Source organism: Lactuca virosa, chromosome 6, assembly GCF_052849685.1.
Source record: "Lactuca virosa cultivar CGN04683 chromosome 6, Lactuca_virosa_CGN04683_v6, whole genome shotgun sequence".
Taxonomy (NCBI): Eukaryota; Viridiplantae; Streptophyta; class Magnoliopsida; order Asterales; family Asteraceae; genus Lactuca; species Lactuca virosa.
In genome coordinates, this window is record NC_136431.1 from 18,421,127 (window position 1) to 18,493,215 (window position 72,089).

At 37.1% G+C, this 72,089-nt stretch overlaps 1 protein-coding gene across 1 annotated transcript; it reads left to right on the plus strand.

Annotated features, from left to right (window-relative positions):
* Positions 1-39,070: 39,070 nt before the first annotated feature.
* Positions 39,071-40,840, plus strand: LOC145120765 (ethylene-responsive transcription factor CRF1-like). The gene has a single exon (XM_079056562.1). It carries the CDS (start codon positions 39,551-39,553, stop codon positions 40,580-40,582), a length of 1,032 nt encoding a protein of 343 aa, XP_078912688.1. The 5' UTR covers positions 39,071-39,550; the 3' UTR covers positions 40,583-40,840.
* The last annotated feature ends 31,249 nt before the right edge of the window (positions 40,841-72,089 follow it).

The window sequence follows — 72,089 nt, forward strand, 5'->3', positions numbered from 1 at the left end:
GCCGATTTTAGTGTGCATACATATTCTCTCAAGTTCTTCCAAGGTGTTTTGGTGATTTGTGATTCCATTTGAGGCTTCCACACTATTGGGGCTAAGCTCTTAAAGCTTGAAGACATCAAGCTACATCAAAAGGTATGTCATCTAACTAGAACTTTGTAGTATAGGTGCTTCATAATATGCTAGTTAGGATGAAACCTTGGAATAGTTAATATTTGCATGTATAATAGAGAAAACATAGATCCAAGGTTTATAGGGTTGCATGTACACCATAGGAGTGTTAGAATGCTCAAAAACCCAACAGTGGTATAAGAGCCATGGGTTGTTTTCTGTTATATTGATGCAAATGTTTTATTTTCAAGTTGGAAAAAAAAGGAAAAAAAACATGGCGTTTGTCAAATTTTAAGATAATTACTTGTTTTGTGAAAAACGAATTATTTGTAAAATTTGAATAATTTGTTATATGAGTTGAATTAGGTCAAATTTAGTAAAAGATAAAATGATATGATTATTTTATTAGTTTTAAAAGTTTGATCTAAATGTTTTAAGGAGTTACATATTTTGTCATAAAATTTTGGAGCTCAAAAGTTTTTTTTTAAAGTTGTGATCTTAAGGGTTTTTGAAACTTCCATAAGTTATGGATATGAAAGTTTTTTTTAAAAAAAAAATTTGATTCAAAGTTTTTATGAAGTTATAAAATTTGGTGTTAATGTTTTAAAGAATTCCATAACTTGTTCTTAAGTTATGGAACATGGAAAGTTTCATCATAAAACACCATTAATTCCATAAGTTATGGAATCCAAAAGTTTTCAAGAGTTACAAAACTTGCCCTCAAGTTTTGGAATTTGGAAAAAGTTTTTTTATGATAAAAAAAAAGAATTGAATTCTAAAACTCTTGGGTTCATAACTTAAACAATTAATTAAATGGTTTTAATTTTGAATTTAATAATTTGAATTATGATGTTTTTATTGAATAATTCAATTAACTCTTATGGACTTTATTAATAGATAATTAAAGTGTTTAATTAAAAGAGAATTAATAATTCCATAATGACATGGTTTAAATTTAATTAAATTAAGAGTATAGTTTAATTAATAGATTAAACCACCAAGTATTTTAAATGTCTAAAATACACCCTTATACTATTATAATATTAAAAGTTTAATATATTATATGTATAAGAGCAAGTCGTCTTACCATTAGTAGACCTCATTCGCGAAGCCGGTCTATAAGGGGGGTATAAGGCTATTGCCTATAAAATGGCAGTTTAATGGGTGTCCACTCTTACCCACCGTTTCCTTGACTGGTGGAGGGTCGTTAGCCGAATAGATAGGACAAGGACTATAATTCTCCCTTCATTATAAGTATAATGATAAATACTAAGTAATTAAACACTTATAAATTCCCAATCTTAGTTACTTAGGAAAATGTGAATAAGGTGCTAGTCCATGAAATTACACTTTGCACTTTGTTTAAGCTGTTAGTGGAGCGTGTGTGGTTAACCGGCACACTAACCTGGACTTAACAAGGTAGGCAAAGGGTAACTTAATGTTTATCATAGTATCGTTGGAGCGTGTGTGGTTAACCGACACATCGATTGAGGGGTAAATATTAAGGGTACCAAGTATATTTGCATGGTTACTTCACACCTTGTTTTGTGATCCTCGGCATCCCAGTCACAAAACCTGAAGGGCACACTCGAGATTGAAACATGCCATTGAAAAGTTCAATGAATCTCAAAAGAATCTAGGAGTTTCAAAACCAATTAAAACCTAATAATACATTTCGTTTATCTTGGTGGAAATTGGTGAATCGTCATTCACCTACCTTCAAATATTTTATAGCTTGGATTACGGCATCCCTCTTCCAAGTTATAAAATAGTTTGTTGGGTCCTAGCCTTAATATATCATATTGGGTGTTATATTAAGGACTTAAATCAACTTTACGTGAATTTCTCCCATTGTTGATGTCTGGTTTAGACAACAATGATCTTCCCAAACCAAGCTTTCCTAATGAATATGACTTCCCGAGTTTGGCTCATGGAAGTCATACTTCTCTTCCTCCACCTCCTCCAATTATTCTCCTTAACCCACAAGTTCAAGGTCACTCAGGCCCTAATGGCAAGCAAGGTCTATGTGTGATCACATCTTAGAGATGAAGTCACATATTGATAAGGCGGGAGAGTTGGGTGTCAAAGTCTTGAGAAATTTGGATGTTCAATCACTTTCTAAGTCACATAGTGAGTTCCTTTGGGACTACTATGAAACAGACTATGACATGAACCTTAATGATCATATCTATTTGCTTGGTGCTGCTGAATCAGCAATGATTTGGAACGATAGTAAAGCAAATTTGATTAGAAGATCAACTTCCCAAAAACTTTATGGACAGTGACAATGGTGACACTGGAAATCCAGAAAAAGCATTCTCTTCCCAATGGAAAGGGATTGGCCATAGTCAACCCGGTTGACCAAATGGTAAAGAGAAAGGCTAAGTCTGAGATAGTCCCATTACCAAAGGGTCCATATGTTTATTTTGCCAAAGGAAGGGGCGTTGATTGCAAAACTGCCAAATTTACCTAAGGATGTTAAAGTCAATAAGTTTGACTCTACATCAGGTAGAGCCCATTATCTAACTATGTTAAGTTCTATTCTGAGATCCTCATTACATGATGTGACTGGTCACATGTTGATGTTTTAAGAATCAAAGAATAGAGATAAATCTTAAAGGAAGTATATGCTGATTCTGATCGCGAAGGTGGATTTCGATCGCATCAGAATTTTGAGTAGTTGCTTAAGAAGTTATGATATATTGCTAAGGAATAGATAACAATAATTCTCCATGTGGATTGTAAGGATAAGTTTTTCCGCAAAGTTTTAAAATAAAAGAAAATTGTTTAATTTTATTTATTTGAAGTATCCTTACAATGGCATTTGTGGAAAATTGTTGCTTATATGATTCCACTGACAGCAATATTGGAAAATGGATTTGATTCTTTCATTTGTGGTAGTGTCTAAATTTACCAAATCAGGAAAGTTCCTCATCGCCCAAGTTTCAATTGGACCGAAACTTGGAATCATGCAAGTTGAATAGTATGATGAATGAGAACTTTCAAGCATTGGAAAATCAAGACTAATTACTTGTTCACATGGATGTGTGAGTCAAGTGAAGGACTAAAGGGATCGAGTACACATTCTTGTGCACTGGTCATGTCCACCACAAAGCTCGTTAAGACTATTTGATTTACTAAAGTTTAGTAAATATGGTTATACTTACAAGTTTAAGTATAATTCTGAAACATTTGAAAAGTCTCAATGTATGGCAGAACGAATGGGAAGAATCAAATTAGGCAGAAAGATAAAAGTTTCTCAAATCTGAAAAGATGGGAGAGTACTTTAGTATCATGTTTGTGATCATCTTAATGATTTAGAAATCATATCACAATTAGTCCTCTAAAGGTCATCTTAGTGCATTCTTATGACTAAGAAGAGGAGTCATGAATTGTTGAAATGGTTAGATCAGGAAGATGAGTCATACTTCGTTCCAAAACAATTCTTAGAGTCATACTCCAAGATTGTAACTTGAGTGACATATCTTAAAGAAAGGTTTAAAACACTTGTCAAATGTAAGAGTAAAAGTGTCCTACTCTTGTACATTTGAAATTGGTAAGTTGTGATGTTTTGGATAAAACAAAGACCAACTAAGGCCAATTGTGTGAAGTGTTTGTCTTGATAAAGAATCCGCACTATCTCTTGAATATTTGGCAAGATAGTCTTATATGTCAAGAGGATAGTGGGAGTCTTAAAGATCCTAAAAAGAATTTCAAGAACTAATCAAGAATAAAACCTGAGGTTCTTCACTAGCACACGACTTGAGGTTTATAACCTATCGTGTTGACATATTCTGTGCCCATTCCAGTTAAAGTTGGCTTTGCATAGGAGTTCTGAAAGTTCTCAATTGGTTGCATAACAACTTGGAAGCAATGGCAGGCCCTATACTGCCAGGTGGCAAGAAGTTAAGATTGCATAAGTTCAGTCCATATGAGTTTGGATTTGTCATTATCCTTGTCTTGTGACTATGGTTTTGACGATTCACATGGATAAGAACACATACACCATAAAATCTAAGGGTCATAAGGTTTCTCTCCGATTCATGAAAATGATGGTGAGGAAACACTTCCACCAAGTAGATTTGAAGCAGATGGCAAAAGGTCTAAATAATTGAGACTATGATTACGGCATCCCTTTTCATAGTTATGAAATTGTTTAGAAACACATGCATGCTATCTAAGGAAAGGTGTATGATTTTGATAAAGTTTTATCAAAGCATCTCGTATCAGAAATCTGAACTTTGGTAAGAAAGTCAATAAAGTATTGATTTCTAGAAGTCCAGCTGATTTCTGAGTACATGTCAAAGCTAGTGGGAGCATAAGTGTTATGCTAATAATCACCATGTTAGTGGGAGCATGATAATTATTGTTAGAGTTGCAAGTTAGCAATGTTAATTATAGAAAACAAAATTTTCAATTCGTGAGGCTGCAGGGATTGAAAAAGTTGTTTTGCTATAATTAAGGGAGAGGATATACTTCATTTTAGTTCTAAAGGCTTAGATTGAGACCTTAATCATCTTTAGTCAAGAATATATATATGAATTTCATGTTGGATTGGTTCAACTTAAGGAAATTCTATATATTGTGTTCTCAAAATTCGATTATGATTACGGCATCCCTCTTCATAGTCAAATTTTGAAAACATGGCAAATAAAAATATTGTAGCAAAAGACTGGTCTATAATCATGTCTTTATGTGAGACATCATGAATCGTGTACCATTTGCTTTGGGTACAGGATCGATTGCATGTGCTATAATATTTGTCATTTCTAAATTTTTCCAAATGCCCAGAGGCATTAAGAAGGGAAAAGGTCTAGAATTGGATATGACTAAAATGATTAAGCAATTGTCGAGGACAATCTGAGGTTTACCAAAGATTGGTTGCTCAGGGACAGTTGGAAGTATAGTGCTAATTTTGGAAGGACCATATTGACATATTCTGAAAAGAGGCATCTCTTATTCAGAAGTGATAGTCAAAATGAGAATATGGAGTTGTCTCCATAGGTGGAAGTTATCTGTGTAAGATTAGAAAACTTAATGCAAGAAGCATGTCCAAAGCAATGTACTTTGAATATGAGACTTAGTTTCCATGGAGTTGAGCTCCATTGGAATACCTTATAATGACTGTTGACAAATCTTTGTGACTTTGTACATATTCATTACAGGAGAGTCAGTGCATATAAGTTTAAAATCTAAACAGATTTCAATAAATGATAGGAATTTGAAATTCTCACATTTTTCGATAAAGATTTGGGAGTGTGAAATTAGAATCATTGAAATTATGTTCAATTGGTTTATTTCACAAAGTAAGGATCATAGACAAACATAGAGTGCATACTTGGTGTATGGAAAAGCTATTGTTTAAGAAAAACATAGTGTACATGCTTGGAGCATGGGACAACTAGTGTTTTTAATTCAAGTATAAAGTTGATAAAACCGAAACAATGAATAATGAGTAATGAGTATGGTCTTGACCCGACCCGGCATGGTCCATTTGGGTTGCACTTCACCGACACAATTTATATGGATAGTCTTTTGAGAATAATATATTTATGATTTATATTAATATATTATAAGTTCTAATATATTAATATGGAATCATATTATTTAATTAGTATTGATCAAGAATTAATTTAGAATTAATTAAGTGATCAAAAAGAACTAATTAAATATGGACTCTTATATATATGGAATGGGCCAAGTTCATTTAGGTTGGGCTAAGCTTTCATGGATGGTCCATGGAGTTTTTAACCCATGGATCCTATGTAAATGAAAGGTCATGGGTATTAGGGTTTACATGGATGTAACCCTAATCCTCCATAATATATAAAGGGGTCATTGGCTCACAAAATTGAAACAAGTGTGTGAAAATAAGAGTGGGCCGATTTTAGTGTGCAAACATATTCTCTCAACTTCTTCCAAGGTGTTTTGGTGATTTGTGATTCCATTTGAGGCTTCCACACTATTGGGGCTAAGCTCTTAAAGCTTGAAGACATCAAGCTACATCAAAAGGTATGTCATCTAACTAGAACTTTGTAGTATAGGTGCTTCATAATATGCTAGTTAGGATGAAACCTTGGAATAGTTAATATTTGCATGTATAATAGAGAAAACATAGATCCAAGGTTTATAGGGTTGTATGTACACCATAGGAGTGTTAGAATGCTCAAAACCCAACAGCACGAGCACTACCTATATATATATATATATATATATATATATATATATATATATATATATATATATATATATATATATATATATATAATTCTTTTGTTGATAAGGCTTTCAAGTTGAAACATTTATTTTCAGGGCCACGGCGTGGGGATGTAGTCTCCACAACTTGGCAAGGTCCATGAAAACGCGCATCTTCAGTGGGTGCCACGACGTGGCAGTGTAGTGGCCACGACATGGTAACCATTTAATGAAAAACCCTAATTTTTTGGGTTTGTGGCCCTATTTAGTGGTTGTGGTGGCTAGGGTTGCCCACTCTCAACCTCTAACACTCTCTCTCAGCCTCCAAAGCAAACCCTAGCCTCCATTGTTAACTTTTGAGCTTTTGTGGTGTTTGGTGGTGTCTTGAAGAAGAAGAAGGTGACCCTTGAGCTTTGTTAAGAAAACAACTCTCCCCATCCTTTTTGTGTACACTTTATGGACTCTTATAAGTCCTCAAGTTCCAAGCTTTATGACTCCATGTGCTTATATCTAGGTTTTCTTGTGCTTTTCTTCATGTTTAGGCTAGTTGGAATGTTGGGGTTCCACAAAGTTGCCAACTTTATGGATCCCAGAGTCCCTTGGTAGATAGAAGTGTTGGATCTAAGGTTTGATAGATTTTTGAAATCTTGCATGACATCTTGACCCCATTTTTACTCCACTTTGACCTAGCTTAAGTTCAAGATATGCATGTCTATAAAGCAATGATTTTTATGATCTTTTAGGAGTAAGAAAGCCTTTTAGAATGTATGGATGGGTGGGGTAAATTATTAAGAACTTAATGGATTAATCTGGTCTGGGCAGTTCCTACGACGTGGAGGATTGGTAGATATAGATAGATAATATGTGGTTGTTAAAAAGTGATAAATAAGGAGTTACAACCCCTCAGAAAATGCTTCTTATCTTGATAGACTTTTCCACTAGCACCATTTCATCAACACACACTAGGTACAAACTACATAAAGACTTTAAGAAGCCGAATGTAAACTAATAAGGGTCCGGATATTTTTCATTCCCATAGTTCTATATTGATTAACATACTTCTTCTTTCATAAAATCACTATCTACGAATAAAATATCATGTAAAAAATAACATTTAATATAAGTGCTCTATTGTCCTAGTCGATCATAATGTTGTCCATCAAATTTCATACCAAAATAAATTGAAAGTTCTTTTTCTTTACCATCCATATAACAATGTTATTGTATCCCATGTTAATGAGACACAATTCCATATGTTGGAGTCTTTTTCTTTCCATTTTGGCTCTTTTGGAAAGTAAACAAAAGACATCACATATATCTTACATGGTATCAGTGTTGGTGTCTAGCACCACTATGGCTCAACACATCCTTATCTATCATTATCGAGCTTTTGTCTTTCAAAAGATAGTGTTGGTATATCCCACATCGATGCGATATGATTGTATATGTCTTTATATATGTCAATATCTTCCCTCTCTCTATAAGGGATCTTTTGGAGAGTAAACCAATGACCCCACATATATCTTACAAACAATTCACATACCATTGATTGTAATGACCTTTATGACCACATGTCTTCGTTTTTTTAACAATTGAATTTAATAAACAAAAAAAGAAGCTAACAAGGAGTTAAGGACCAAAAATTACATCGTAATGTTAAGAATAGGTTTTTGAAGCCATAAATTCCAAGCTATGTGGAATTTATTTTTTCTATGGGCCACCCAATTAAAAGAAAAGGCAACAATATCCTCAAAAAGTGTATCCTTCCTAGGTTTCACCTGATCGAACACACATTTATTCTGAAATCTCCAAATCAACCACCACGAAGTGCTAATGATAGCCGCCATAAATAATTTTCACTTACTCGAGAGCTTCACTGAATCCATAAAATAATCGGAAACACCCATCGAAGTGAAGGATGAGAGATAAACATCGCACCAAGTAGCAACCCTGACCATCATTTGTTTAGCAACCTCACAATCAAAGAAAATATGTGTCACACTTTCCACTTCATTCGAACAAATCGGACATAAAATGCAAGGAACATCTATACCTATGAATACCATATTGTCCTTAGTAGGAAGACAATTTAAATTAGCTCTCCAACAAAATATGTTAACTTTGAGAGGAAGAAGCACATTCCACCTCGTGTCGGAGTTTCCATGATTAAGAGAGAGTCCATCGATCAACAACCGAGTGTCTTTAACTGATTAATCCATATATTTTCTCACATCCCAAACCCTATGTGACATCCCCATTTTCACGGCCAGAAAAGACCGATTTTGTTTATGCTTTATAAAAATCAGAGTACCTCTTTTAATAAAAATGTTGCGGAATTTGTTCCCAGAAAACATGATAAATACGTTATCAAAGCATTTCCGAAGAAATGTATTTTTATTCCTTTTAAAACCTTGGGATGTCATCGTCAATACAGAAACATAAGCATAAACAGAACTTACATTCATTTACACTAGTGATCTACATCTCTTTTAAATCTCTCGATGTAAAGTAGCTTCGTATCGACACCTGTGATACACATAAGCTTGAGTGGGTCAGGTTGGGAAACCTGGTGAGTACATAGGGTTTTCAACCCACAATAATATAATTATTATGTTTAAACATCAAACAATCAACCCAATTACCCATCCCCATTATCTTCCTCACTCTTAAGGGTCTACCCTAAGAGTCATCTACCCTGCATTCATTCATTCCGAAGTCCCTTACTTCCAGGGTTTATAAGACAGGCACTAAGTCCATAGCTGCCAATGCTCATTTGTAAAGCACTAAATCCATAGCTGCTAAAGTTCATTCATCGGGTACTAAATCCATAGCTACTAGTGTTTATATAATAGGTACTAAGTCCATAGCTACCAACGTTTATCCATCATGTACTAAGTCCATAGCTACCAACGTTTATTCAATAGGCACTAAGTCCATAGCTACCAATGTTCACTCATATCATCTTTTATCTCTCATCCTTCATCTACCCATGTTATACCCAACATATTTGTAGATATAAAATACGTATACAGTTTAAATCATTTAAAACATGTATAAAATCGTTCATCCAGCATAGATAGCAAGTATACAGGTTATATGCACACATAACACGTAATTTATATAAAATACTTCATATCTATGTGTAAAATGAAAGTAACTATGCACTCACTTGATAAGGTGGTGACTCGGTACTCGAACAACGTTTCGTTACTCTTAAAACAATTTTCCCTTGACAAAACCTAGTATCATTACCACTAGAGTTTAGTCTAAGGTTCGACGAGACTAATTAATAATCTAGCTATTATTACTATTATATAAGCGTTAAACAATACGCTTCACCCACTATGTACAGACAGGGGCCAGACATGGAACACCGGAGGGTAGGATCATTTTAGCATAAAGCACTTCTGAAATCCAACAACCCAAGCGGCCATCCAAACCAGATTCCCTGTACCGCGAGTGGTTAAAAAGATATTATAATAACACTTATATAACTCATAATAATAGCTCAAATATTTATTATAAGGTCCTAATAACATTACTATATTTAAATAAAAACTATATTTAAAATAGCGTAGGCATATCTTACCTACGAGGGGGTTTGGATAGAAGCCGGGCTCTGCAGGGGCAGAACTTCCGAGCCGAAAGCTCTTCTTCTCGGAGCCGTCGAGCGCTCCGGGGCTTTCTTCTAGCGCTAGGGGAGTTTTGAGAGGTTTAGAGAGAGTGTAGAGAGAAGAAAGAATAAGAAATGTGTGAAGAAAATGAGGGTGGGAGAAGTTCTGTTTATAGGGTGAAATATGGCTGAACTTGGTGCCACATGTCACCATCAGGTGGCAAGACTTGGGGAGAAAGCAATGGCCAATATTGTGTCACGTCACCCATTTTCGCACAACACACTTCCGACTTCTAAAATCTGTAACTTTCACATACGAGCTCCGTTTTTGACGTTCTTTATATCCACGTGTAGGTAAAAATAAGATCTACAACTTTCATTTTGACTCCATCGGCTAATTCTCGACCGATCTTAAATTTAACAGTAGGAAGAGATTATAATGTTAAATAACCGCAAAAAATTCGTAACTCCTTCATACGGACTCCATTTTCTTCTGTCTTTTTATCGTTGAGTTCCTATTAATGAGATCTTCAACTCTCATTTAGGTCACGTAGGCCAAAAACTGCTCGATCTAAAATTTGAGTTTCGTGTCGTGCACTGCTATGCCAAATCTTAGAAAATTCATAACTTCCTCATACGAAGTCAGATTTGGGCGTTCTTTTTATGGACGCTCTTGGTTAACATATTCTACGAATTTCATTTAGATTACTAAGGCCAAAAATTCCTCTATGGTAAATTCACTATTTACGTCTCCCGGTGCCGTGCCAGTTTTGCCGTAAAACTTTGACGGACCATAACTTCTTCGTTATAACTCGGATTTCTGCGTTCTTTATATGTAAGGAACCCTTGTAACATATACTACCATTATGTTAAGATTAATCCTTTTAAATAATCTTCCATAAAAACTCATTTTTGATGCTTATTGTCTCTAAATTGACTAGCTCGAATCTGCAGGCGTTACACCCTATCTGAAAATTCTCAAGCAAAGCAATCAAACCAGAGAACTCAAATGAAAGGGTTCTCCCTCTCGGTTTAATTCTCCAGTTCTAATGACATTCATTTGCTTCCTATCTATTTGCAATGAAACAAAACAGATTAATTTCAAGCGCCACCAATCTAGGAAAAGCAGTCTCCAAAGGAATGCCTCCATTCCACACATCTTTCTAAAACTGGGTATCTCTACCATCACCAACCGACTTCTTAAGAGTGGATAAGGGAATAATAATTTCAACATAGAACCAACAATTGACGCCCAAATTCCTCTAACCTGCAGCTGAGTTCCTTCTTCCAAACCTTTGGTATCTCCATGAATCGATATCATATTTGCCCAACTTAATTTCTTAATATCATATTTACCACCTATAGACCTACAAAATATCATATTTGCCTAAATCTTTTTTTAAATGTTTTTAATAATTTGTAATCATTTTTTATATCTTAGAATTATTATAATAATTAAAAATTTTAATGATATTATCCCTACATCAATAATAATGGAACATCTACTTCTAAATTGTTGGAATGCCGCTCTCTTGACAAACAAAACACTTCATCTTCAACCCTTTCCATAGAATGTATGTATTGATGTTTAAGAATGATATATATATATATATATATATATATATATATATATATATATATATATATATATATAGAGAGAGAGAGAGAGAGAGATGTAAGTTCAATTGAAAAAATAAAAAAAGTTGAGAATTGGAAATCATTCTCAGACAATCATTTTTTTTTTTTGCCATAAAACGCTATACCGTATTGGCGCGAAGGAAGATGCGTGATATTCATATATTAATATAAATGTAAGTGTATTCATATATGAATCCAACATCTCCCCTCTGCCACCAACCACTGCAACCAACCACCATTGCCACCTCCGCCACCGACCACCGTCACCTCCGCCACCATATTCATATATGAATAATCACTTCCTTTATACTTATTCATATATGAATATACGTATTCATATATGAATACACTTATTCATATATACTCATATATGAATATACATATCCATATACGTATTCATATATAAATATGATCTGCTCTTTTGGTCCGATACACTGGAGCGCTTAAACGGTAGATTCGAAATTGATGACCCATATTCATTCCCTGGTTCTCAACATTTGTTTTTTCTGAATTTAACTCTCTTTTCTCTCTCTCTCTATATAATATATATACCTTCGAAGTACCCAATTTTTTTGTCACATTGGATACTCCATTTAACATTTGCCTTTTGGGCCAGGTCCATTCGTTCTCCATTTTGTTTGAGAATATGTGACTTTCAATTTCTATAGGCATCAGCATACCCGCCTAAGTTCCACTGTTCCAGCGGATACCGAAGATCAATAATTACAACATTTTCCTCTAAATCCCATTTACTCTATTTTTCTTTTTCTTTTTCTTCCTATTACCATATCTTAACTAGAAATTAATTTCATGTTCTTGAGTTTAGTGGCCCAAAAAGTAGGCTAATTGGGTGTTGATGCAGATTTTGACTTCTACCTCACCATGTTTAACCAAACCCCCATGCAAATCGTAATTACAAATATATACAAATAAGTGTTTTTAAGTTATTAGAGAGAAAGACAAAACAAAGTTCAAAGTGGCTTATTTTAATATGCATCTCGCTTGCATTTTGTCTCATCTAGTATACTTGTTTAGTTGTCCTTTTGCTCTTTATTTATTTTTCATTATTGAAATTCTTAACTCAACATAATGATTAATCATTAATTACATGAAATAATCGTCACCGTTCATATGGCTTTCATCTGGTCTTTTGGATAACTAGTTATTGAGTATATACTAAATACCCACCATTGAGGTCAAGATATTAAATAAGTAGTTACACATGAACATAGAACTATATAAACTTCATTAAATATAATATTTCTTGTGAGTCAATTAACCTCTAAAACATTATTTAACAATGACAAAAGCTTAGAAATCTTGCAGAACAAAAGCCAATGCAAATTATATTGAAATGTATGAGGAATATGACAAATATCTTATGGGGAAAATAACATGGGGATAATTATAAGCACCAAATGATAATGTATAATCCAAAATTGAATAAGAGACAAAACGGCATGTGGATTAATTATATTAAAACTATCATTCTCAAAAGACAAATTTTGAAGTCTTCCAAGTCTCTACCCTTGATTAAGAGACCTTAATGATTAACTAGTTGTTAGATGCCACCCAAGCAATACGTTATTTTGATTTCAAGCTTTAAGTTAACATTAATTAATGTTTATTCTCCTAAACATTCCCTTCATAATTGTAATTAAGCTAAATGGATTTAAAATGAAACAAGTGTTGGATATTTTGATAACTAAAACAAGGAAGCATAAACTTTGGATCTTTAATCTCGAATCTGATTAAAAGAAAACTTGAACATTAAAGAACGATTACATACCTGATTTCATTATGATCTTCGGATCTAGAGAACTAGAGTTCAGTTTTCCAGTTGATCTCAAGAGCTCTCTCTAAAATCCCTCAGTGGACCCTAAACGAATTTACATTTGTATTTTCATGTGTCTTGATTGCTCCTCATCACATGTATATATAGATGGAGATATACCCTAATGTGAGAGATGGAAGGGATCTTGAGGATCTTGAGTCAAACCGGGAACTCAACCCACAAGGTAAGTTAATATTCTATAAATCGGTCCATCAACAATTTATATTCTTACCATAATAATTGGATTTAATAATATAGCGTACATATTTATGAAGTGGTCCCATAATTATCCAACAATCTCCCACTGGACCACAAATATATAAATGTACGTATAATTGTATAAGCGCTTTAATGAATGTTATTATAACATTGGTACCCTTAAACAATCTCGTCCACTAATCATAATAGTATAGGATCAAAGCGGCCTTCGTTACAATTTACGTAACTAAACCTATCAATGGTCACAAATACATATGTAACTAACGACATAGATTAAACATGATGTGTGGTTTTAAAATCTAAATAGATTTCTGACGAGTTCCTCTTTAGATTGTAGTGAGATCAAACTTCAAATAAGTGCAACTAATAATGGAGTTAACCGAATTCCTAATTCTGTACAGAAAAAAACATAATTGTTCTTAAACAAAACATACATCACCATAAAACTCCCACTAAATCCAAATATCACACCAACGCGTGTAGTATGCTCATGAAAGACCTAGGGAGGTAATCCCTTTATGAGCGGATCCGCTTTTATGGAGTTTGTTCATATGTGCTATATATATTTCCATTTTGTACTATTGTGTTAACAGAAGGAAACTTGATATCAATATGCTTTGACTTAATAGAACTTCTGTTGTTGGAATAGAATATTGCTGACTTATTATCACAACGTTAGTGGTCTTTCAATACCAATAATGTGTAGCCTCGTGACAAATTTCCGCAACCATATTCCATGCTACAAATTATGATGCCATTATGGAAGAAGCTACCGAAGTCTATTCCATGAAATGGTTCATCATGCAAAAATTTAAAAGTATCCCGATATGGATCGGTAACCATTTTGGCATCTAATAAAATCAGATTCTTAATAAAAATGATCTCCAAAACATCTGATTTCCTATAGTTGAGCATATATCCTTTTGTTATATATAAATATCTCAAAATCCATGTGGCTGCTTTCTTATAGTCCAAACTTGGGTTGTGTAGATATCTGCCCAAAACCAGAAAGATAAATTTACTCCCACATAATCTGTGATACACAAAATGATCTACTGTATTTACCTCAAATCCAAAAGAGATAATAAATTGATGAAAAATATGGTACCACGCATAGGATATCCAAAGTTGAGGTTGTTGAGTTTGTGTATTCAGAATAGGAGATTGAATAACATTGTTGATCACTAATTCATAATTTGTATACTATCGAAAGCAATGATTCATCCTTAAGGACAATGTTTTAACCTTGTTTCTCCCCCAAACTCAACATCCTCAAAGAATGTTGCTCTATCCAAAATGCAAGGTCAATATCCATGCGATTGAGAACTAACATAATACCCTCATTCCATTCCTTAAAGTTAATCTCATTGATTACATGAATCATAAATGTGATCAATGTTAGCAGATATAATACCATAATTAAAACATGAGCAAATCTATTTTTATGCTCATTAATCCATAAACCGAAATCAATAAATTCAATTTATGACATCTTTACAAGGTATCGACACAACATTAATATCAAGTCTTTGGACAGTAATACTAACTTGCAAGAGATAACCTTGTTTTAGAGATAAACATTGACAATAAATGATGTCAATTAACAAGTTCATCTTTGAATTGACTTATTAATCACATGGAACAAAAAAAAATCACCACATGTTTATCACCACATATATGTTTATTCAACCAAATATTAGTCTACCTTTGGGTCGGCTAATACCCCCATTAATAAACACATAAACTATAAAGTTTGATAATAAGAATTGACAATATAGCATGTCAATTAATAATCTCTTTTTTTAGATTGACTTATTAATGACATGTAACTTAAAAATTGTCGCATATTTATCATCAAACATGTATTTATCCGGCCAAATATTAACCTACCTTTGGGTCGATTAATATCTGCATTAATAAACACAAACCATAAAATTTAAGTTCTTTATAAATTTATTTTCACAAAAGAGATCACTTTGGTGATGTATTGTGTCAATTAATTTACTCTGAAAATAAATAAACATGTCATAATTGTAGTTTATTGACAACCTGAAATATTTGTCAAAGTGTGACATTGTGTATAAGGTATACCTTTAGGTGGAACACAATTCACATAAGCAAATATCATATAACAAAATTGATTAAAAATAAGAGGTTTCTTGAGTAACAATATTATATCGATCACCAAAAAAATATCTATAAGCCAAAAGGTTCAAGTATTCCATAAAAAATATGAAGAAATTTATAAGAAGAAAAAATGGCAATGATATTTCAACCGATAACTAAATAATAGCAACAATCAACATTATCAATTATACGAAGATTTGCTATAACAAAAATATCGACAGTAAATATTGGGTTTTATCATGCTCAAGATTTACATCAATCCAAAAAAAAAAATTGGGTTTTATAGTCCACAAATTTAAAAAATATATATTGTGAGTATCTAAAAATTTTTAGATACGTTATAAAACCCATTTATATGGTGACTATTGCCTGTGGTTTTTTTATTAGACTTTAATAATCATAAAACCTTTTAATCAAATAAAACCACAAACCTTTGACATTATTACTGAAACTCCAGAAGTGAAGTAGTCAAGTGAATCTTAATTTGTATTTAAATCTCATTAAACCCCTTTACAACAATGCTACACAACAATAATAATAAATAAGCAAAAATATGGGTCTCGTACCTTTAAATGGGTATAGCCGAATAGGGTGGCTACTAGTATTGTTACCCAATTTACTTTACACACAAATTATACTGTTTTAATAATTTTCATATTTTCGATTCATTTGTACAGCGCAAGGATAAGACTTAAATCCAACTATGAATAAAATATATATATATATATATATATATATATATATATATATATATATATATATATATATATTAAACTAATAATAGCATGAATGAATTTTGTGTAATAGCTAATACCCAATAGCTAATCTTTTGTAGTCAAAGTCACATAAAAAAAAAAAACAAAACAAAAGTTGCTTTGGGAAGAAAACCCCTTCCTGACATGCATGTATTCATTCATACATACGGGTACTTGAATCCGAAAGAAAACAAGAGTCAAAATCTCACTCATTCTTTCCCTCGTTACTTGTCAAGAAAACTTATTTGTAAGAGTGGTGGGTTTGGGCAACGCCCCACATGCGTTACTAGGAGAAAAAGAAGGAAATTGCGTTATTAGGTGTTATGATGGTAACGGGAAGCAACGGGGATGCTTTTAACATGGAATAACATGGGAGGGGGCGGTGTTCATTGGTGTTATTAGGCATAATAACGGGAGTGGGCGTTGCCCACTCCGAGTAGCCTAATGAAACCAAATAAAAATAACAATAATAATAATAAGCAATCTTGACGATACGAAGAAACAGTAAGAGAAACAAGTATGTTTAATTATGAAAAATAATTTAAGGATCTTAAAAAAAATTATCACCGATCTTAAACCAATCAAATAACAATATTTTCTAGTAACAGATTCGAGTAGTCTCTGATACCAATTGTTTGATATTTTGATAACTAAAACATGGAAGCATAAACTTTGGATCTTTAATCTCGAATCTGATTAAAAGAAAACTTGAACATTAAAGAACGATTACATACCTGATTTCATTATGATCTTCGGATCTAGAGAACTAGGGTTGAGTTTTCCAGTTGATCTCAAGAGTTCTTTCTAAAATCCCTCAGCATACCCTAAACGAATTTACATGTGTATTTGCGTGTGTCTTCATTGCTCCTCATCACATGTATATATAGATGGAGATATACCCTAATGTGAGAGATGGAAGGGATCTTGAGGATCTTGAGTCAAACCGGGAACTCAACCCACAAGGTAAGTTAATATTCTATAAATCGGTCCATCAACAATTTATATTCTTACCATAATAATTGGATTTAATAATATAGCGTACATATTTATGAAGTTGTCCCATAATTATCCAACAACAAGTACACCTTAATATGATCGGCTCATGAACAATTATTTGTTTATACTTTATTCTTTTTAAGATAATTGACGTATGAAATATACTTTCAAGAACTAATAATAATAATAATTAGAACCCTTCAATATAATGCTTTTGAAAGTTTGATTCATTTAAACATATTCCAATATAAAACGTATAGCTCTAATCAATCAATAATTTAACTATATAATTTTGAATTATTGCTCTAAGTTAACACCATGCACTTGCCTAAGTAATATATGGCATACGCAAAAATTGTTTGTCACATATAAAGTATGTATGAAGTTGAAAAAATTAGAAGATATGTTTGCATACTTGCATGTTTTCTTTGTTATTTTTGAAATAAATAATATCATATTAGAATTTAGCAAGAACTTTTTTTTTTACATAATAAGACACATCGAAACTCTTAAGTAATAAAACGTTATAAAGCCCTTTCTAATGATTTAGGAATAAGTCGTGGAAAAACATAATTAGCGAGTTGGTTTGGAATCATCTTTTGAGACAAAATTAAAATAATGTTGTTTCCAAATTTGGATTAATAATTATTATTCTTTTTTGTTTTTAGCTTTAACCACATAAAAAGGCCTTTTGTTGTGTACAGTGTACGTAGAGAAAAACCCACAACTCTAGGAGCACGGTGCTCTGATGCTTTATAATATAAATAATTATAGTTATGTTGTTGTGTAGAGAAAAACCAAAAATTTCTTTTGTTAATTTTATTAAAATTTATATACAACTTTGATTGATTATATATGTTTACAAATTAACACGTTGTAGAATATTTATTCACTAGTGAATACCAAATATGACATCTTAGTGAGTTTTGAAGGTAAATATATACTCCATCACCTTGGACATGTAACTTTCATACTTAGGAGAGATCGAAATGATTGTTTTAAACATAATGTTGACTGAATAATAATAAAATTGTTGTTATTTTTTAAATATTAAAGACCTAAATATCATTAGTAATGACGAAAACGTGTAATTTCGTAGGTTGTCGTGACCGCAATTTAAGTTTGAAATGAACAAAGTTATTTGACCGTTGTGTTTGTAATATTTGTCTAAAATTGGTCTTTTTATACACTATAAAGTCTTAAAAATCTTCATTGGCACATTACATGTATATACATAAATTAAAAAGTAATTTCATTTGATTAGTATTTTAGGAAAGAAAATGAGTGTTGAATGTGTGTTTTATGAATTTATCTTCAAATTATCAAATTATCTTTTTGAATATTAAATTTTTCTAACAATATAACATGGACTGAAAGTATGTTACTTTCGAAACAATAATTAATAATAGATATTAATCATTAGCAAACTAAGCAAATAATATTTGTTTGATTTTATATTATTAGATATAAATTTAATAAAAGAAAAGAACGTTGGAAATAAACAATTGGGACGGCAATATTTTGTTTGATCCGTTGTTAGAAACTGTTTGGCCTTTGGACCATCAGAAACCCAATAAACTTGGGCCGGCTTGGTCCAGCGGTAAATATCCAAATTTAAGCTTGTAATTTGTAAATACTTATGATATTGTTACTCTTGTAAGTCTTGTTGTTTCCTAGGAAACATGTCTCATGTTGGTTTTTTTCCTCCAAAATATAAAAATGATAATTTCGTCTTATTTGAACATGAAAAATTAGGAACCTTAAAAATCGATTATTAGCAATTGAATGATTTTTTTTTAAAATTAACATTTGTTTATTATTTACAAAAATCAAGCATATGAAAATCTATGTTACATATATGAAAATTTGAAAATTTAAATAAATTGTATTCTGTCTTAAACTTTATCATAAGTTGTAAAAAAAATCAGAACTTTTTTCTTCAAAAATTGTGCAGGATTAAGAACGAAAAAGATGCAATATATGATTATTCATTTTTTAAAAAAAGAAGGAAGACTTGCACAAATCATTTCTTTTATATTGTATATGTTCACTTTCATGTATGATCCATATCTCTCTTCTCGCAAGAATGGTTTATATTTTCTGAGAATTGATGGAATAAAGGTCTTTGATTTTGACCAAAAAGCGTGTATCTTAGTGGTATCAGCTAGGTGTATTGGAAAGATATTCATCCCTTAAGCGGTCAATGGTTCAAGTATGATGGTTGACAAAATATATAGAATTAGAAGTAGAATTAATTGATGTGTGTTTGTCGTTCTAAAAAAATGTCTTTGATTTTGAGAAGGGTTGTTGACATAACAACACATGAAAGTTTTACGTTTGGTTTTAAATGACCATTTAACTTTCTTTTGTATCTGTCAAACCATTAAAATCGAAAACTACCCTTCTAAAACAACATGTTGCTTAAAATTATCAGGTTTTCAGGTTCCATTTGCTTATGTGTACATTGACTTCTTATAGTCAGATGTTTCCATAGCCATGTGGATGCCCACGTAGAGTTTGACATTGAAGAACCATCATCAATATCACCACCACCACCACCTTCTGTTTCCTCCCACTACCACTGCCACCATCCATCCAGTGCAAAATCATTATATAAATGATCAATAAGTTTCTAAATTCAATATATTAGTTACTTAAATACATTTGAGAAAAAAAGGTAAATTGGTAACACGATGCCGGTAAATTCACCACTAAACCTTAAACCCTGATAGCCGAACAAAACTCTTCTTCCTCTCACCTACAAATGCTAAAGCTTTTTTCCCGGCGGCGACATGACCTCCACAACCAAAACAGACCACCAATCCTCTTTATATTCTATCATCTAACAAAATTTCATTTTGAAGACGACCCACATTTTTTCCCAATCCTCAAAACTATAAACCCCCAAAATCAAAACAACAAGAAGCTAAAAGGAAATGCATCGAACAATAAACCCCGGAACGAATTTTCTATAAAACCAATTTTACCCTTTGATTTAAGGTACTCGTATTCCGAGACCAACCCTTCCGTCGAACCCATTGGGTATCGAGAAACCCCAAAATTCTCTCATTTTGGACCGGGTCGACTTGAACGGGCATGGACTGGCATGGTGGCTCCGTTGCAGCAGACTATCAACATCGCCAAGGTAGAAGAAGAGAGAAATGTTGTTCTTGGGAGTCCATTATCGGATGAAGAAGTATCTGAACTGGTTGAACGATATCGACACAGTGATTGCTCTCGCCAAATCAATTTGGTTATAAATCACATCTTTACTACTAAATTGATGTAAATTGATTATGCTTCCGTGCAGAAAATCGATTTAATCAGATTAAATTGACAAGTATGATGTGTTAGGGAAGGGTGGGGTTACCTACAACATGATCGATGGCATCCATGGCCAAACCTTGAAAAGTACATGCCCTTTCATCTTTATTTTGCATTGAATGGATGGCGGCGGTGGTAGTGGGAGGAAGCGGAAGGTGGTGGTGAGATAGACGATGGTTCTTCAATGTCAAAGTCCATGTGGGCATCCACGTGGCTATGGAAACCTTTAACTATAAGAAGTCAATGTACACATCAGCAAATGTAACCTAGAAACCTGATAGTTTTAAGCAAAATGGTGTTTTAGACAGGTAATTTTCGAGTTTAATGGTTTAACAGGTACAAAAGAAAGTTAAATGGTCATTTAAAACCAAACGTAAAACTTTCATGCGCTGTTATGTCAATAACCCTTTTAAGAATTATTTACATTTACCCACAATTTATATTGATGTATTCTTTTGTGATAATTTATATCTCATATTTTCCTGATTATAATCATTTACCAGGTAACAAGGTGGTGTAGCCTTATATATCCATCAAATCTTTTTTTCATTTTAAACAAAATATTTATGTTACCCTCTAAAACCATTTCACTAACAAAAGTCTTTATTATTTTCTTCTATATTTACAATCATGCCACTGGTAATCTTCATCATTCAATATCTTGATCAAATACACTCTGGTTCCCACATTCACACATTACATATTATTCAAAATATAATCTAACAATACATACAATCTGTAACAACGTAAAATTTAAAACAATTTTTCATTTTTCAACATAATAAAAACATATATAATATTCCCAGAATCTCATGATCCAATGTCATCATAATAAAACATATCCCATAATCTCAAAACAAAATCCTCTGCCAGTGTGTACAAATCATGTCGGCGCCTTCCCGCGATCCTCGCTGGTACCTGAAACACATATCACATAACACGGTAAGCATAAATGCTTAGTGAGTTCCCCAATATACCACATACAACACATAAGCCACTCGAGGCTATAACTCGGTATGACCCTCTGGTCAATGTGTCTCAGCGGGACCCTCCAGTCCCGTAGCTCGTTGGACTCTCCAGTCCGGTCTAGCTCGTTGGACCCTCCGGTCCAGTCTAAATTGTTGGACCCTCCGGTCCGGTCTATATAACACATAGCATACATATAACACAATTCACATAAACTCAAACATACACATAACACATAAGACCCTCCGGTCTGCACATAGATACCACTCATGGTAATGTATAGTGAGAAGACTCACCTCAGGAAATCTCGGAAAGTCTCGAACTCGAATATCTGCTCTAGCCTCCGCCTAATCACATAAAGTAATTATCTCTAATTAATACGGCTCTCAAAGGCTAGAATAATCCCTCCCTATATTCTCTCAGAATGGGAAAAGACCATTTTACCCCTCCAATGGTCCAATGCCCAAATGTTGACTAAACCCTAAAAGTCAACCCCAGTCAACGGTCCAACTTTGACCAGACTCGCCGAGTGCACTCGGGTGACTCGGCGAGTCCATGCATGTCCTCCGAATCCTCTAAGGCCTCACTCGACTCGTCGAGTCAACCTTTCACTCAATGGTTACCACTGATCACGAATCGTGGTGCAACACGATCCGACTCGTCGAGTCCGCTCATGGACTCGGCGAGTTTCGTCCATGAGATTACTCAAATGACATTCTGAGGTCAGATCTGCTTCTCTAACCTATAGATATGACCTTCTAGTGCCCAATAATTACGTAAAGGTCCAACCTTTACGCTCATGCAATACTCCTAGGACTTCTTATGGTGAAATAGCTCCTAAAATGGCAACCTAGGTTCAAAACTCCATTGGAAATGCATAAAGCTGGATGTTTGGGACTCTCTGGACCTCTTAAGGTCCAGATCTAATGCTTATTCCACAAAGGGACTTCAAATACTCCAAAATCCTTTGAAGACAAGGGTTAAGAAACCCTAGATTCATGAAATCTACACCATACAGAAAGAGAGGGTCGATTTGTTACCTCAAAGTGAAGCTCCTTGCTCCAAGATCTCAGAATGGCACCCTCCTCTAGTCCTCCTTGCTGGAACCCTTCTTTTCCTTTTGTAAAATCACACCAAAATGCACTCAAAATCTCAAGACTCTCTCACAAGCTCAAGGGGCGTTTGGGGTTTCTTCTCAGAGAGATGTGGCCGCAAATGAGGCTATAAGTGCCTTTAAATAGGTCCCAAACCCGGGGATCTAGGGTTTCCACTTACAGCGCCTACTCGGCGAGTCTACTGTTGGACTCGTCGAGTAGTTCATTAAACTCACGTGGCCATCCCGCTTCTACTCGACGAGTTATAGCGCCAACTCGTCGAGTAGATCAATGATCCTCAAAATAATTAATTCAAAATAACATACCTGAAAATCCGAATGTTACAATTCTCCCCCACTAGAATCAGACTTCGCCCTCGAAGTCTCGCTCTGCAAACAACTCTGGATGCTGCTCCCGCATCTCCGACTCCGGTTCCCAAGTCAGCTCGGACCCTCTCCGATGTTGCCACTGGACCTGAACCAGGGGCACCTCCTTGTTCCTCAGAACCTTGACCTTCCGATCCAAGATCGCGATCGGCCTCTCAATGAAATGCAGGCTCGCGTCTACCTGAATATCCTCTAGAGGCACTACTGCCGTGGGATACATGGAAGGTATCATGGATCTGACTCAACTCCGCGGGTAGCGCCAGACGATATGCTACCTTACCCACCCTCGCGATCCCCCTGAAAGGACCAATGTATCGGGGCCCCAGCTTGCCCCTGTTCCTGAATCGGATCACTCCTTTCCAAGGCAATTTGGTGATAAAATCCACAGAAATATGTTCCCACTGCCACTGGGGAACCTGTAACGGCTGCAACTTGCCATGCGGACGCTGGTGCTCGGCCTTAACCCGGCGACAGGTCAAGCACCTCTCTACTACCCATGCAACATCCCTCTTCATACAGGGCCACCAATAATCTCTCTTCAGGTCCAAATACATCTTCGTGGCCCCGAGATGGATCGAGAATCTCGATCTATGCGCCTCCTCCATCAAGGTGCTACGTGCCTCGCCCGTATACGGCACCCAAATCCGACCACGAAAGGTCATGAGCCCTCTGTTATCCGTCACAAACTCAGACACCTGTCCAATCACCCGCTCCCGTTTGCGGTTCTCCGGTCTCACAGCCTCTGCCTGGGCCTCACGAATAGTATCCAACACCGGAGTCATCACCGTCATCCTCATACATATGTCTCGAATCGGGGCACTCTCCGCCCTACGGCTCAGAGCATCGGCTACTACATTAGCCTTGCCCGGGTGGTACAGGATTTCACAATCATAATCCTTTACCACATCCAACCATCTCCTCTGACGTATGTTCAGGTTGGGCTGATCCATCAGATACTTCAAACTCTTGTGGCCCGTGTATATGGTACACCGAACCCCATACAAATAACGGTGCCATATCTAGAGAGCGAACACCACCGCCCCCAACTCCAAATCGTGGGTGGGATACCTCGTCTCATGAGGCTTCAGCTGCCTCGATGCGTATGCTATCACGTGCCCTCTCTGCATAAGCACCGCACCCAACCCCGATATAGACGCATCACAATACACCACGAAATCCTCCACTCCCTCCGGAAGAGCTAACACCGGGGCTTCGCATAACCTCTGGCGAAGAGTCTCAAACGAGGTCTGTTGCTCTGGACCCCAAGCAAAAACAGCGCCCTTCCGGGTCAATCTGGTGAGGGGAACGACAATCTTGGAGAAATCCCGAATAAATCTCCGATAGTAGCCGGCCAACCCCAGAAAACTCCTGATCTCGGTGGGGGATCTCGGCACCTCCCAACTCATGACCGCCTCAATCTTGGCCGGATCGACCAATATCCCATTCTGATTAACGAGATGTCCCAAGAACTGGACCTCACGTAACCAGAAATCACACTTGGAGAATTTGGCATAAAGCCTCTCCGATCTCAATACTCCGAGGATCTCCCTCAGGTGCTCCTCATGCTGCTCTCTGGTCCTGGAATACACTAAAATGTCGTCGATGAACACAATCACCGATCGATCCAACATCGGCCTGTATACTCGGTTCATGAGGTCCATGAACGCCGCGGGTGCATTGGTGAGCCCAAAAGGCATCACCACGAACTCGTAATGCCCATAACGAGTCCTAAATGTTGTCTTCTGGATATCCTCATCACGCACCCTCATCTGGTGATATCCAGACCTCAAGTCTATCTTGGAAAACCAAGACGCACCCTGCAACTGATCGAACAGATCGTCGATCCTCGGTAATGGATAACGGTTCTTAACCGTTAATTTGTTCAACTCCCGGTAATCAATGCACATCCGGTGTGAACCATCCTTTTTCTTGACAAAAAGGATCGGCGCTCCCCACAGCGAGCTACTCGGTCGAATAAACCCCTTCCCCAGCAGCTCCTGAAGCTGCGAGGATAACTCCTGCATCTCTGGCGGTGCAAGGCGATAAGGCGCCTTGGCGATAGGCGCTGCCCCCGGAACCTAATCGATGCGGAACTCCACCTGCCTCTCGGGAGGCACACCCGACAACTCCTCGGGAAAAACATCCGGGAACTCACGTACTATCGGAACATCATCAACTGTACTCGGCCTCCCTGTGGCCGCTCGCGTATCCATCACATAGGCTACAAACCCTCTACAGCCCTGCAATAGGCTCTGTCTCTCTCTGGCAGCCGAACAAAATGCTGACCCAATTCAGGTACCCTCGCCATACACTATCAGCACTCCCCCACTAGGGTCTCGTATCGTCACCATCTGACGCTCGCAGTCGCTAACAGCTCCGAATCGGCTCAACCAGTCCATGCCCACGATGACACAGACATCACCCATCGCAATCGGTACTAGGTCAATCGGGAACTCAACCCTGAAGATCTCGAGTACACATCCTCGAATCACATCAGTAGCATACACCGCTCGCTCGTCGGCTGTAGAAACTCGTAGAGGTCGACTCAACGCCTCTCGCTGAACACTGATGTGCTGACTAAATGCTAATGACACGAAAGATCGACTCGCACCCGAGTGAAATAATACCAACGCAGGTACAGAACTCACAAGAAAAGTACCTATGCATACCACAATATAAGCACAAAATCTCACACTAAAAAAGAAGTAAGTAAAAGAATACATACCGGCCACGACATCGGGCGCTGCGCGGACCTCCTCCGCTGTCAACTGGAAGGCTCTCCCGCGAGCTTTCGGTGCCTCGGCCTTCGCTGGCCGGACCTCGGTAGTTCTAGCAGCAGGTGCAGATCCCTGAGCTGATCCCTGCAGTAGCTGCGGGCACTCGGCCTTCCGATAGCCTGTCTGGTTGCATAGAAAGCAAACCGAAAATCCCTTCGGGCAATCCCTCGCGAAATGTCCCTCCTTCCCACACTTGTAACACACCCCTGCTCTGCACACTCCCTCATGGCTCTTGCCGCACTTCCCACAAGTGCGGCCCTTCGGACCTCCAGATCTTGAATCAGCGGGCTTCGCCCGCTTGGCTGCCGGCTGTGACTGCGCCGGTCGCCTGTCCCTCCTCTGAGACTCGGCCTCCTCCCTGGCCTGAGTCTCCAACTCGATCTCCCTCTTTCGAGCATTTTCCTGGAGCTCGGAAAATGTCCGGTACGTCGAGTTCGCCACGAACTCGCGAATGTCTCTCCTCAGTATGCTCAGATATCGGCTCATACGTGCCTGCTCGGTCGATACGTGCTCAATGCAAAACAACGCCCTCTCATGAAACATCCTCGTAATCACTGTCACCGACTCAGTTCCCTGCTTGAGGGACAAGAACTCCTGTGCCAACCGTTCCCTCTCCACCGGGGGAACATACTCATCTCGGAACATGGTGGTGAACCTCTCCCATGTCACCGCTGTAATCTCTGTAGGAGTGAAGTCTGCCGTAACAAACTTCCACCAGTCCTTCGCTCCCAAGCGAAGCTGGTTCAGCGCGAACCGTACCCTCAGATGCTCCGGACAAGAACAGGTGTAGAAGCATCCCTCAATGTCAGAGATCCACCTCATCGCTGCTATCGGATCCTGAGTCCCATCAAACTCTGGTGGCTTCGTGTTGCTGAACTCTCGGTACAGCAACGAGTCACCCCCCTGTGGCCTGGCAGCGGCGACGGCTGCGGTGGCTGCAGCAACAGCAGCCTCGGTAAGAGAAGCATACAGCTCGTCAAACGTCTCAATCAAAGTATTCTTGATAGACCCAAACATCTCAGGAATCTCCGCACGTATGGCTGCGGCCACCTCCTCGTGAATCAACCTACGGATCTCCTCATCACTGGTACCACTGGTACCACTGGTACCACTGCCTCCTGGGTGGTGGCGCGTCCCAACCATGATGTCTCTGAAATACAACACAAAAGAAGTCAGAGACTCGCTCGAGTATACTCGCACTCGATACTCAACCCTACTTGTTCTTTAGTCCCCTAAGGATTCTTACTTGGACTGCTCACCAATCCGGTGTTTCCAGTAGTACGGGCCCTTATACTACCTTCCACAACGCATCGATATTCACCCCAAGTCCTCCTCCTAGGATCCCAGATCACAAGTACTCTATATCTCACTAAACTCAGGCTACTCCCGGTAGACCACTCATAAGCTCCTCGCTGCTACCTACTCACTCTCGAAGTATCTCATAGCAGCAGAAACTCCTAGGCTAAGGCATCATAAATCAGGCCCACTCTAGTCCTAACCATGAATACCTAGCCTACTCTAGCAGGCATAACATTGATGGGTTTCGAGCAATACATCAATCCTATGGTGTACATGCAAACCCTAATAGCTTTGGATCTAGTTTGTCTAATGAACATGCAATTGATAATCCAAAGCCATAAACCCTAGATCTAATAAACTATAACTGAAATAAGGGTTTAGATCTTACCTTTGATTGTTATATAGCAATAACAATCAATCCTTGGCTTCAGAAAGCTTAGTGCCTCAAGTGTTGCACCTCTAATGGAGTCACAAACACCACTAAGCAATTGGATGAAGGAGAGAAGAGAGATGAGGCACCAAAAACGGCTGGAAACCCTAATCCAAGTGTTAGCCACGTTTTTGGTGCCCAAGGGTTCCTTATATACTTAGGCTATTAGGGTTATCCAACAAGGAAACCCTAATTTGATTGATTAAGCCCTAAGCAGCCCATGGACCCCTTCTGGAACATGCCTTGGACGATTTCTAATGGGCTTCCCCATAGAATTCGTCCAACCTATTATTCCAAGGTGATCCATAGCCCAATTGCAATTATCCTATAATTACAATTCCAGTCCCCTAAGTTTAATTAATCTCTTTTAGCCACATAATTAATTCTTTATTAATTCTTGACTAATATTAATTAAACAATATGATTTCTCCTTTAATATATTATTCTCATAATATATTAATAAATCATAATTAAACCTTTCTCTCCTTAATTCATCCTACATATTGCTATGGTGAAGGCAACCCAAAAGGACCATGCTCATAATCGGGTCAAGTACATACCAAAATAGTTATGGACTTAGACACTAATCCAATAGTCTCCCACTTGGATAAGTCTAATAACTATTTTGTATAACTTCAGAACCTGATCAGCAATCGTAGCTTTCAAAAGCCGCTGTCAATTCTGATCTTATCAGATACGCGTGTCCTTTAGATAAGGGATCATATATTCCTCCACTCTCAAGATATCGTATAGACACGAGACATGGATTTAAATCATTCTCTTTGTCTATGTATTGTTTCCCGACATCTGATTTATGACGACTGACAACAGACTACAATTGAACACATCAACTTAGTCCCGGCTTGGCCAAGCGCTTAGGGTGTCATCACTAAACCATCGAGGGGCCCACAGATATCGCTTTTATCCCACTTTGGGTAAAAGGAATGGATAAACTTCGACTCAAATGCTTGCTTGCACCTACTAATTGAATCACACACAACAATAAGTTTTATAACACCAAGTTACTGGTGTGTTTACTTATCATCAATGTGCAACCGACCAGCAAATAACAACTCACACGTCTCGGTTTCAAGAATATACAATGTTATCGTCTCACTAATCACCCGTGATAAATCCATGAAGTGATTCAAGTGAGCGTGGGTTTAATCCAATACTTTAATCATATTAAAGCACTCATGAACTCTGCAGCAAACTTGTACTATGTCTAAACACTTTAGACAATCCACAGACAAATTCATGACAGTCTTACTTCATACCTACTTCCAACGTATGACCGACTGTGGAGGTTCGAATAACCCAATTATTCTAGAAGTCAAAACATGCAAAGTGAAACGCAATAATAATATTAATCCTATATGGCCCCAAAACTTTTGAGCGTAAATAAAAACACTCTTATTTAAACACCATATTGATTACTCATTATTCATTGCTTACTGTTTCAGAAAGCCAACTTATTACTCGAATTATACCCACAATTGTCCCATGCTCCAAGCATGCACACTTTGGTTTCCTATGGTCCATACTTTGTGAAATAGATCAATTGAAAAACTTTTCCAATGAAACTCATTTCACAATCCCCAATCCTTATTATTAGTATAAGAATACCAAATTCTTGCCACTTTTAGAATATGTCAGATTCTAACATTTTATGCAATGATTCTTTCGTAATGTCATAGCACAAAAGTCACCAAGACCCGGCTAATGAAATTACAAGGTATTTTATCAGAAATTGTTACAAACAATTCTATAGATGCGATGTCTCTCACTCAAATTACATTCCTTTGAACATCCTTTGCATAAAGTTTTCTAATCTAGACATAAATTCTCAATTTCCGACTCCCAATATGGAAACATTTCCATATTTGCCATATGACAACTCATTCTAAATAGAATCTTATCTATTCATAATAATGTCGATATGGTCCATCCAATACTATACTTCCAACTACTCACAAGCAACAAATCCTTGGCGAACCTTAGATCGTCCTTTGATAGTTGTTTAATTATTTTAGTCAAATCCAGTTCTAGTCCCTTTTCCCTCTTAATGCCCTAGGCATTTGGAAAATTTTAGAATGGTCAAATATTATAGCATTTGCAATCGATCCTATACCCTAAGCGTATGGGACACGATGCATAATGTCTTACATAAAGATATGATACTTTATCAATCTTCTGCCATAATATTTTATGTGTCACGTTCTCACAATTCGAACTATGAAGAGGGATGCTGTAATCATAATCGAAATTTGTGAACACACTATGTATCCTTTGACTAAATTTATTAAAATTTCTCAATCTAAGCTTTAGATATTGAAACGAAGTATAATATTCTCTCCCTTAATTATAGCAAAACAATATTTCAACCCTTGCGACTTTGTAAAGTATAACTCTTGTTTTCTATAATTAATATCGCTAACTTGCAATACTTACCATAATAATCATGCTCCCACTATCATGATGATTATTTTCTTACCAGCATAACACTTATGCTCCCACTAGCTTTGACATGTATTCAGAAGATAGCTGAACTTCCACAGAACAATGCTTATTGAATTCCTTAAGTTCATATTTCTAATACTTGATGCTTTGATAAGCCTTTATCTAAGCTTCTTAAACTCATACACCTTTGCCTTAGAAAGCTCATATGTGTGTCTAGACAAATTTAGAACTTATGTTACTAAGTCCCAAATGTTCAGACTAATTGCCAAATCTCACAATTCGAACTATGAAGAGGGATGCCGTAATCATAATCGAATTTGAGAATACAATTTTCACAATTGCTATCTTCTTAAAATTTCTCTTAGTGAAATCATTTCCTCACAATCATTTTCATGAAGGAGGGAAACCTTATGTCACTTAGATTTTATGGTGTATGTGTTCCTATCCATGTGAATTTTCCAAAACGAAGGTTTGCGACAAATCCAAAAACATATGGACTGAACTTTCTCAATCTTGATTTCTTGCCTCATGGTAACACGAGTGCCCACCATGTCTTCCAAGTAGTTTAGCAACTCACCCTTACATATCAATGTACCTTCCATTAATCAAGGTGCTTGCCTTTATGCATACAAATGAGAACTCATAGAACTCAGATGCATAATTAACTTAACTGGAATGGCGCAGAAAACAAAATTATGTCATCCACGATAGGTTACAAACCTCAAGTCGTGTGCTAGTGATGATCAATTAGGTTTATTCTTGATTTATTCTTGAAACTTTTCAAGACCATTAAGACTCCCACTGACTCCTTGACATATAAGGTTCTCTTGTCAAGAAACATTTCTTGACAAACAAATATTCAAGAGTTAGTGTAGCTTCTTATCAAGCTTAACACTTCACACAATTGGTCTTAGTTGGTCTTTGACTTATCCAAGACATCACAACTTACCAATTTCAAATGTGCAAGAATATGAAAACTTTTCCAAATTCCACATTTGATGAGTGTCATAAACCTTCTTAAGACTTGTCACTCAAGTCACAATCTTAGAGTATGACTCTAAGACTTGATTTTGGAACGAAGTATGATTGACTTCTTGATTTAACTATTTCCATAATTCTCGATTCCTCTTCTTAGACATACAAATGCACTAAGACTCATTTAGAGGACCAATTGAGAAATAGTTCTTAATCATTAAGACTTATCATAAAACACAATAAAAGGTACTCTCCCTTCTTCTTAGAATAGAGAAACTTTTATCTTTCTGCCTACTTGATTCTTCTTATTCGTTCTGCTATTGATTGAAACTCTTTCAATTAACTCAGAATTATACTTAATCTTATAAGTATAACCATATTTACTAAAGTTTAGTAAATCATGACGAATATCTTTATTACTCTTGTGGTGGACTTGATCAACGCACAACCTAGTGTACTCGATCTCCTGGTCCTTCTCTTGACACTTTGCCAAAGAATTAGTCTAATTTCCAAATATGAAGTTTCTCATTCATCACGCAACCAAGTTGTATGATTCCAAGCTTCTGTCCAATTGAAACTTGGGCGATGAGAATCTTCCTTTATTTGGCAAATTCTCGACATTTCCACAAATAACATAATTAAGAATCAAACCCATTATTGCTAATAGTAGAAATATTCAAACATCAATTTTTCATACATGCCACTGCAAGGATAAATAAATAAGACAAAATCAAAATTTATATTATTGCGGAAAAAATTTGTCCTTACAATGCAATTCAACTGAAAAACTATGCTATTACATATTTCTTATCAATCTATCCTAACTCTAGAGTAGCAGCTCAAAAATCTGATATTCAAATCCATGCAATCGAAATCCATTTCTTCATGATCAGATTCAGCATGCTTCTTCTTTAAGCTTCCTCTCTTTTCTTCGATCCTGCAAAACTTCAAAATGTAATCTTATCACATCACATATTAAGAATCAAAGAATAGGAACTTATAGAGTTAGTTAATGGATTTTTACCTGAAGTAGAGCCATACGTCTTGACTCTCCCATCTCTTAGATCTCTCAGGTAAACAGGGCAGCTTCGTCTCCAATGCCCCTTCTCTTGGCAATAGAAGCAAATGGACTCTTTTGGAATGACACAAGGAACTATCTCAGAATTTACCTTTTCTGGATTTCCAATGTTACCATTTTCAATGTCCATTGAAGTTTGGGAGTTTGATTCACAAGACAAATTTGCTTGATCAGCACACCAAATCATTGCTGATTCAGCAGCTATAAGCAAATAGGTCAAATCAATGAGGGTCACGTCATGGTCCATCATATAGTACTTTCTAACGAACTCACTATATGATTCAGGAAGCGACTGAAGAACCCAGTCAACAGCCAACTCACCTGAAGTCTCGACACCCAATATCCTTAACCTGTCAATGTGTGACTTTATCTCCAAGACGTGTGCACACACAGGTTTCCCATCTTCGTGTTTACTTGCCAATAGGGCTTGAGTGAGCTTGAACTTTTCAAGCCTTTGAACTTGTGGGTTAGGAAGAATAATTGGAGGAGGTGGAGGAAGTGAAGCATGATTCTCATTTCCTTGATCGTATCGTGGAACGCCATCTTCATTTGGAAAGCGTGTTCCAAGGGATTTGGGAAGACCATTGTAAGTTTTAGACATCTACAAAACGGGAGAAAATTCAAGTTAGTTGATAAGAGTCCTTGATGTAACACCCAAATGAAACATCAAGGCTAGGATCCAACACAATACTCTACAACCTAGAAGAGGGATGCCGTAATCTAGTTGCAGAATATTTGAAGGTAGGTAAATGACGATTTACCAATTTCCACCATGAAAAACAAAAAAAGGTTTAAGTTTTAAATGAATTGAAACTCCTAGATCTTTTTGAGATTCATTGAACTTTTCAATGGCATGTTTAATCTCGATTATGCCCTTCAGGTTTGCGACTGGGATGCCGAGGATCACAAACAAGGTGTGAATAACCGTGCGAATCACGTGGTGCACCCAATGCTACTATCACCTAATCAATGTGCCGGTTAGCCACACACGCTCCATTGATCTACGATAAACACCGAGCCACCCTTCGCCACCAATGTCAATCCCAAATTAGTGTGTCGGTTAACCACACACGCTCCACTAACGTTTGACAAGGGTACGAAGTGTAATTCCATGGATTAGCATACAATTTCACATTTTGCCTAAAGTAACTAGAATTTGGGAATTTGTAAAAGCATGTAGTTACTTTGTACTTCATTATACTTATAATGGAAGGTTTCGTCCTATCCTACCCGTTCGGCTAACGACCCCCCACTAGTCAAGGGTGCGGTGGGTAAGAGTGGATACCCATTCAATCGCCATTTTATATGCAATTTCCTTAAACACCCCTTATAGACCAGCTTCGTGAATGAGACCTACTAACGGTAAGACTGACTGTTTACTCATACATATATATATATATATATATATATATATATATATATATATATATATAATATTAGACTTTTAATGTTACATATAGTATAAGGGTGTATTTTATACTTTTAAAATACTAGGTGGTCTAATTTAATAAATTATACTTTTAATTTAATTAAATGTAAACCAAAACTTTATGGATTTATTAACTCTCTTTTAATTATACACTTTAATTAATTAACAAAACCATAAGGGTGTTATTTGAACTTTTTCAAAAAAACGAGGGTTTTTAGAATTTAACATTTCAAAATTAAACTTTTAATCAACTTTTAAATTCCAAAACTTGAGGGCAAGTTTTGAAACATTTCAAAACATTAGGGTTTAACTATTTAAATTTCTAAAACAAAACTTTTAAGTTCAAATTTAAACTATAAAACTTAAAGGGAGTAATTTGAAACTATTCAAACTTTGTCAAGAACATTCTAGATCAACAATTCAAATAAGGCAATTATATAGTTTTGACCTAGTCTAATTTCTTGCAAGATAATACACCAAATAATTCAAATAATTAAATTTAATCATATAAGGAAGTAATTATTCAATTAATATGAAATTATCTTTTATTTTGGCGAAGATAATCACTCAATATCATAAAAATCCGATTTCTATCAATAAAAAACGTTTTGGTAATTATCCCACACAAAAATAGGCAAGAAACCCGAAAAATCCTCCATCTGACCCTCTGACTCGTCGAGTCAGGCTTGGACTCGTCGAGATCACTATGGACTCGGCGAGTCACCCAGTTGACTCGGCGAGTCACCCAGTTGACTCGGCGAGTCAAGTCGAAAAACCTCAAAAAATTCGATTTTCAGCCAAAATTCGATCAAATAAGCATCAAATTCACTAACAAACAGCCATAGGCTCTGATACCACTGATGGGTTTCGAGCAATACATCAATCCTATGGTGTACATGAAAACCCTAATAGCTTTGGATCTAGTTTGTCTAATGAACATGCAATTGATAATCCAAAGCCATAAACCCTAGATCTAATAAACTATAACTGAAATAAGGGTTTAGATCTTACCTTTGATTGTTATATAGCAATAACAATCAATCCTTGGCTTCAGAAAGCTTAGTGCCTCAAGTGTTGCACCTCTAATGGAGTCACAAACACCACTAAGCAATTGGATGAAGGAGAGAAGAGAGATGAGGCACCAAAAACGGCTGGAAACCCTAATCCAAGTGTTAGCCACGTTTTTGGTGCCCAAGGGTTCCTTATATACTTAGGCTATTAGGGTTATCCAACAAGGAAACCCTAATTTGACTGCTTAAGCCCTAAGCAGCCCATGGACCCCTTCTGGAACATGCCTTGGACGATTTCTAATGGGCTTCCCCATAGAATTCGTCCAACCTATTATTCCAAGGTGATCCATAGCCCAATTGCAATTATCCTATAATTACAATTCCAGTCCCCTAAGTTTAATTAATCTCTTTTAGCCACATAATTAATTCTTTATTAATTCTTGACTAATATTAATTAAACAATATGATTTCTCCTTTAATATATTATTCTCATAATATATTAATAAATCATAATTAAACCTTTCTCTCCTTAATTCATCCTACATATTGCTATGGTGAAGGCAACCCAAAAGGACCATGCTCATAATCGGGTCAAGTACATACCAAAATAGTTATGGACTTAGATACTAATCCAACAAACATATCACATAATATCTCATAACACATAATGTAAGGGTATTTTGGGAAATCACCGTTGGGGCGCTGGCTGATTGTACACACTGCTCCGCTCTGCTTTTCTCAAAAATCTTTTACTCTTTTAGAAAAATTGTTTCTTTTATGAAAATTTCTCTCAAATCCTCAGTTTGAGTTCAGATACGCCCGAAGGTGCATCCGAATCTCTCAAACCAAGGCTCTGATACCAACTTGTAACAACGTAAAATTTAAAACAAATTTTCATTTTTCAACATAATAAAAACATATATAATATTCCCAGAATCTCATGATCCAATGTCATCATAATGAAACATATCCCATAATCTCAAAACAAAATCCTCTGCCAGTGTGTACAAATCATGCCGGCGCCTTCCCGTGATCCTCGCTGGTACCTGAAACACATATCACATAACACGGTAAGCATAAATGCTTAGTGAGTTCCCCAATATACCACATACAACACATAAGCCACTCGAGGCTATAACTCGGTATGACCCTCTGGTCAATGTGTCTCAGCGGGACCCTCCAGTCACGTAGCTCGTTGGTCCCTCCAGTCCGGTCTAGCTCGTTGGACCCTCCGGTCCGGTCTAAATAGTTGGACCCTCCGGTCCGGTCTATATAACACATAACATACATATAACACAATTCAAATAAACTCAAACATACACATAACACATAAGATCCTCCGGTCTGCACATAGATACCACTCCTAGGGCTTCTTATGGTGAAATAGCTCCTAAAATGGCAACCTAGGTTCAAAACTCCATTGGAAATGCATAAAGCTGGATGTTTGGGACTCTCTGGACCTCTTAAGGTCCATATCTAATGCTTATTCCACAAAGGGACTTCAAATACCCCAAAATCCTTTGAAGACAAGGGTTAAGAAACCCTAGATTCATGAAATCTACACCATACAGAAAGAGAGGGTCGATTTGTTACCTCAAAGTGAAGCTCCTTGCTCCAAGATCTCAGAATGGCACCCTCCTCTAGTCCTCCTTGCTGGAACCCTTCTCTTCCCTTTGCAAAATCACACCAAAATGCACTCAAAATCTCAAGACTCTCTCACAAGCTCAATGGGCGTTTAGGGTTTCTTCTCAGAGAGATGTGGCCGCAAATGAGGCTATAAGTGCCTTTAAATAGGCCCCAAACCCGGGGATTTAGGGTTTCCACTTACAGCGCATACTCGGCGAGTCTACTCTTGGACTCGTCGAGTAGTTCATTAAACTCACGTGGCCACCCCGCTTCTACTCGATGAGTTATAGCGCCAACTCGTCGAGTAGACCAATGATCCTCAAAATAATTAATTCAAAATAACATATCTGAAAATCCGGATGTTATACAATGGGGAAAATAAATTACATCTAAAAGATGAGGAAATTCAAATTTCTTCAAGTGGGAATGTTGAAGATTACCATATTACCCTTTTCATTTTTAACATTAAATATGAAAAACCTCTGTCACTACTCGCGACCACCTCGACCGCAACCTTCGCCACCACACCCACCACCTCCACTACCACCTACCACCACTACCACCACTACTCATCACCATTAATGTCGTCGCCACTGCCACCACCTTCGCCACCACCACCCACCACTACCACCGCTTCCATTACCACCATCGCCATCACCGACACCACTACCATCACCACCGTCACCACCACCACCACTACCACCACTACCCATAACCTTCATTACCACCTACACCACCACCTATAAATACCGTTGTTACTACTAACTCTATAATCACCACCATCACCTCTATTGCCACCACCACCACCACTAACGTCGTCGCCACCTGCGCCCACCACCACCACCACCACCACCACCTCCACCACCGACATCCACCACCACCACCGCCGCCACTATCACCCACCGCCACAACCACCATTGCCTCTACCATCAACACTAGTGATGTCGTTACTACCACCACCTCCACCTTCATCACCACCACACACTGCCACCGTCACCACCACCGTCACTTCTGCCACCATCGCCACTGCCACCACCACCGTTTACTATTTTTTATAATTTATATAATATATTTTTACATATAATTATAAAACAAAGTAAAAATAAGCAAAAATCAAGAATGGTAGTTCTGTCATTTTACACTATTCCAATTCCATTTTCCGCCAACCAAACAAAATATAAAATTGGATTCAAATTCCATTTACTACTAACCAAACATAATATTGAATTAGATTCCAATTCAATACAGATTCCAATTCCTCAACAGATTCTAATCCTTCTAAAACGTTATGTGAACCAAACGCCGCCTAAAACATAATATTGAATTAGATTTCAATTCAATACAGATTCCAATTCCTCAACAGATTCTAATCCTTCTAAAACGTTCTGTGAACCAAACGCCGCCTAAAAGCTTTCATCATACCAAACACATTCTATATATGATAAAAGATTATTGTTAAAAATAAAACGTTTTATGTTTTAGTAATAAATAAGTTTGATCAAATTTGGTAAAGTTATCAAGTTGCCATTGATTATGCTCATCACTTATAGATAGATTTATGTACCTTTACAATAAATTAGTAATTTAATGTATACACTGCCTATGGCATACGCATAAATGTTCCTCCTTTCCTCTTTATATAACAATAAAAGAATGCAAATTGTACTATTTGAATTGTTTACGTAAACCTGTTTCAAAATATGCCATGTAAAAAGATAAATTATCGAACATTAATAATATTTTTATATAATCAAAGTTTGAACTTTTAGACATTCAATATAAAATTCCATACCTCAATCGTTAAAATCCTAGAACTCCATTGTAAAAATAAAGCATTTACCACCTCAAACATATGTAAAAATATGTTGTTAATTTAATTAATCAAGCCATGAGATACGGATGTGATTATAAAAAGAAAAGAAGTAGCGGTGGGGGAGTGAAAAAAAACAAGTGACGTGGCAGCATGGGAGAATTAACGGAGTCCTCTACTCTGCTTGTGTCACGTGAGGTGCTCGCATTACACAATATCTGCTGACTCATCACCAACCCCTTCCAAAATATCATTAATATAAACACACATCACGTGTCACGGATTCCTCTTCCTTCCCTCTCCTCTACCTCTGCCGGAAAACGTTACCGGAATCCGTTTAACGGTTTTTCTGTTACGACATACATGATTCGATTCCCATCAAATCCCATTCCCAAGGATTCTACTTCCATCGTACTTAACATCATAACATGTAATCATTAATCATTAATATTATTCAACTTTTTAATAAAAAGTAATAAACTGATTAGACAAATTGTATCTTAAAATATACTCCAATAACAATTAGATTTTGAAAATGAATTACCATATTTAAAAAATAATTTACACAGATATACACGCACCGTTTCACACACACATGATTTTTTTTTTGATGAATTTATTTATTGTTCTCAATTCTCGCATAGTAATAAAAGTAAAAGATCGCATGTTATCTTATTGGAACTTTACTAAAATGATGTTGCTCGATTTTTGAAATGGATATTTTGATATTTTATTAATATGAAAAAAAAGTTATATACGAAAGTAAATTTAAACGTAATCTTTCTAAAAAAGAAATGGTTGGAAAAAAATGTTATTTGAATTTCAAATTAGTATATTTTCTTATTTTGGTGTAAAAAAAAAATCAATATAAAAATTCTTGGTGATAGGACCCTATAAAATAGCAAGTTGGGTGCAGGCTTTCCGTCTTCACTCTTCACTCCTCACGCCACTTTCTTTCTCTCTCCTTCTAAACCTCAATAGCACGCCGGAAAGTTCAGACACCGGAGCTCCTCCTAGCTCCACCTTCCGCCTCCCTACTCCGTACTTTCCCTTTACCCTTTTGTCTCACCGGAAATAGCAAAGTCATAGATACACTCTCTCATACCATCACCTCCGTACACACTCACTGACCTCTGCAACATCGATTTATTCCTCGATTCCTCTCCCTTTTCCTTTTACCGGTAAAAAGGTTACCCCTCTACATTGAGCCCCTGTCTCTATTTTTCCATGGCCTCCGTCGCACGAGTACTCTTAACGCTTTCTCTCTCTACATAGAAACATCTTTATTCTTCAATCGATAAAGGAATCTCCTCTTTTTGCACGCTCTGTTCCTATTTATCTATCTTCCTCTTGCACCCAATGCGAATCTGATTACTGATTAATTCACTGAAAGCAGAGTAAATGGGTAAACCAGAAAAGTTCGATTGTGTCAAGCTCACTGAGCACAAAACCCGCACTACAATGGTTACTAAGTCGTTGCTCACATCAGTCGGAGAAAAATCCACCAATCGGGAAACGAATGCCATCTCCACCGGTCCTAGAGTTGTTAGGATATCAGTGACTGATGCCTATGCAACTGATTCTTCCGGAGACGAAGGGGGTGAGTGTGATGGCCGGCGCAGAGTGAGGAAGTTTGTTAATGAAGTTACAATCGAGACTCGTTCGCGAGAAGATTTGAGAAACGGGAATGGAAACAAAAGCGTGAGTAGAACGGCGTCTAGTCGGAGGAAGAAAGTCGTCGGAAAAGTTAACTCCACGGCGGAGAAGAGGTTAAAAGTTAATACAGGTAAAAGGTTTCGCGGCGTAAGACAACGACCGTGGGGGAAATGGGCGGCTGAAATCAGAGATCCGATGCGACGTATACGGCTGTGGCTGGGTACATATGATACTGCAGAAGAAGCTGCCATGGTCTACGACCACGCTGCTATCCAACTACGTGGACCCGACGCGCTTACTAACTTCACTGTGCCACCACCTGCAACTCTCCAGTTACCGGAGAAGAAGCCCTCTTCGGTGACTTCTGATTACAACTCCGGCGACGACTCTCACAATAACAAAGCGGCATCTCCGAAATCTGTTCTACGCTTCGCCTCCCCTTCCACAGACGACTCAACCACCGAATCAACTCATAACGACGCTGGAAACGAAGCTTCAGATACCACCAAAGATGATGATGCATCGGCGTTGGAGAAGTTCTCCGGTTTCCATGCTTTTGACGCTCCTCTTTCCACCTCCGATCTGTTCGATTTCCCGGACATCATACCCGGCATGTTCGACCCTACAAGCCTGTCTGGTACTCCGTTTCAAGACTCCGATCCTGTGAACATGTTCATCGATTCCGCCATTGATGTCGGGTTTGGTGCTTGGCCCGCTGATGATTACTTTAATGATTTTGGAGATATATTCGGGTCGGATCCGCTCGTTTCTCTCTAGAACCGGGTTTCGGATATCTGAGGAAATTTTTGTACGAATTTAGGAAGTTAATTATTTGTTTATTATAAATATATAAATATATAAATATTTAGGTAAACTCCGTTACCGTTAATAGTAACGGACAAGTTGTTAAAGTGTGTTGAAGTTAGTGATGCCGTTAAGGCAAGGCACGTGCTAGTGCACGTGAGTGAAAAATGTTAATGGTACTTCGAATTAGGTGGAGGAATGAAATGGAATGAATGCTACGTGCTTTGATCATGCTTTATCTGATTTCTACCCTATTTTTTGCAATCGTATTTAATGCGTATACCTTTATAACAGTCATGATGCATGGTGTACAACATCACTTTACTCTTTAATTTTATTATTTTATATATATACTACTCTTATACTACTACCGATATTGTTTTTTTCTTGTTTCCATATTGTTGTGAACTTGTGATGGCGTCAATGTGAATCTAATACGAGTAGATATGAGGGAAATAGGAATAAGAATGAATTTGCTTACGGTATCAAATGACGTGAGTAATTTTATGGGTATTGGAAATGACGATTATTTTAAATGAAGGTAACCGATTATGCATGAATAGAAATTTGGTGATTCGAGATCCATGGTACAATTGTTTTGTATTTATATGGTACTGGAAGGTGCAACGCGATCCGAAGTAGGCTTTAGTAAATGTTGAAAAGATGACATTTAGGTCCCGTTTGATAGTTTCTGTCTGGGAAAGTGCTGTCTGGGAAAGTTTTCTGACTGGGAAAGAAACCATGCTGTTTGATTGTATATCTGATTGACTGTGCTGAATGATGAAAAAAAAGTAATAATTCAATAAAAAATAATTTAAAAAAAAAGTTATTTAAAAAAAATTAATAATCCAAGAAAGAAAGAAAGAGGCCGGGTTTGGTGCATAATTGTCTTTCCAGTCCATTCAGCCAGAAAGATATGATTTTGGAGCTTTCTGGGAAAAACATATCTTACCGGGAAAGACCTTTTTTTTGTGCAAATCAAACAGTCTTTCCGATCCATTCAACCAGAAAGATCTGTTTGGACCTGGAAAGATGCGTATCAAACGGGGCCTTAGGTTAAACTGGATCTGAGTCAATGATAAGAAAATAGTTTGTTGTATCCCTTGAGTAGAGCACAATAATGTATTCCGATCTTCAAGTTTTTATGGTGGTCGAGGTGAGCAAAGTCATGAAGACAAAGTGTAGGGTTCTAATGATTTTAGATGATTGTGGAGATGAATATTGTAATGGTAGGAAAATAGTTTGTTGCATCCCTTGTGTAGAGCATAATAATGTATTCTGATATTCAAGTGGTGGTTGAGGTGAGCAAAGTCATGAAGACAAAGTGTAGGGTTCTAATGATATTAAGGAGCAAGATGGAAGAAACAAAACGAAACACTCGTAGAGAAGTAATAGCCAACATTATATTATGATCAAGAAAGACAATTGACTTTCAACTTTGAGTTTCTCTGCACTAGCAAAAAAAGAAAAAAATAACAATCATAAACTATTTTATCAAACAAAGAATCATTCATCAGACTTTTCATATTCAAACACCAAAGAATTTATGAAGTTCCACATCACCCATAAACTAGTCATAACAACCGATTCCAAACACAATCTTTGTAAAGTCGTCATCTTCACCATATCCACCCATGGAAATTATTCTCTAACCGTAGAAAACATTGGAAGGTGGAAATCTCACCAACGACCTATCTGAAACCAAATCACGTTCAACGCTTCACATTGGATCATAACGTGATCAATAAGCTCCACCCAATTCTGACACATATGGCATAATATAGATTATAAATCAATACCCTTGTTAGATTCTTCGAGTCTACACCCTATCCCAATACGTTCTCTAAGTCAAAATATTAACTTTCTTTTGAGTAAATATATTCCACGTAGTCACATAACTTTTCACATCAAGAGTAACCTTAATCTTGCTAAAGGTAGAATATATTGTGAAAACACCCGAAGAATCAAGACTCAAAGATCATTTATACGGTTCAAATGAAAAGCCAAATGAGTGTGATAATTGGGTTAAATACAAAAATCAGACCTCTTCACTCCACCCTAATCTATCGACACCAATACCAACACCATATAAAACTTATGATCTGGTCAATAATTATTCTAGTTCTATCAATTTTCAACAAATAAAGTCTTGGAAATCTATCACGAAGAGGGCTCTCTCCAAGCTAAACATCCGTCAAAAGGATGGTATTGGAGTCGTTACCAACATTTTTCAATAAAAAGAGTGTAACTAAGGGAGTTTTTTTTTTAAATGACTTATTGGCTTTTTTCAAAAAGCCAATAAGTTAAAAATGTGTTTGGTAAAGACTAACTTTTAGGCATAAAAATGACTTTTTCAAAAAACCAAGAATACTTGGCTTTTCCAAATAGTCAATAAGAAGTTTCAAATGAACTCCCAAACACGCTATAAATGACTCTTTCATGCATTTGATATATCAAAATCACTATTCTAGACCAAGTACATTGCAACTTAACCCATCTTCAAGACCAAAACTACATTTCCTACCATGAACAAAACGAATAACTTTAACCCATAAATCATGTGAGTGAATGACAAACCTCCACTACCATTTATTTCAACAACACCAGATTAATGGAAACATTGTTATACCTCTTATAGTTGTAATGAGACACAAAGTGGTGTCAGCTGCAGTTATTACTTGGGATATAGTTGCCATTCTTACTCGATTTTTCAACATTTATCTAGTAATGGTTTGAATATGTCTTGATAATCTTAGGGATGTCGAAGATCTAGACCACATATAAAAATGTATGATTTTCTAGGGTGTCAATTAGGTTAGCCATGATGTATGTATTCAAATGTTGGTTGATGAATGCATATAAGAGGAAAAAGGAAGTTGCAGAAATGAGAATGTTGTAATGGAATATTCTTGGATGGATTCTAAGTGTGATAGTAAGAGATGTTTAAGAGGAACCAAGATAATATAGATTGTGTTCATATGAGCATGAGTATCTTTACAATCTTAGGGATGTCCAAGATTGGATGATGGGGTACACCATTAAATTATATTGTTATTGTATGATTCATTAGTAGAAATTAAATGGAAAATTTTATAGGGGGTCAATTAGGTTAGCCATGTTGTATGTATTCGAATGTTGGTTGATGAATGAGTATAAGAATAAAGGAAGTTGCGAAAATGAAAATGTTGTGATGGAACATTCTTGGATGGAATCCTAAGTGTGGTAATAAGAGATGTTTAAGAGGAACTGATATAATAGTGTTCGTATGAGTATATTGAAAAGATGATATTGATGGATTCGGTCAGTCGGGTGGAGACAGAAATGGTAGGTGGTGCGAGAAGGAGAGGATCTTACAAATAAGTGAGAAGATAATGTAAGGTTAGTGTGGAAGGATGTGGATTTCTCCAAGGACACAACCTCAAATATTAGGGTATGAAGACTTAGTATTAGAATAGTGGAGTAGCTTGGGACCCTAGACACCTTCCTTATAGGATCGTGCTTTGGTTTGATATTTTGTTGTTACTGATGGAATTCGTAGGTTACAAGTCTATGTAGAAAATTCACTTAAAATACTTAAGGGTAAATGCAACCTAAAGATCTATGTCCTTACACATTAATAGCAACATACTATGAAACTATAAGAACCTTATTCTATAATCGAGAATTACAAATTAGGTTACATACCTTTGATATTGTTATAGCAAACAATACCCTTGATTCCCTTGTAGAACTTTAGAAATCTTAGCACCAAAAGTATGATGTCTCTAATGGCTCACACCCAAACCCTAGAAACTATAATACTTTTAATAAGAGAGGAGATTTTCGGTCATGCCTTCACAAGAGAGAGATTGCCGAAAATGCAAGGGTTATGACCCTTTATATAGCTGCATGGAAACTTTAGAAACCCTAAATTTGAACATAAAATAATATTATTTCAAATCAGTGAATATCCAGTATCGTTATAACAATTGGAAGCTCCCAGAATCCCATAAAGGGATCCCCAAAACCGTCCAAGCATGGAAGGTTCTGGAATCTCTTAATTGCTCAGCTATTAAACAAATATAAATCAGCCCTTGTAATTCGAATTAATTTCAATTGACCCTAAAACTAATTCCAAAATAATTTTGATCAATTCTAATCAATTTCTAATTAATTTATTAATCATAATAAATTAGTAATTAACAAATTATTTCTTCTTTCTCCAAATGTCATTCTATACTATTTCTAGTTATGAGGGCAACCCAAAAAGGACTTTGCTTTTAATTACAAAATATACCAATTTAGTTATGAGCTTAGACACCTTAATCGAACAGTTATACCTCTCACATTTTTCCATGTCATTTTTTATTACATATTTTTTAGCTCGGTGATTATGTAACTATATTTCTCTTTTGTTGTGATGTCAGTATGAGAGTTAAATTTTGCTTAGTTTTTTCTTCTTACTTTTACTTACACCCTTTTGGTTTGTGCTTATCGTATGGTGAAGGCCATTGATGAAAACTAGCATTCTATCTACATATGGAGGTAAGGTTGTAAGCATCTACCTCATCCTTTCTTCATTGCTATGAGATATATCATGGTGATGTATGCACCATTAGTTCTAACAACTCTATCCATCCTGGAGTTTTATGCCCTTTCTAACAAAACCAAATTCAATGTTTAAAACTTGCTTTTTGAGTTGAACCGATGCGGTAATCGGGTCATGGTTTAACCGTTTCCACCGTCGGGTCAAACGGATTTTCAGAAAGACTTATCAATGCTACAACAGCTACAACATCACTCATTCATGATACTTCCTCAAGACTTGCCAATGCTACTAGACTAAAGGTGGAGTCCTCCGTAATATTCCCATTAGCAGTGATTGTTAGAAAATAAGGGAACCCATCTAGTGGTAGTGTAACATGTAGGCAAACAATTCTGATAAATCAAAGCCCGAGTTGAAGCAACAGAATAGTCTCCAGAACCAGATAACCTCCAAGCCCATCTATCTGCAACACGAGATAAGATAACCTCATTCAAAATATCAATAAGAGTGACACTTCATTCCAATTCCCCCCCCCCCCCTTTGGTTGCCTACTAAAACAAAAGAATCGAACCCTTCATACTTTCTACAATAGTAACTTGCTTATGAATTTAAAAAAAGGTCTAAGGAACACATCTAGTAGCAGTCTAATGGAGTATACTCCTGCCATTGCATATGGTGAGTCGGGTTTATGGAATCCGACACTTTCCATGGTCGTATGTGTTGTTAACCAATACTGCATATCATTAAATTAAATGACTTTTTATATAAGGTTTGTGTTCGTATGTGTTGTTAACCAATATTGCATATCATTAAATTAACCAGAATCTCCAAGGAACTTCTTCTCCTTCTCACCATCCTTTTGAAAACTTGTATAACTTTCCTCTTTAGACTTTTCTGAACTTGAATTCCCTTGTTTATAATTGTTTTCTCCTGAATCTCCTCTGTTTTGATTGTTGTTTTTGAAACGAGAGAAAATTTTCTTGAATTTTTTTTTGGATATTCGACTTCTTCTGTTTTTCTCTTTTAGTAACAAACGCCAATGAACCTACATCAGAAGTGAGTTTTCTTCTTTCATGACTTCTTTTTCGTGAGACTTCAGAATTCCAACCAATTTCGTCAGAGAGTAATTTTTGAATTGTTTATGAGCCTTAGCAGTTGACACAATCGTCTTCCATTCTGATTTGAGATTGTTCATGAAAGTTACTTTTTCATCAATAACTTTGTGTTTCAAGTTATGTTTAAGCAATCTGCTTAAAAGATGATTGAAATGATTAACAGTTTGTTCCAAATTCTCGTTTGACTTTTGCATAAAAGAACCAAATTCTGACAGGAGTGTTGTTTGCAAAGATTGCTTTAAATCGTCATCACTAGAATACAATTCTTTCAATCTATCCCAAATCTTCTTCGCTGTGTCATACAAATTGACCAATCTAAATGTATATGGAGGAAGAGCGAATCGTATGATTCTCATGGCCTTCAGATTGCACATTAATTTGTCCTTTTCATCATTTGGAACATTAGTTTCTTCTGCATCGAGAGCATTATATTCTGCTTGAGTTTTGATTTCAACTTTTGTTCTGGAATATTTGTATGTTTCTTCTCGATTGCATGCCATATTCTAGATCCATATGTTTCAATTCCTAACACATAATCTTCAAAATGAAGAGCCCATATTTCATAATCTCTAGGAAAAAGAATAGGAATTCTTGTGATTGAACCAATGCTACTAGGAAGATTGAAAGAGAACAAATGGGAATCTTCTTTTGACATTTTAACAAGAAAAGATTATAGAATCAGATCTGTAAACTTGAATCGAACAACAAAGTGTAAACGAAAGATTTAGATTTAAAATCTAAGATCAATTTGTAAACGAGAAGTTGCAAATTGCAGAATAGATCAAGAAACAAAAGTAAATCTGAGAAAAACGAAGAACACTTGACTTGAAACAAGTTCACATGATCTCCTGATACCACTTGATATAATTTAGGAACGAAAGATTCTATAACGAAAATGTCATCAAAAGAACTGAGTTAAAGGATTTGAACAACAACGAGTAAATAAGTTCTGATTTGATTAATAGGCACTGTAGAACAGTTCGTTACAAAGAGTGCAGAACTATTATGTATTTGCTCCAAAGAACAATGTGTTTATTCTACTAACAAATATTGTATATAAGTATATATAGGGCGTGTAAAGAGTAACTTGAAATGATATATAAATTCCGAAAACAACATGCTAAATTTGGAATCAAAATAAAGACTAATACAATTCATAACACTACAACATTGACACAACAAATTCCGAAACTTAACGGTATATAGCTCATAAAATTAAAAGAAAATTAGATAGCTTATAAAATACGACACTTTAACCCGGGTTTTTCTCGGGTTTCAGGTCACTGGTTCAAACGGAATTTTAAGAAACCCAGCTGGTTCAATCCAATTAAAAAATACACAGAAAACGTGTTCATGATTGACAGACTAGATGATGGTCCGACCATCCTGGTCAATATGAGTTTTAAAACATTGCCTAGATTAAAAAGCGTCATTTTATTTCATTATTTGTGTTATTGAATGGGTAAGTTATGTTTTCTATATAGAGAAAAGAAAGCGATATTTAGTTTAATTTATGGAATCCAAAATTCAACTTTTGGGAAGCATGAACATGAGAGTTATATAATGGAATTGTAGTGATGAGGTGTATGGTTCTTAGGAAATGGTGTTAGGCGTCGTATGCATGAGTCAACTCTCCCCATTCGACACCTGCCCACAATCTTTAATTCCTTGCTTCAACTTTCCTCTTTCCTACATTATTGGCTTCATCAAGATATTTTTTTTACTAAGGATTTTTAGCAATATAGATGTTACGTGGACCAGGAAACACTAAGATGAATATTTTTTTGCTCAAGTTGGATTAAAATATACCGATTTGTAACATTTTTGTCCAACTTTTATTTTACTAAAGACTTGTTATGTCATTACAAAAGACAGTCGCGTTGCTGATGATACAGAATGAGATGACTGGACGACATGAACACGAAAAACAAAAAAAAAAATCACTATATAAAATTCAATAATACTCAAAACATCACAAACAATTTTAATTTCTAAGAGCAACGTACAGAAATCATCTGCATCTAAATCATCCAAAAGCTGATAGACAGCCTTTAAAAATTAAAAATTAAAAAAAAAAAAAAATTAAAGGAAAACCATAAAAGTAACTTTCAAAACTATAACTCTAAAAAAGAAATGATCCATTAGATTTATAATATAAGCTAAAACTCTACAAATTATAAGTCGTAAAATAAAATTAATATCTCTCCAATAGACATCAAAAGAATCGAAAGATATATCATATATAGCTATTATAGCTATAATAGCTATAATAGTAAAAACATATGATATGATATAATTTAGTACTTTAATAACTATAATAGTTAATTTGTTTACAAACTTTATACGTACCTCTTAAAAAGTGATTTATTATTACGATGTAAATAAAATCCAAGGAAAAAACATAAATTCAAAACCTCTAATTTGTACAACTTTAGTTTAGTCATAAAGAAATTGCATGCCCCAAGTTTGAATATCACAAAAAAATGTATAATGTTTGCATTATTGATTTGTTTTTAATTTTAATTTTAATAACATAAACAGTCAACAAGTCAATCAACCAATAAGATAAAACTTATATGTAGTGTCGATTATACATCATTATTTACTGATTGAGTAATACCCAAAACTCCAAAAGTATGACTTTAAATTTTCAGTGTTTAAATATATTGGGTAATTTATATTGAAAACGAGATGACAAATAATTGAATATCTTTACACAAACCTTTTGCACCCGTCATATTCATCCAATAGATATGTTGCTTAAAAAACAGTGTTTATAGCATGCATCTCCATTGGTCATTGTTATCGATGCTTTGTGTATTAATTGTAGTCTGTAGATTTATGCTTATATATTCAAGAATTTTTTTACGAAATGATCACATAAAAAAACATATCATAACAAGCACGACAATATTAAAACAAATAAAAATTATTAAAAAAAAATAGTATTTTATTAAAAATGTTAAATTTCACTACACATGTCCAACATCAATACATAGACCTCTCAATGATTAAATTCGATCCCTTCAGACGCATACAACCTGTGCTAATACACAAAGAAATAAACTTTGGATCAAAGATATTCTTTTTAAAATAACTAAAACGAAAAATGTTATACTTTTTCTTGAATGGAATAGTAAACAACAAAATTCTCTAAGGAATTGAAGTTTTTCCCGTTATAGAAAGATAGAATTAGAACCCATTAGAACGCTTTAGATAGCATAACCCTTAATATTTTTATGTTTCATGTGAACACCTGTTCTACGTTCTACGATCTTAAAAACACTTTAAGAGAATAGTTAGGTAACTAGTTAAGATGGGTGATTCTTTTATTTATTATTTTAGGAATGAAGCGTTGGAAATTGATGATTACAAAACAATTTAATAATTTTTCAGTAAAGTTTCCAAAGTTATGGATCTGACTAGAACACAAAAAATCAACATGTTTCAACCATAAAGTGTTGAAAATTACTAATTTGCTCTCAATGATTGACGATGTATATTGGTCTTTGAGAACAATTACGATGAATCGGCAATCTATACATATTACATTTGATTTGCTAAGAAATATGATTAAATTATAGAGTAAAGAAATACATGAGAGTGTAAAAAAACTTTTATTCTAATATTTGTAATGAAAATCACCGATCTTCTAATACATATGTCTCATTATTTATACTATCAAAATATGATGAAAGATGAGTTATAATATGAATTGACATTATGATGATGCATTATTAGACTCATTAAAACTAATTGAAATAGTTGTTACTAATGTTAGATAATGATGGAGTTATGTAAGAAATGAGGAATTCAATGGTCAATACAGACTAATATTTCGTAACACTCCCCCTTGATTGAAGATTACATCATGCTTCGTTAAAACTTTAATAAGTAAAACCTCATAGAAAAAGCCCCTTATTAAGGAAAAAGAGTACATGATTAATAATAGACGTTGGAAACAATTGCCTCATTAAAAACATTGCTAAGAAAACTCAATGAGAAAAACTTAGCTAAGGAAAAGAGTATAACATATTTCCAACTCCCCCTGATCATCACATCACTTGATTTCCTTGAAGCGCCACATACCATGTTTCGTACCATCTTTTCAAATTTGGATGTAGAAGTGTTTTAGTGAACAAATCAGCCAAGTTGCTACTTGACTGAATTTTCTGGATGCTGATGTCACACTCTTTTTAAAGATCACGGGTGAAAAAGAACGTGGGTGATATTTGTTTGGTTATGTCACCTTTGATAAATCATTCCTTGAATTGGGTTATGCAAGCCGCATTATCTCCATATGGTATGGTTGAGACATCCCTGTTAGAAGTCAAATTACAATTCTCGCGAATGTGTTGAGTTAAAAATCTTAACCAAATACATTCACAACTCGCCTCATGAATTGTTATAATCTCTACATGGTTAGAAGAAGAAGCAACTAAAGTTTGTTTAACAGAACGACATGAAATTGTTGTACCTCCATAAGCGAATAAATAGCTAGTTTGGGATCGAGCTTTGTGTGGATCAGATACATATCCAACATCTGCATAACCATTTAACTCCGCATTTAATGAGTTTGAGTAGTATAAGCCCATATCCATTGTACCTCGAAGATATCTACGAATATGTTTGAATCCATTCTAGTGTCTTCTTGTTGGGCATGAACTAGATCTTGTTAATAAGTTTACGAAAAATGATATAGCAGATCTTGTATTATTAGCAAGATACATTAGTGCACCAATAGCACTAAGATATGGTACTTCGGGACCAAGAAGTTTTTCATATTTTTCACAAGGCCGAAATTGGTCCTTTTGGCATCTAAGTGCCTTACCACCAATGTGTTACTCAATCGATGTGAGTTACCCATATAAAACCTCTTAAGCACCTTTTTTAGATAATTGGATTGATATATAGAAACTCCATTTTTGGTGTGCTCAATTTGAAGACCCAAACAAAAATTTATTTTTCCAAGATCCTTCATTTCAAATTTTTCTTTCAAACAAGAAGTGACATTTTCCAATTCTCCATGAGTACTGCTATGACTTTGTTTAACTATATATTTTAGGTTATTATCTTAAGATATTTGATGAAAATGTGTCTTTTTCAGCTTCGTTCGCCTCATGAATTGTTAAACAAAGACATCTTTTTTGTGTCTTTTTCAGCTTCGTTCTCCTCCTTTTATAGTTAAAATGGGAGTTGGGATGTAAAAGGAGGAGAACGAAGCTGAAAAAGACACAAAAAAGATGTTGTTGGATAACTTAACCACTCGTCAATATTTTGGCCATATCGCAAGACTCGTAACTCCGATAAAGGCGATTCAAAATGATCTGAAAACTAGACAAAATTTTGGACGACTTTCGTGTTTGTGCCAAAATGTGAAATCCAACTCCCATGACGTGGTGATAACCACCACGATGTGGTAAATGGAAAATTCGTGATCATTGAGTTGACTTGGAGAATACGGGATATCCATGAAGACCATGACGTGGTGCCTTTTAACCACATCGTGGTGGCCATAATTTGGCAAGTATATATATTCCGGAAATTAGTTAGTTTACAGGAGGTGGAGGCCTTAGGGATGCGATTATTCACGAGGAAAAACCCTCCAGGGCCGATTTTAAAGCAAGAGATTTAGTTGGAGCAATGATTTGAAGATTATTGTATCGAGATTTCACTGCGGGTTTGCTTGATGATCGTGTCTTGCATTCTTTTGGTGATGTTCTTCTACTTTAATTTACTGAATATGTTGTAAAAAGCTTTATTTTCACTAAATATTGATGAACCCTTGTTGATATGCTTTGATTTCATTAGTATGATTAATTGAATGTGGTTTTTACTTGTGTTCGATTGATTGCTTTACCTTTCATGTTAAAGTTATGATTTTTATTGTTTATTGATGAGTATTATTATGATTAGATGATCATTCTATCTTGATGTACTTGAATCATATGAATCTATGATCATTAGGTTTGTATGATTGGGGCTTTGATTATAAGCCTAGGGTTAGATAATATTAATTGGTGACTTTGATTGTGTTAGAGAGCATTAGATATCCATGCTATGCTTAGATTGATTGTCATGATCATTGAAAAGAAATCACTAGATCATATCGTTCATAGTTCGAATATATTTAATTAATTATGTGTTTACTAATTGCATGATCATTGTGTTAGTTGTTCTTTGATTATTAGTACTAGGAAATCCGATCAAGATAACTAGTCATATTAAGTACCAATAATGATCAATCATCTACGTAAACAACAATTTATGACAAATTCTAATCCATATCTTTTTATGAATATACATAGGCTTGTAGGATCATTTTTGTAGCCTTCTATCAACAAAAAATTATTTAAGCACTTGAACCACATACAACCAAATTGCTTCAATCCATACAAAGATTTATTAAATTTTACCGAGTATAGTTCTCGAGAATTAGAAGTTTGTGCTTTTGGCACCTTAAACCCTTATGGGATTTTCATATAAATTTCATTCTCAAGTGAACCATATAAATGGGTGGTAACTACATTCATTAGACATATCTCCAGTTTTGCATGTGTTTCCAGACTTACTAAATAACGGAATGTAATTGCATCAACTACATGAGAGTACGTTTTTTCATAATCAATTACGGGCCTTTGGGCAAAACCTTATGCAATGAGTGTTGCTTTATACCTCATAACTTCATTCTTATCGTTTCTTTTACGCACAAATACCCATTTGTGTCCCGCTGGTCGTGCCATGTTTGGTGTACGGACTAAAAGTCCAAAAATATTTCGTTAAGTAAGAGAATTAAACTCTTTATTTATTGCATCTTTCCATTTTTTCCAATCTTTTCTATTCATACATTCTTAAACAGATTTAGGTTCAAGAACCTCATTTTGTTCCATAATCTCGCGTGCAACATGATATGAAAAATTATCATCGACATCTGCCTTATTTCGCTGCCATTTAATTCATATCATTAGGCTCTTCAAGATTTTCACTAATCTTTTTAAGATATTTTTTTACCATCAATTATGTTTGCACCCTTTCGTTTTCGAGGATATTTATCTTTGGAACCGGCTAGTCTTCCATCTTTAAGTCTCAAAGGGACCAAAAGTGGATCTTTTTCAACTTAATCCATTAAGTCAAAGTCTCCAACCTTCAGATCTGAATCAATATGATGTTTAGATGGATAAAGTTTCCAACTTTATCCATAACAAGGTCACAAACTTTCAATATCTAAACTTTATGCACTTAAAGTAACCAAAAGCTCATAACACCTAAAACTATCTAGATCTAACAATTTCATCATAAAGATTCAAACTTTATACCTCCAGAAGAAAGTTCAAGGTAAACAAGGTCTGGATCTATAAGCTCCAATGCAACCAACATTTCTCCAATGAGCACCTTCTTCTCCAAGATGCACCAAGAACACTCCACAACACTTAAAAACACCTTATCTTTGCTCGCAAGGCTAAAACTAGGGTTAGGATTTCAAGGGAGGATGTTGAAGGGATGGAGGCTAAGAATGGAATAGGTTTTGGGAAGTTAAGGAGCTTAAATGGTGCTAAAGCCATGATAATAGGGTTTGGTTTTTGATCGTGTACGCCCAACATACTCCTGGTACGCCCAGCATACCAGGGATGCCTAGTACACCCAACGTACTTCCCGTATGCCCAACATACGCGGCTAACCCAAAATCGTCCTAACTTCAAACGGTCGTAACTGTTGGATTAGGTGTCTAAGCCCATAACTATTATTGGTATGTACTTGACCCAAGAGTAGCATGGTACATTTGGGTTGCATGGCATCGGAACAATTTGGATAGACTTTTGTGAGAAGAGGATATTTATGATTTATTAATATATTATAAGTTCTAATATATTAATATTATTTAATTAGTATTGATCAAGAATTAGTTTGGAATTAATTTTGTGATCAAAAGAGACTAATTAAATAAATGGGGATTGATTTGGTAAATCATTCATTCTTATAAAGTGGGCTTATGATCCATAGTTCTTCATGTTGGGCTAAACCCATGTGGTGACCCATGGATACTCCATGGAGGTTAAAACCCATGGATCATGAGGAATATGGAAATTCATGAGTTACATGGTGTAACCCTAATGTGCACACTATATAAAAAGCCTCATAGTTCATGAAATTGGCACTAAGGAGTGACTAGTGATAGACACATGAGGGCTAGACGATTTTGAGTGTAAATGATCTTCTCTCAAGTTATTCCAGTTGTTGGTGGTGTTGTGTGAACCATTTGAGGTGCAACACTTGGGGCACTAAGCTCTTTAAAGGTACAAGGAATCAAGTTACAACAAAAGGTATGCCATTCAACTATATTTCATATTGTATATACTCCATAATATGCTAGTTAGGATGATACCTTGGAAAATTGATATTTGGATGTATAATAGAGAAAACATAGATCCAAGGTATATAGGGTTGCATGTACACCATAGGAGTGTTAGAATGCTCAAAACCCAACAGTGGTATCAGTGCCAAGGGTTGTTTTCAATTATACTTGATGCTACTTGCTTGAAAAGGCTAAAAAAACTCATTTTTGTGCATTATGGACAGTGAACTCCCCGAGATCCACTGATGGACTCGCCGAGTCCACTCATAAACTCATCCAACTCGTCGAGTTTGTTCATGCACTCGACGAGTTGGAGCCCCTGACAACATATTTTCGAGTTTTAAGGTTGGAATTGGTCTAGGATCATTACCCTAACCTGTTTTTGAACTTATAAACCTGTTTTTGATGTGGTAATGATCATGCTAATCCAATTCAAAAGATAATTGTCAAAGTTTCATGTCTTGTGTTAGTTTAATGGTTAGGCTAATTACATGAAAATTGTTTGATTTGAATTATCTTGTTTATATGAGTTTAATCTAGATCATGAATATTGCTAGATATGTTTGTTAGTTTATTTGGTGATTTAGATGACCTTTAATGGATTCCATAACTTGACCTCAAGTTATGGAAAACCAAAAGTTTTTCCTTTAAAAAGTTATTAAAAGCCATAGGTTATAAAGTTGAAGAGTCTTTTCCCATAAATAGTTTTATGAACTCCATAACTTTTCCTCAAATTATGGATTCTCAAGAGTCTCTCTATTAAAGCTATATTAAACTCATATGTTATGGATTCCAAAAGTTTTTGAATTGTTCAAAACTTGCCCTCAAGTTTTGGAATTTGTAAAGTTACCCCTCATGTATACTTTAGTTCCAAACCTAGAATTTTAAAGTTTAAAATTCTACCCTTATACTATTATAACATTATAGGCTTAATATTTATATAGATGTATAAGAACAAAGTCAGTCTTACCGTTAGTAGGCCTCATTCACGAAGCCGATCTATCAGGGGGGTATAAGGTTACTGCCTATAAAATGGCAGTTTAATGGGTGTCCACTCTCACCCACCGCTTCCTTGACTGGTGGAGGGTTGTTAGCCGAACGGGTAGGATAGGACTCTAATTCTCCCTTCATTAAAAGTATAATGATAAATACTAAGTAACTAAACACTTATAAATTCCCAAATCTTAGTTACTTAGGAAAATGTGAATATGGTGCTAACCCATAAAATTGCACTTTGCACCTTGTTAAGCCGTTAGTGGAGCGTGTGTGGTTAACCGACACACTAATCTGGGACTGACAATGTGTGGCAAATGGTAGCTTGATGTTAATCATAGATCAATGGAGCGTGTGTGGTTAACCGGCAAATTGATTAGGTGGTTGTAACATTGGGTGTGCCAAGCTAATTTGCATGGTTATTCACACCTTGTTTGTGATCCTCGGCATCCCAGTCACAAACTTGAAGGGCACAATCGAGATTTAAACATGCCATTGAATTGTTCAATGAATCTCAAAGGATCTAGGAGTTTCAATTCACTTAAAACCTAAAACTCTTTTTCGTTTTTCGTGGTGGAAATTGGTAAATCGTCATATACCTACCTTCAAATATTTTGCTGTTTGGATTACGGCATCCCTCTTCCAAATTGTAAAATATTGTGTTGGGTCCTAGACTTAATATTTCATTTGGGTGTTATATTAAGGACTAAAATCAACTAAACTTGAATTTCTCCCTTCATAAATGTCTAAGTTCAGACAACTATGGTCCTCCCAAATCTTTTGAAAAAACTTTCTTTATAAAGATGATTTTCCACAAGGCAATCAAGGTGAAAGATAAATCCCTTCTTTGTGTTTTAGTGGAACTTCACTTCCTTCACCTCCTCCAATAATTCTCCCTAACCCACAAGTTCAAAGACTTGAAAAATTCAAGGTCACTCAAGCCCTACTTGCAATGAAACATCAAGATGGAAGGCGTGTGTGTACTCACGTCTTGGAGATGAAGTCACATATTGACAGGCTGAGAGTATTGGGTTTCGTAGTCTCGAGGAAGTTGGCGGTTGACTGGGTTCTTCATTCACTTCCTGAGTCATATAGTGAGTTCATTAAGGAATACTATGTGATAGACCACGACATGACCCTTATTGATGTTACCTATTTGCTTGTTGCTGCTGAATCAACAAAGATTTGGCGCACTGGAAAAGCAAATTTGATTGGAAGATGTACTCCCCAAACTTCCATGGACATTGACAATGGAAACATTGGAAGTCCATAAAAGATTTATCTTTCCAAGGGAAAGAGAAAGGCTAAGTCTGATATTGTCCCGTGTACCATTCCCAAAGAGTCCATATGTTTCTATTGCCAAGAGAAGGGGCATTGGTTGCGAAGCTGCCCTGACTACCTGGAAGATCTGAGAGAAGGTAGAATCAAAAAGTTTAACTCTACTTCAGGTAAGTCTAATGTCTAACTCTATTAATTTCCTAATTGTTGATTCTTAATACATGATGTGACAAGGTTGCATTTTGATGTTTTGTAGGATCATGCAAAGGGAAGGAAGCTTAAAGGAAGAGTATGTTGAATCTGATCGTGAAGATGGATTTCAATCGCATGGTTCAAAGATCGGATTTTTGAGCTGCTGATTAGGAGTTATGATAGATTGCTAGGAAATATTAATAACATAGTTTTCATTTGTAATTGCATTGTAAGGAAAAGTTTTTTCCGCATTTTATAAATAAATAAAATTTTTGTTGATTTTATCTTATCTTATATCTCCTTACAATGGCATTTATGAAAAATTGATGTTTGTGTGTTTCTATTGTTAGCAATATGAATTTGATTCTTTTGTTTGTGGTAGTGTCATAATTTGCCAAATAAGGAAATATTCTCATCACCCAAGTTTCAATTGGACAGAAACTTGGAATCATGCCAGTTGTATTGTATGATGAATAAGAATTTTCATCTTTGGTAAATTAAGACTAATTCCTTGTTCATATGTATATGTGAGTCAAGTGAAGGACTAAATATCAGGTATACTGGGTGTGCGCTGGTCAAGATACACCACAAAGATCAATAAGACTATTCGTCATGATTTACTAAAGTTTAGTAAACATGGTTATGCATACAAGTTTAAGTATAATTCTGAAACATTGGAAAAGGTTCAATGTATGGCAGAACGAATGAGAAGAATCAAATTAGGCAGAAAGATAAAAGTGTCTCCAATCTGAAAATATGGTAGAGTACTTTAGTATCATGTTTTATGATCATCTTAATGTTTATGGAAAAATCATGTCACAATTGATCCTCTAAGGATATCTTAGTGCATTTGTATGGATAAGAAGAGGAATCATGAACTGTTGAAATGGTTAAATCAAGAAGATGAGTCATGCTTCGTTCCCAAAACAAGTCTTAGAGTAATACTCCAAGGTTGTAACTCTGAGTGACATAATCTTAAGAAAGGTTAAAACACTTATCAAATGTAGAGTGAAAGTTGTCTACTCTTGTACATTTGAAATTGGTAAGTTGTGATGTTTTGGATAAAACAAACACCAATTAAGGCCAATTGTGTGAAGTGTGTGTCTTGATTAGAATCCCCACTAACTCTTGAATATTGGTTTGTCAAGTAATTTTCCTTGACAAAGTGAATCATATATGTCAAAAGGTCAGTGGGAGTCTTAAAGATCTTGACAAGTTTCAAGAACTAATCAAAAATAAACCTATTGTTAAACACTAGCACACGACTTGAGGTTTGTGACCTATCGTGTTGACATATTCTTGTTTATGTGCCCATTCTAGTTAAAGTTGACTATGCATATGAGTTCTGAGAGTTCTCAATTTGTTGCATAACAACCTGGAAGCAATGGTAGGCCCTTGTGCTGCCAGGTGGCGAGAAATTAAGAATGAACAAGTTCAGTCCATATGAGTTTGGATTTGTCACTAACCTTGTGTTGTGATTATGGTTTTGACAAATTCACATGGATAGGAACACATACACCATAAAATCTAAGTGTCATAAGGTTTCTCTCCGATTCATGAAAATGATGGTGAGGAAACACTTTCACTAAGTAGATTTTAAGGAGATAGAATTGTGATATTTGCATTTTTCAAATTCGATTATGATTACGGAATCCCTTTGCATAATTCGAATTGTGAGAAATGGAAAAGGTCTAAACATTTCAGACTTATGGTTGTAAGTTCTTAAATTGTTTAGACACACATGTGATCTATCCAAGGAAAGGTGTATGAGTTTGAGAAGCCTAGATAAAGTCTTATCGAAGCATCTTATATCAGAAATCTGAAATTTGGTAATGAAAGTAAATTAGTATTGATTTCTAGAAGTCCAATTGATTTCTGAATACATGTCAAAGCTAGTGGGAGCATAAATGTTATGCTAATAATAATTATTATGCTAGTGGGAGCATAATTATTATGGACAGTGTTGCAAGTTAGCAATGTTTATTATAGAAAACAAAAGTTTCAATTTGCAAGTTGCAGAGTTTGGAAAGTTGTTTTGCTATAATTAAGGGAGATGAAATTATACTTCATTTCAATTCTAAAAACTTAGATTGAGATTTTAATCAAATTTAGTCAAATATATATGAATGTTGTGTTGGAATGGTTCAACATAAGGAAATTCTATGTATGGAAATGTTAATTGTGTTCTCAAAATTCGATTATGATTACGACATCCCTTTTCATAACTCAAATTGTGAGAACATGGCAAATAAAAACATTATAGCAAAAGACTGGTCAAGTATCATCATGTCTTTATGTGAGACATCATGAATCGTGTCCAATATGCTTCGGGTATAGGATCGATTACATGTGCTATAATACTCATCCGTTCTAAATTTTCCAAATGCTAGGGCATTAAGAGGGAAAAAGGACCAGAACCGGATATGACTAAATTGGTTAAACGACTGTTAAAGGACAATCTAAGGTTCGCCAAGGATTGGTCGCTTAAAAACAGTTGGAAGTATAGTAATGGATGGACTATATCGACATTATTATAAATAGAAAGTATTCTATTAATAATGAGTTGTCATATGGAAACTATAGAATGTTTCCATATTGGGTGTTGGATATTAAAAATCTGTGGTTAGAAACTTTTATGCAAGAAGGATGTTCAAAGGAATGTACTTTGATTTTGAGACTTCGCTTCCATGGAATTATCTTGTAACAATCTCCAAAGGAATACTTTGTAATATCGTTGGTCAAGTCTCTGTGACTTTTGGTACCTAGACATTACAAAAGAATCATCGCATGATAGTTTAGAATGTAACACTTTCTAGCAGTGACAAGAATTTGGAATTCTTACACTTGCAATAAGGATTTGAAATTGTGAAATGAGCATCATTGAAATGTTTTTCAATTGATCTATTTCAGAAAGTAAGGACCATAGACAAACATAGTGTGCATGCTTGGAGCATGGCATAACTATTGTTTAAACAAACATACTATGCATGCTTGGAGCATGGCATGACTATGGTTTTTAATTCAAGTATTAAGTTGATTATTCGAAACATTATACAATGAATAGTGAGTAACCAATATGGGACTCAAAAGTTTTGGGACCATATAGGATTAGTATTATTCTTGTGTTTCACTTTGCATGTTTTGACTTCCCAAATAACTAGGTTATTAGAACCATCCACAGTCGATCATACTTTGGAAGTAGGTATTGAGGATAGACTGTCATGAATGGCTCTTAGGAGGTGTGTTTTGGTCATAGCACAACTTTGCTACAGTGTTCATGAGTGCTCCTGGAATAAGATTCGAGTATTGGATTCAACCCACGCTCATTTGAATCACTTCATGGATATTATCACGAGTGATCATGAGACGATAATATCTTATATTCTTCAAACAAAGACATGTGAGTTGTAGTTGCAAGTCGGTTTCACATTGACATATGTAAACGCACCAGTAACTTGGTTGTTATAAAATATATCGTTGTGTGTAATTTGATGAGTAAGTACAAGCGAGCATTTGGGTCGAAGTTTATCTGTTCCTTTTACCCCATGTGGATAAAAACGATATTTGTGGGCCCCTCGATGATTTAGTGATGACACTAGTAAGTGCTTGGCCAAGCCTGACTGATTTGATTTGTTCAATTAGTCGGTCGTCATAAATCGCAAATCGGGAAACAACAGATGGACAGAGAGAATGATTATAATCCATGTATCAGTCCATATGATATCCAGAATGGAGGAATATATGATCCCTTATCTAATAGACACGTCATTGACTAGATCAGAGTTCGACATCGGCTTTTAAGAGCTACGATTGCTAGTCGGGTTGGAGTCATGCTTGTAATAATAGTTATTAGACTTATCCAAGTGGGAGACTGTTGGTTTAGGTGTCTAAGCCAATAACTATTATTGGTATGTACTTGACCCGAGAGTAGCGTGGTCCATTTGGGTTGCATGGCATCGAAACAATTTGGATAGACTTTTGTAAGAAGAGGATATTTATGATTTATTAATATATTATAACTTCAAATATATTAATATTATTTAATTAGTATTGATCAAGAATTAATTTGGAATTAATTTTGTGATCAAAAGAGACTAATTAAATAAATGGGGATTGATTTGGTAAATCATTCATTCTTATAAAGTGGGCTTATGATCCATAGTTCTTCATGTTGGGCTAAACCCATGTGGTGACCCATGGATACTCCATGGATGTTAAAACTCATGGATCATGAGGAATATGGAAAGTCATGAGTTACATGGTGTAACCCTAATGTACACACTATATAAGAAGCCTCATAGTTCATGAAATTGGCACTAAGGAGTGACTAGTGATAGACACATGAGGGCTAGCCGATTTTGAGTGTAAATGATCTTCTCTCAAGTTATTCCAATTGTTGGTGGTGTTGTGTGAACCATTTGAGGTGCAACACTTAGGGCACTAAGCTCTTTAAAGGTACAAGGAATCAAGCTACAACAAAAGGTATGCCATTCAACTATATTTCATATTGTATATACTCCATAATATGCTAGTTAGGATGATACCTTGGAAAATTGATATTTGCATGTATAATAGAGAAAACATAGATCCAAGGTATATAGGGTTGCATGTACACCATCTGAGTGTTAGAATGCTCAAAACCCAACAGTAACTTATTCGTTCCAACTTCGTTTTCGACGTTCATTATATCCACAGAAAGTTGTTGAAGAGCCCCACAATATTATCCAGATATCTTGGACTAAAAACTATTCGAACAAAAATTCATATTTCATGCAAGAACCCGGACTATGACTTTTCCCTTTTTACCCTTCAGCCCAAAACACAATTCAAGGGTTAGATTTCTCAACCATCATTACCTCCTTCCATAAGGTCTAATCTTTACCTCGTTAAGGCCCAAAGCCTTTACAAAATCGACTTCCAGCCCATGGCCCTGAAATAAGAAATGATGGGAAAGAGGATGTAACAATTCTCCCCTACTTAATTTAGATTTCGTCCTCAAAATCAGCTCTCGCTTCCACTTTATGATGCAACCCCTCACATCAACCAAACTAACCGAAAACCTACATATTTGATCGGCTGTAAACCTCATCGACCAAGCGTCGTCATGCTAATCCTGCACATAAGTGCACCATCACGACGAGAACCAAGTGGTCATATACCAAACTAGGCCACACTCCTACTTAGCTCCGACAACCCTGCTTAGCTATCTACTAACAACACTTAGGCTTACCTTTGATCCACTAACCAACAAAAACAATCGGGCCTACATCTGATCCACTAACTAACAACAACACTCGGGCCTACCCCTGATCAACTAACCAACAACAAAACTCGGATCAACAAGACTTAACTGGTCCTACTAGGTCTTCAGGATGTGACTCAGACCTATAAGCCCCAATCAAACAAGAGCAGACAAGGAAGCCCTCATCACATCCCTCAACCTGGGCTCCCAACACCCTAGAGTCTAAAGCACAAGCATTCCCTACATATGATGCCACAACTAAAAATAATACGACTTGAACGGAAATCCAACAACTGACAATGATTTTGACGCGAAACCGGAAGATTCAGCAGCTGTGCGGAAGTCTTCAACTTGGAGAAATCTGATTGACAACCGAACCTTAGCATAAGGTTTTCCTGTTATGAGGTTCCACACTCCCCCACGTGATATATGCTAGAGCCTGACAACTTCAAAATCCTTTAATACCCACACTAACTTGAAGTCTACTACTTGATCCCAATTACTGATATCTACATACACATGAGAATCTGAAGCCACACAACATTCACAAATTTCAACATGCATAAAATCGAGGAAAAAGATAATTAATCCATTCATAATAAGAATTCAATTAGAATAGAGCTAATAAGGAAATTCCATTCAATTGATCATCCAAGGTTACGATTGAACTTCGAAACATAAACAGAAAATATAGATGAATACCAACACTAAAACAACCGACTAATAGAAGAATTGACAACTCAAAGCTCGACCTCTGAAAATCCCACTGTCCCATGACGACCTTCGGGTAACTGCCAAGCAAGGGGTGTAGGGTGCGACACCTCACCAAAAACGAGAAAGGGAAAGCGAGCTCTGATGTGGCCTTCCTGGACACAATGGAAACAAACTCGCGTACTCCACAAGCAATCTCTACCAAAATAACCCTCCTCGCCAAACCTGTGACATACAAAAGATATGCACCTCCCTTCAGCTGATCCTGAACTCCGGCCGACGGACTTGAATAGTTTTGCTGCAGACTGGGACTGAACCGGGTCCTGACGCTGCTCCATCGTCTGGGTCTCTATCTCAATCTCTCGCCTCCTTGCGACATCCTGAAGCTTAAAGAGGGTATTGTATTGTTGGGTAGACACAAACTGTCGAATATCCTTCTTGATAATGCTCAAGTATCGAGTCATCTGAGCCTACTTTGAAGTAGTGAACTCATGACAGATCAAAGCCCTCTCAGTGAACATCTTGGTGATCTCTGTCACCGACTCGTCGTCTGTCTTAGATCTAGGTACTCCTGAGCCAATCGCTCCTGCTCCACAAGAGGAATACACTCTGCTCAGAACATGTCCAGAAACTGCACCCAAGTCACTACAGCTTGCTCAACCTGCGAAAATCCAAGGGTCACAAACTCACACCAATCCTTCGCATCCCAACGAAGAAGATTCAACGCAAACTTCACATTCTAGCCCTCGGGACATGAACACTTGAAGAAACATCCCTCCACATCAGAAATCCACCTTGAAGTGAAGATTGGGTCCCTGTCACCTCTGAAATCTAGAGGCTTCGTATAATTGAACTCTCGGTGCTGCATCGCCTCGCCTCTCTGAGATCCTGTAATGGTGACTGCGGCAACAACTATCTGTGTGTTGGAAGCATAGAACCGGTTAAAATCCTCGATCAACGCAGTCTTAACCAACCCAAAAAAATCCGGAATTGCCTCCCTGAACGCCTCAACCACTTTGGCAACAATGATCCTGCGGATCTCCTCCTCACTTATATCTGCTCTCCTAGTGCCACCAGCACCTGATCCTGAACCTCCAAAAGTTGCCATACTGAGAAAATACCAAGGAATTATCAGACATCAAAACATAGTGCTCAACACACCAGGCCACACTCCTATTAGTTCCTTAGTAACCTCGAGTTTCCTCCTGAATCTCATACGGATCCTGTGATTTCAGTAGTACGGGCCCATACTTTCTTCCACACCTAGGTGTGCTGCAACCACTTCTCCTACGAGCAACAACTAACTTCCTAGGAACTCTTCCTAGGATTATCCTCGCTCCAACACCACTGGTTGCTTTTGTGCATTCTTGTTGTACATAATACGAGATTAGATAAACTGTCGAATAATCGACTCTACCCTAAGTCCACAACCAAACAAGGAGCAGGAAGTATGGCTAAGTCGATCATTCTAAGGCTATTCAATCCCGACCATATACAACTAATCAACATACACGCAACAATCACAAATCAAGTAATATATACATATCTATATATATATATATATATATATATATATATATATATATATATATATATATATATATATATAGTGATATGTCACCGGCTTGACTCCGTCTATGTGAGGGCGGGAATGAAGAGTCTGTGGATCACAACAAAGAAGATGAGATCATCGATCGTCGTCCGGGGGTTGTCATGGAACGAGGCTCCGGTGATCAAGTCAGTGAGGGTCCGAGAGAGAGGGTTAAAAGTGTAAAGAGAGTGTTGAAGGGTTAGAGATCTTGACCCTTTCTCTTGGGGGAGAAGGGGGCCTTTTATACCTGTGGATAGGGGGAACAGATCCCCGACAGTATTTTCTACCTTTTCAGGTTTGGCAGGGCTGATGACTTTTGATTAGAGCATCGTGTTCCATGATGGGTTGTTCGCTATTGGTGCAGAATCTGCCAGAAGCGGCGTCCAGAGCACTATACTTGTCGCCATGGGGAACTCTTGGTACTGTTTTGTCTTCAACGTTAGCCTTGGCACTTAGGCTCCAAGGAACGGATACGGGGTCTCGAAGGCGAGGGCGAAAGCCCGAAGTTTGTTGGCCTAGTGATTCCGTTATCTTTGACGGATTCCCGGTGGGATATGTCAACAAGTACCCTAGGCTAGTAGACGTCAGCGTTGGCTTAAGGTAGTTGAGTTGTTCTAGCTTGGATCTAGACACACGTTCTGCGGGGATGGATTCTGACGACTATTGACGTAACGGAGGCGTTGTTGCACACGGTTTTCATCATTGTAACCGGTTGGGCTTCCCGCCTGCATTTAAAACTTCCCCATTTGAGCCGAACTCCCTTTTCCTGGTTCTTTTCGCTTTTGCTACTTCTTTTCCTTTCTTCTCCTGTTTCTACTTCTTTGACAAACCATGGTTAACTTGAATACCGAGATCATTCCTTCTTCAGGTGAGTTTTCCGCTCTTCAAGAGCTGTTTGGTTTTCTTCCCCAGCACGGCGTGGAGTATCCTCGAAAGGGGGCAGTAAATTCTCATCCACCGGAGGGGAAGGTCGGGGTCCCTATTCCGATCTTCGAGGCTAGTTTGAGGCTACCGAAGACGGATTTCTTTGACACGATAATGCGTCAATATGGCTTTTGTGTGGACGATCTGACTCCAAACGCCGTCAATAAGATCGTCTTTGAACTCGTCTGTCGGCCCTTGGAGTTCTGCCATAATATTTTTCCTTCAAAGCTTTCTTCAACTCTTCTACACAGTCCGATGTCTGGGTCTTTTCCCAAAGGCGGCGCGTTTATGCCTTCATCATCAATCAAAAATCTCTGAAGAAGAACTGGCAAGATCGTTGGCTCTTGGTGAATCACAATCTTGTGGGTTTTGGTTATCCTCACTTGACCATTTTTTCTGATCGATCGCCGGAACTGTTTGGGGCCAGAGCCACTGTGGCACAAACACTGAAGACCATTTGTGTTAAAGGCGAGGATTACGAGGACCACGTGCTTGTGGCAGTTGGGATGAGTGCTGCCTGGAGGGCCCGATAGATGATGCCCTAGTTCTACATCGAGAAAGACAGTAATCACTTCTCTTTCCCTCCCTCCCCCTTCCCTTTTTATATACTCTCGCTTATGCGTTGTGTGAACTGTATTTGGATTTTTCCTCACTTGCAGGTCATGAGAGGATTCTTCCCTTCAAGATGGTATTGAGGGGTCGTTTTCAGGGGACCCTACAATACCGGGAGGTGACCTTGGTTGAGACGCTTCCTCCACCGGTCAGTCCTGACCGTGCATTGGCTCTCGGCGTTCCTTCAGTCGTTTCTCCATCTGGGTCTGATTCTCCTGCTGGCCAGGTGTTGGTTGATGCACCTATTGGCGGTGTTTCTCGTGAAAACCCCCCGCCTTGTGATACTGAGGGGAGGAGTCGTCAACTGGGCTAATCCAGCGTAGGACTCGTGCAACCTCTAAGCCGCGACTTTCCTGGCTGGATTCGCCACAGGTGGAGCCTACCGAGGCTGGCTGTTCGGGACAATGCCTTCTGAAGAGGCGGAACGTGGACTTCCTTCTAGGAGAAGACACGGCGGTTGTGGATATTGTAACGCCCGTAGATCCGGGCTAGTCAATTTAGAGACGATAAGCATCAAAAATGACTTTTTGATGGAAGATTATTTAGAAGGAGTAATCTTAACTAAGTTGTAGTATATGTTACAAGGATTCCGTACATATAAAGAACACCAAAATCCGAGTTATAACAAAGAAGTTATGAGCTGTCGAAAGTTCGAGACAGAACCGGCACGACACAACGCGACGTAAATAGTGAATTTACGATAGAGCGATATTTAGCCTTAGTGATCTAAACGAAAGTCGTAGAGTTCGTTAAACCGAGAGCATGCATAAAAAGAACGTCCAAATCTGACTTCGTATGAGGAAGTTATGATTTTTCGAAGTTTCGACTTAGCAGTATGCATCCCAAATCTCGAAATAGAGATCGAGTGATATTTGGCCGAAACAATCTAAACGAGAATCGAAGATCTCGTTGATAGTAGTCCAACGGTGAAAAGACAGACGAAAACGGATGTCCAATGAAGAAGATATGAATTTCTAACGGAGTTTTCCTGTCCCGGCCTACTAAAAATAATATAATAAAAATAAAAGACAAAATTAGCCGACGGAGTCTAAACGAAAGTTGTAGAGAATAATCTCACCTACGCGTGGATATAAAGAACGTCGAAATCGGAGATCATATGCGAGAGTTATGATTTTCTGAAGTTCGAGGCACGCATCCCAAAGGGGGAACGCCCCGCGTTCAATTGGGGAACGCCCCGGATTCGGAGCCCAGAGCCTGTCTCGTCGCCTGTCAAGTCCGAAGTTCGTAAGCAATGATGCACGGCGGAACGCGTTGCGTTCGTTCAGGGAATGCGCTGCGTTCGGAGGGTCAGCCTCCCCTATAAATAGAATGCAAGGTCTCCGGGATTTGTTGCTTATTTCTTCTCTCTCACTCCTTATTGCCTCGATTTGCGTGCAATTTATACCCCCGAAGCCCCGGTATCATCTCGAGACCCGAAGCGAGTCCCGAGAAGTAAAGTTTCCGATCCGAAACTCTGCCCGCGAGACGCCTGGTTTTTGTGAAGATCCCCCGGTTTTACCGAAGAAATACTACTCTTAGAGCCGTAGTGCTCTCCGATCATTGTCTTATCAAGTGAGTGTATATTTGTTTTCTTCTAACACATAGATATGAAGTATTATTTATAAAATACGTGCTATGTGTTTATATATTATTGTTTATTTGAACTAGTTGTTGAATGGATGTTTTGTACAAGTTTTAAGCTGTATATAAATGTATATATTTTATCTACTAATATGTTGGGTAGAACATGGGTAGACAGTTGGTGTGTGATGAAATAAAATGATGAGAGGTCTCGATGTTGTTGTTGATCTAGTCATCGAGCGGAGTATGGATGACGACCACAGACTCTTTCTAGACAGTCGAGTGGAACGCTAGCAGGCTCATAACCTGTAGGTGTTGTGAACGATGTGTTCACCGGTGTACTCCATCCCCCTCATGGTTGCCTTTAGGACATCTATTGTTAAGGAAACCCCTTTGCAGTAATGTCCACCCCGATGAAAATCCTTAGACTAGGTCCCTTGTGATAGTTGTTTTAGGGACATAAAGTGAGGATAACGGGAATGGGTAATCGGGTTATTGTTGGTCGATGAACTAAATATAATTATTTATTGTGGGTTGAAAACCCTATATGCTCACCAGGCTCCCAAGGCTGACCCACTCAGTTTTATTTGCATTACAGGTAGTGGCGCGAGAGCATAAGTTGGATGACATTGTCAAGATCTTTTTGGATTGTAGACCCGTAGTTATATGTAACTGTTGTAAGGTCTATTTTGTATTGTTTATGCTTTTGGTCTGTATCGGAACATGACATCCCGAGGTTTTGTTATATAATGAAAAATACATTTCTTTATGAAATGTTTTGATAAATTCTTATCATATTTTGTTTTGGGAACAAATTCCGCAATTCTTTTAATCAAAGGATTACTCTGATTTTATTTTAAAAAACATAAATTAAATCGGTCTTTTCTGGCCGTGATTTCGGGGATGTCACAGATATCCCCAATAATGAAACTCCGAAACAGTCGGAGGGGATGAAAGAAGGGGCAATTGAACCGACCCGTGAACCCAAGGAAGAACCGGTAGATACTGCTGTTGAAATCGCTTTTGGTGTGAACCAGCAAGCCAGTCATGAAGGTTCCCTCGGCTCGCCAGTTTTGCTTTTGGCTGGGGGAGACCCTGTTGAGGGATCTGTCCTTGTTCCCCCGGCAGCGCCGACCATGTATATGCCCGAATGGGGCGGGGGTAACTTGGGAGTCTCTCCTTTCCCAACACACGGTTGCATACGATTGGGGCCGTCATGCTTTTCCCCCCGCCACTATCGAGGCCTTTGAGCTTTGCTCGAATGCTCATCTTTCTAAAAACCTCATATATGCGGCTTTTTAGGTTGGTTCATATATGGTTGCGACTGCATCTCGCCTTCATCGGGGCGATTCCAGTTCTGGCGAGCTCGTTCAGATCAGGGCTGAGCGGGATGAGATGAGGGCCAAGTTGCTGGCGTTAGAAGGGGAGAAGCGTTTGTTCGAGGAGCGCTATAATATCCAGGAAGGGGAGAAGGAATCTCTGGATGATAAGGTCGCTGATTTGGAAGGGTCAGTGGAGCGTTTCTCCCAGCGTATCGAGGTGTTGGTGGAAGAGAAGAAGGCGTTTCAGGATCAGGTGGATCGTGCTAACGAGCAGTTAGGGGAAGAGGTGGCGAAGAGGAAGAGCGTGGAGGATGATCTGGGGTGGCTGCTTCAAAAAGGAATTGTTAGTATGGTGGACAAGGTGGTTGAAAGTTCTGATTTTGCGATGGGAGTAAAGTAGATGAAGATGGCGTGCATGGCTACCGGTGCGGAGAATGGTAAGCAGGAGCTTCGGGAACAGGTCATTGATGGGAAGTTTGTCCCTGGGGAGGCAGTCTCTACCACGAAGCATATTCAGGCAATGCACGCCGCTGTGAAAGCGTTTATGGAGACGGACTTTGCCTCCTACCTCCGCCTGGGCGAGCGCGACATGGCAGGCCTTTGGCAGTTGTGTGATAACTCTGACGCTGAGGATATTCAGGTCGGAGGTGGATCTTTTCATGATGGTGCTTCCCCTGGTACGTGATGGATTTTATTTCCTCTTTGAATATTTCAGAACAATGTTTATGTTTGTTTGGTACTTAGACAATGTCTCACTACTTTTCTTTGGCCCTGCGTGGTCTTTGCGCAAATCCCGAGGGGTTGTCCGGGTGGATAATTTATCTTGTGTATGTTAAATTATCCTTCTTTTGTGTTGTCCTTGTATTTGGTGGTTTATGCTGGCCATCTTTGGCTTGAATTCTTCCCATAGGCTAGTGTCTCCCTTTTGGGGGTGGTTGTTATTTGTTTTGACAAGTTTTGGTGATCCAGAGCATCTGAGCCTGTTGTAACACATAGTTCCTGATAAGCATTCTTAAAATGAAGATTTATCGTTTTAGCAAACGGACTCAACGAGTTGAAGGACCAACTCGTCGAGTAGGATCGGGCGTGGACGCGGGAGTTAAGTGACCTACTCGGCGAGTCGGTATACCGACTCGGCGAGTAGCAGCTGTTTGGGTAAACCCTAAATTGAGGGTTTGCACCCTATTTAAACACCTTATCTCAGCCTCCATCGTCCCTTATACTCTCAGAAGACATCATATCGAAACCCTAGCCGTTTTGTGTGTTCTAAGGCCATTTTGGTGCTTTTTGGTGGGTTGTGAAGCTTGAGAAGAGGAAAGGAGCTTGTGAGACCAAGGGGAAACAAGAAGATCCAGAGTTTGGAGCTCATTTTCAGCTTATTGGAGGTATGAAGCTGAACCTTTGTCTATAGATCTTGATTTTTGGGCCTTTTCCTTCATCTTTCTAAGCCCTAGAGAGGTGGTATTCGGGATTTAGTGTTGGAAGTCAGTGTATGCTTTAGATCCAGGTCTATTGGGGGGGTTTTATGGCACAAAGGTGCCAATTTTGTTTCCATGAACACCCCATGCACCATGGAGGCCATCTTTTATGGATTTTTGGGCCAAAGACCCCTTGCATGTGTACCAAGTTTGGAACTTTACGTATGAAATGGACATTAGGGGGCCAGATCTATGGTTTTGAGGTGTTAAGACCCGTTGAAATCGACTGTATAGTATTGCTCAAGGATGGACTCGACGATTTGTTCTTGGGACTCGTCGAGTCGAGGTGTATTGACCACCAAATCCTTTCTGTGGATGGACCAGTTGTTAGGGAGGAAGTCCCGTGGATGTTTAGACACGAAAAGGGACCTGGGAATCATGGGACTCGACGTGGGTATGAACAGACTCGGCGAGTCCAAGGCAATCTCCCAATCTTTGAAGATGAACTCGACGAGTTGTTCATACAACTCGGCGAGTCGTAGACCGGACACATTCTTATGAGGGAGATGAACTCGTCGAATTCAAGGAGGAACTCGACGAGTCGGATGAAGATGGTCCCGATGTTTTGAATAAAGGAGAACCCGTCGAGTTCTTGCTAGACCCGACGAGTGGAGTCGGGGTTGGATCGGGTTAGTGGAGTATGGACTCGACGAGTTGGTAGACCAACTCGGCGAGTTAGTTCAACTGGGTGTTGACTTTGACCAATGTTGACCTTGCTTGGTTTTAGTATTGACCCAGGTTAGGGTTGTTTGTTCTGTTTGATGACTTGAGGGGTCGAGGAGAGCCGACCCTCATGCCGAGGACAGTTTAGACACTACATGACATCGAGGTGAGTTACCTTCCAGTAGGAGTGGGTCTAAGGCACCAAGGCCGGCCCACTAGTGATTGTTAGTTGGGATGATTATCTTTGTGGTAATTGTCTAGTCTGTTATTGTTGGATATGTGAGTATGCTAGATTGCTTGGTATGGAAGTATGCTAGTTGCTTTGTTATGTGAGATAGTATCAGTAGGAGGGGACTAGTCCCCGATTCGATCGTTAGGACCACTAGGTAGGTCGGACACCCCAGATATGTCTGACAGCATGATTGTGATATGGTATTATGTGTTAGCAGTAGGGGGTGAAATAGTCCCCGTGTTCGGTTGATATAGACCGGAGGGTAGGTCAGCACCCCATAATGGCTTGACATAGGTCGGTCAACACCCCAGAATGGCTTGACATGGGTAGGTCAGCACCCCAGAATGGCTTGACATGGGTAGGTCAACACCCCAGAATGGCCTGACATGGGTAGGACGGGCGCCCCAGAATTGCCCGGCAGTATGTATGTTATGTGGTTGTATGGTATGTGGTATGATGGGGGAACTCACTAAGCTTTGTGCTTATAGTTTCAGTTTTGGTTTTAGGTACCTCTTCGTTTAAGGGGAAGGAGCCGGCGGTGTAGCAGCGCGTCATACACACACCTATGATTTTCGCTTAGAGTTTTCTAGGATTGTACTCTGATATTTGCTACTTCAGATGTTTTGGTTTGAGACTTGATATTATGGTTTCTATGTATTGACATGATT

Excerpts from the sequence above, each read along its gene's own strand:
- LOC145120765 (XM_079056562.1), top strand. The coding sequence starts at position 39,551 with ATGGGTAAACCAGAAAAGTTCGATTGTGTCAAGCTCACTGAGCACAAA.